The sequence below is a fragment of the Panulirus ornatus genome, chromosome 42, assembly GCF_036320965.1.
Source record: "Panulirus ornatus isolate Po-2019 chromosome 42, ASM3632096v1, whole genome shotgun sequence".
NCBI lineage: Eukaryota > Metazoa > Arthropoda > Malacostraca > Decapoda > Palinuridae > Panulirus > Panulirus ornatus.
In genome coordinates this window covers 6,690,181-6,762,269 of record NC_092265.1, presented here as the reverse complement: position 1 = coordinate 6,762,269, position 72,089 = coordinate 6,690,181, and the positions used below count along the sequence as shown (strand labels likewise).

Here is a 72,089-nt window from a genome sequence, read left to right as displayed (position 1 = left end):
TCAAGAGAGAGAGAGAGAGAGAGAGAGAGAGAGAGAGAGAGAGAGAGAGAGAGAGAGAGAGAGTTTTAAGAATGAGAATATTCCTTTTTACGATTGACACTGTATATAGTTAAGTGTACTCACTAAAGTACATATCACATATAGTATTGTCATCATTATAGTCAAGACATGTCACTCGGCCAACGGAAACAGAACGTTTCAATGGCACTACTCGCCTTCTTTCATTCATTTTAGGGGCGACAGGACTTCATAGTCTATTTTAACGGTTCTTAGATTCGGTGAACAGCGAACCATAAGAGCGTCAGTGACAGTGCGGCAGTGAACAGCGAACCATAAGAACATCAATGACAGCGCGACACTATCATCATTACGAGAACATGACCAAGTGGTACGGCCAGCCAGCCAGCCAGCCAGCCAGCTAAGCAGCCAGTCGGCCAGCCAGCCAGTCAGCCAACCAGCCAGCCACCCAACAAGCCAGCCAACCAGCCAGCTAGCCAGCCAGCCAACAAGCCAGCCAACCAGCCAGCCAACCAGCCAGTTAGCCAGCCAGCCAGCCAGCCAGCTAACAAGCCAGCCAACCAGCCAGCCAGCCAACCAGCTAGCCAGCTAACCAGCCAGCCAGCCAGCCGCTTGTAAAGAAGGCGAGATATTCTGCGAAATAGAGATAATTGGTCTAAGTGTAGGTTCGGCGAGGGGGCGTCCTTGATATCTGGCTCTCTGTACCTAGACCTGTTGCCACCAGTCACGTCACCTGGGGTCAGTATTAGCCATGGTGGTCAGGACCTCTCACTACCACCTGCGTCACTTGGGGAGGTTACCTAGGATGGACAGTGACCCTCACTGCCACCAGCTGTGTCACCTGGGGGTCACATGGGGTGAATAGATCACTTGGGGGGGTCACCTGGGATGTAGAGTGACCCTCACTGCCAACAGCTGTGTCACCTGAGGTCATCTGAGGTGGATGGTAGCCTCTCACTCCTACCCCTCACGTCACCTGGGGTTGGACAGTAACTCACCCCTCTCCCTAATACCACTCATGTCACTCGGGTGTCGACACTGGCCGTGGTCATGAACACCTGGCCGACCCATAGACCACTTTTTCCGTTCCCCTTTGAACAGATTCCAATGAGAGAGTGATGGTGCAGGATGCAGAGGAGCGCGAGCAAAGAAGAAGAAGAAGAAGAAGAAGAAGAAGAAAGAGAAGAAGAAGAAGAAATGTAAGGTAGAACGTCGCCAAAGGAGAATGATCGAGACAGAAAAGGAGCGACGCTGATGGCTGGCGGGGCACGGTGATCTTTCGCTGCCTTGTTGTTCCTGGTCTTGTGTCCTCCGTGCAGTAATCTGGTGCGTGTCTGGGTACATCTCCATGATCGAGGGAGGAATTCAAAGTGTTCCCGTAGGCTAGCGGTGGGGATCTCGACATCCCCAAGGAGAGTTAGAGAACTTAACTTTTCAGCTGCTGGAACTGAGGAGGAGGCGACATCACTACCATGAGACGAGGTGCATGTGAGTGGGAGGGGGTTTCAGCTGGAGCCCAGTTGAAGCTGTGGATAACTGGTCGTCTGTATGTGGGAGGAATAGAAAATTGGCAAAGAGTTGTTGAAGCTGTGCATCTTACTTATTATGGATTTCCTCCTCCTTTCAGCTTTCTCTTATCTGTCTTTGTTGCTTTTCATTTTATGTTTCAGTTGAGCCTAAGCGTTGAGGATGAAGACTTCCTTCTGTCACTCGAACCTGTATCTTTATCTTCTTCAGAAAATACCCTAAGTATAGGTCATACACTTTATGTTAAATAATGCTAAGGTTGAAAATTGTCTCTTGGACCCATTGATTCCTGTAATTTAAGCTTTAGAATAAAGAAAAGGAATAAGAATGAAAACTCACCTTGTAACAGACACGGTGCCTCCAACAGCTCAAACTAATGTGCAGTATTTCAATGTAAAGTCTGGTCCCGCCTGGCCAAGTCTCCTCCAATAGACACGGTCGACGATTCTGCTTCCACTAATTCTGCCTTTTACATTGTACCATGAGATGTCGGAGGGGAGGAACAAGGAAAATCTCTTCAGTTACTTCTTCTCCAAGAGGGATGTTGAGTCTCCATCCAACTGGTATTCAGTTTCATTATTCCAGTCTCTCTCTCTCTCTCTCTCTCTCTCTCTCTCTCTCTCTCTCTCTCTCTCTCTCTCTCTCTCTCTCTCTCTCTCTCTCTCTCTCTCTCTCTCTCTCTCTCTCATGGTGACGACTGACCCCAGATGGTGACGGCTGGGTTCTCCTTCGTCTGTTGATCCATATTCCTTTGGACTGCTCTCGCCTGATTCCACAGCCGTATTCCTCCCATGACAGAACCAGTCCAATCCTTTTCGTGGACGGTTCGGAGGGTCTTTGTCGTCTGTGGCCACGAGGTCTGATGTGGCGCTCTGTGGTCTTCTGCCATTTAGCTCAAGAGATGCGCCAATGTACGATGGCGCCTGTGGTGTATCGCACACTTGTGCGTTGAGAATGGCATTATCTGCACGTGTGTGTGTGTTTGTGTGTGTGTGTGTGTGTGTGTGTGTGTGTGTATGTGTGTGTGTGTGTGTGTGTGTGTGTGTGTGTGTGTGTGTGTGTTGCCTAACAGTAAACGAGCCAACTTGCGACCTCCCCATCTTTCGTTAACCTGACATAGAGATAGAAAACCATCCATAAGGAGAGAGAGAGAGAGAGAGAGAGAGAGAGAGAGAGAGAGAGAGAGAGAGAGAGAGGACAAGACTTACCTGACCTGACACGACCCGACCCTCAGTGGAAAGCAGTGGCCAGAGGTGGAGGTTATGAGGGAATGATCAGTTGTTTAAAGGCAGTGCTGGAAGAAAGGCCGAGCCGACGACCTCTGTCTCTATGGTTGGGGAGGGAGGGAGAGATGTGTCGTGACCTGAGTAGGGGAGAAGTGGTGGAAATGACCTTGCGATGCGGGAGATAAGCAAATTTAGGAAGAGATAATCTGAGTTGATGGTAAGGGGAATACCTCGTTATCTTCGTGCACCGTGCACCAACCCTCTCATTAACGTAAGTTGTAAATTATTCGTGTACCTGCTATCATGTCAACAGCACGCAATGCTATGAGCAAACTGCACCTAAACTGGGAGAAAACATGTGCTATAAACACACACACTGGCGACGAAGCGCAAGGCATGGCTGGAGATGGGGTTTTGTTCGCCCCACTCGTTTACGAAACGGCCGGTCGAGTAAATGGATCATATGATTCAATGTAAAACGATCGATATACACAAACCTCAGCTGTCCTCGGACATCTGCTGGGCCCAGAGGTTAATATCCGTTGAACTGGAAATCATCGCCGACCGAACACCTGCAGAGAGCATTCACACTCACCTACGAAGCCTTTTAATTGCACACTTGTTGAATCTAGAAATGAAGAGTCACTAATTTCCCCCTTCCCCACGAATGGGTCGTTTTATTTACGACCCAGGGTGACCCACCCACCGAAGCAGCATGGGTCCTCAACCGTTGACCTCAGAGTTACCAGGATGAGGATAGCAACACCCGCTGGTCTCACTGTGAAGGAGACACACTCACCACTCACGTTTCTCCCTATGGTGCTGCTGCACTACTCACGCGTGAACTGTTGTGTATCAGTGGTTAGGTGTCCTTGTCGAGACTACTCCTCCTCGTCCTCCTCCTTCTCTTCCTCCTACTCCTCCTCCTCCTCCTCCTCCTCCTCCTCCTCCTCTTCCGATCAGAAGCAGGTTAGGGATGGCCCAAGAAACACAAGACCGCCGAAGACCTACCGTGGGTAAGTTGTATGAACAAGTCGGCGAAGGGGAGCTCCCATGAAACACACACACACACACACACACACACACACACACACACACACACACACACGATCTAATCTTTTGATATCCATATAAATACCGATGGACCCAGATGGTTAAGCGCTAGTGTAAACACCCACCCGTCTCTTTGACTGCTGAATGTAGTAATGAATTTCATAATTTCTAATAATCATATCCATTTTCATTTACCTGAATGAAAAGATGTTGATGGGAGCTTAGGGTGATAGGTAGGGATGAAGGGTGAAGGGACATTAGGGGGACCGTTAAGGCAAGGAGTTTAATAAAGAAACTGAGGCTTGGGGACGAGGTCGATAGGTAAAGAATTAGGGTGGTTGGAGCTGGGTAACTGGGGAGAAAAATCAAAACGAAGTTATAATCTTGAGGCTAAGCCAGAAAGACGCAGTAGACACAGTACACCTAGTAGGTAAAACTAAACGTACACGCAATAATGATATTTCGTGTTGCGAAAGAAGAGAGGAAGATGAAGAAGTAGAGGAAGAGGAGCAGGTACAGAAAATTCAAGGAAAAAATAGAGAGAGAGAGAGAGAGAGAGAGAGAGAGAGAGAGAGAGAGAGAGAGAGAGAGAGAGAGAGTCAGGGAGACAAGTGCAACGAGCCGTGAGTTTATTAACCCCGTCTCCCTCATTACATAATGTTGTGGTGGTAATTACGTATTCAGTCTCAAATGGCGGGGAGTCACTTGACGGCGGTGGGAGGGTAATAGTGCCACAGGTGCGGTGGTCTGGACTAGCACTGCCACGTTTGACTCTCGTTCATGCTGTATCGTACACACCAAAAGCCCTACCGATGTAGGTTGTTTCCACGACGCGAGACATTATTGATCACGAGATCTGTGTTTGCGTCCTGTGTGTTATGTGATCAGTCCTCGGGAGTGGAAGAGTTTTACATTCGTATCGCCTCCGTCTCTTAACCTTGTACGTGTATATACTGTGTTTATATTGTTTCTCCGCATACACGAGTGTCTCCATGCATATCATCACATGTGTGTTTTTGAAGATTTATTTTTGTTAAGCGTCTGCACATGTGCGGGTTTATGTTGTATGTATAACACTTGAGTCAGTTTCCATCGCGAAATGTTATAGACTTTCATGTGTGTACTAACGTATGGATGTGTGTACTAACGTATGGTTGGTGTTGTATTCATTAGATGAACATAAACAATGATTATACAGTGTCATAAGAAAATGTATATACACTTTATTCAATTATTTCTTCATTAGTAGAGCACACGGATGGAAACCCACTGCTGATACGTTTATCTTAAAGTCTCACATGCTCAAAGTATCCCACCATTAGCGTCAATTCATTGTTACTTTCAACAGGACTGCAAGCCACCACATAACCACACCAGTGTGAGTAAATTCCCTCACTGCTCGTGTCCCTGGAGGACGGGTGAGAGAGAGAGAGAGAGATGTGGGGGAGAGGGAAGGTATGGGGAACCAGTCAGGTCTGTCATACCTCAGTGATGGTCATCTTGAGGTGGAGGCGCAGCCATCAGCTGCAAAAGTGCCTTGGTTAGTGCTAATACCCAGTATTCTAGTTCTTCTTCAGCCTGCAGTGAACGAATCCATGTGACCTGGAGACAAAACCATCGAGTCTCAGATGTTCGTGTTTCCTCCTCATTTCCACCGTTATGCATATCACACTTAGGGTGAATCAGAGTCGTGTAATAAAGTCCCCCTTTCCCGCAAGGATGTCCCCCGTTTCGTGGGAGATGATCATTAGATTTCGAGATTCAAGTTTCTGACCACTTAACCGCTGCGTTCACAGTCTTGCAAACTCTTATCATCATTTTCCCTATAGCAGTGTGGCAATCATTTATCATTGATCTGTTTTACTCATCGATAAAACCAGATATACTAAACGGTTGACGAATATTGCCATTTACCAAGGGCTTAGCTTGGTGTACCCCCACCCCTAGACTATAACTCCAACGTAAGAACTCTGTAGCCTGAGAGTTTGGGAGCCAAGGTACCTATAAAGATTTCGAATCTAGGCCGGAATGCCATTGTCCCAACACCGGAAAGATCAGAATCTGAACAAGGCGCCATAGAAAAAAAAAAAAAGCGTTGCTACTTTGCCATACGCATTCTCCCTTCCTCATAGATGCGCCCGTAATGTTGAATCAAAGTTATGCTGGATTATTTTTTTTTACCCCCTTAGTACGTTAGATTTATGATAGTGACTGATGTGTAGAACATGGAAAATGCATTCTTTATGGAGAGGCATGCCCTTATGTTTCTCTCGGGCGCCGGAAGAATGATGTAAGGCGTCTGGATCCAAGGAGAAGACTTAGGGGCACCCGATTTCGACGGTGCTGAAGGGCGAAGTAGCCTCCCTTATTGGGTTACTCAGGCGCATGTAGGGAGGTTAGAGATCAAGACCCTACACGCGCCTTTGTTGGGGCTACAGTAGGTTGACCAGTGCAGGAGGTATGGGTAAGGCTGTTGCCACCCACATTCCTCCCTCCCCTTCAGCATGCCAGAGCTTCGAGCAATCGACCTGTGTTCACATGAATGCCGCAGATCACTTGAATAGTGAATATATCCGTGGTTCAACGCTCTGCATGATTCTTATGCTCACGAATACAAACATGTGTTCTTGTAATTTTAGCTTTGTGTTTGTTCATCAAAAAAATTGGAGGGGGGTAATTGATTCAGTTACAACGGTAGATAAACTATGAGCATAGGCTTTAATTAGGACACATACTAACGCTTCGATTTAATGCCTAGCCTCGAGAGAACTTAGTGGGTTGCTAGTGTCCGAATTCCCTCGTATTCCATTTTCCTTTGTGGAGGAGTGAATGTCAAGATGCTGGACTTTTTTTTTTTTTTGGACACTTCAGCTGCAGTGTCAACTCTACCCCTGTCCCTAGGTTGTCTGTATTCTATTTGGCTCTTTGTACCTACTTAATCTGCATTTTTAAGGCTTTTGCTTTTCTTGTTTACCCTAATTTTCTCCAGGAATCTAGCATTATATACGATAATGGTAGATGCAGTTTTCTTGTGATTTCAATATACGCGTGTGTGCGCGAAGCATCAGTATCGTGTTTTTGTGATGGTGTGACTCGATCTCAAGATCTTAACTAAGCTTGACATGAAGTCAGCTTACAAGCGATGCTGTAATGCACTTGCAAAATGCAGATGAATCATCTTAATGCACTGTAAAAAGTGGAAAATAAGGAACGACCAATATGGCATCATTGTTGACAGCTGTCTTTTGTTTTTTTTCTGTTTTACGTTCTTCTTATAAGTCTTGATACCCTCTGGATGTCGTAGCAGCTTATATAAAGGTTTGAGTACTCTCCGGAGCTGACCCACGGATCTTGAATTTCAAAGATATTTACGTGAATTCCTCGTACGGATGTGTACCGGCCATCGATACCCCAGTGTTGCCTGCAGCTCCTCCCTATATTTCTCAGATGCATATCTTTTTTTATTACCATTTAGCCTGATAGAGTTGTACCATTTCGTATGATGATATTCCGGTATTGAATCAGCCTAACAAAGAATGCTCGGGATCATTTACGCGTCATTTTTTTCGACATTTTTAGAAGAGTTTCAGGAATTCGACAACACCATAGCCACATCTTTGTTCTTGCCCTCCTCAGCAGCATTGTGGAGAGGGTGATGAGAGTAATCCTCTATATGTCAGTTTGATAAGTCTCCATTGACTGATAGAAAAGCGTAAATGGAAAGAGATAATATTAGTCAAAGAAGAAGTAAAATCGTGCTTTTAAAACGAACATCACAACGCACAGTAAAAACAACGACGAATTGAATGGGAAAAACGTTTGTCAAATCTTTTACGCTCCGTCGGAAACAGACTGTGGCGGACCATCCTTATGATCACGTCTCTCTTTAAGTCCTTGCTCTATTGATATCATCCACAAGTCTACCTTTTCCGCGATATATATATATATATATATATATATATATATATATATATATATATATATATATATATATATATATATATATGCCTCCGTTTTTCAAATGAGAGTCCAGGTTTTCTAATTTTTTTTTTCAATGTTTTTTTTACTCTCGTGAAATTTGTGTCTATCATGGATTTGTTCTCGCTGTGCACAGTATACAAAGTGTTTCCTGTGGTGACGTGCTGCGTCCTGGGAACGATAAACGGGTCTTAGTGGAACGTTTTTTGTAGAGATCCAGCTGTTTAAAAAAGAAGTCATGCGCTTATATATATATATATATATATATATATATATATATATATATATATATATATATATATATATATATATATATATAAAAAATATATATTGTGTGTGTGTGTGTGTTGTTATGTAAGTTTGTAACAGAAGTATATGTGTCTTTATTTGTCTGTCTGTCCGTCCGTTCTCTAGCTATTCCTACATCACGTAGCCACTCTCAACCAGATCTTGTGGGATGATAACTGGGAACAAGCGGCATATCAGTGGTGGTTCGCAACTCCCACCACACCCCCATCTTCCATGTGGGGCTAGGATAACTATGGCCGTTTGTACTTTTAGGAGAAAACGCGTGTCGATCGTACAGCAGAGTAGTACCTTGATAATAGTTAAGATGGTAGTATCTTATCTCTTAAAACTGGTGAGTATAAACCTTTAAGTGATGCTCTTAAAACACCTTTTTGAGGTGAAGGTCCAACCTTTTTAAGTGATCCTCTTAAGGTATCGGTTCCTAATCTTTTTGAGGTGATAGTTCAATTCAGCTTAGCTAAGGAACTTGTAGCATCACGTTTTAGGGAAATTCTATCAATAGTTGTATGTTGTGGGAGATATATGCATGTTCATTGGAAACAAATGACATAACTACAATACTCTTAAATCGTTCTAAAATGACCTTGTAAATCTACTGTCATGCAGAGTCATGAATGGTCATGGGCATTCAGACGTGGTCCTGTATTGAACCTATGACAAACCCTCTCATGTCTCGCTCAAGAAGACCACAATGGCCTGTTCAGGTCCCCCATGGCCTACCGGATGGGAAACCACTGCTCGAAGACTCGACATGGACCTGGAATCTGTTGGTACATTTAACTGTATTACCAACTATTTTACGTACTAGATGGTCCAAGATATGTGGATGAGAAGATCCGAAATGAAATGTACAGTGTTAGGATCTATGGCCAGCGGGAACTGGCTTCATTTACGCGTAAATTGATTCGTATTTTGAGCTTGGAGACATTAGGGTCCTCCTTCAAGGCTCGGCCGACGACACACCCTCCACCATGATACAAAGATTGTTGATGAAACTGCTGCCGGATAGAGTCAAGATAGGGAGGGTACAGCCAGAGAAGGAGATCAAGAGCCAACTGATGATGAAATTACAGCCAGAAAATAAGGAATTCGTGGCAGATTGACCAGAAAAGTTCATCAGCCAAAGGATGGGGATCTCATCATTTCTCCCGGAATTTGTTCAACAGTTGATATTGATCGCAACGTTGATGAGAATTCGTGAGTGTTGTGACATTTAGCGGGTCTCTCTCTCTCTCTCTCTCTCTCTCTCTCTCTCTCTCTCTCTCTCTCTCTCTCTCTCTCTCTCTCTCTCTCTCTCTCTCTCTCTCTCTCTCTCTCTTCCTCAGGCGAGTGTCTTGGACGTGAACGTGCACGTCTCTGTTGACAGGATGTGGCAGAAACATGCTTGGCTTTCCTCAGAAATTTTATTTCATGTCGATTCACGACAGTTAGGCTCTTGTCTCTCTCTCTCTCTCTCTCTCTCTCTCTCTCTCTCTCTCTCTCTCTCTCTCTCTCTCTCTCTCTCTCTCTCTCTCTCCCACAAACGCTGTGACAGAACGATCATATCCGAGACCGTGTGAACAATGAGACGTAAATATGCCTCGTATTTTAACAGAACTTGATTAGTAATTCATCACTGGTTTTCGTCTAGTCTTGCTGGTTTTCGTACGGTCTAATGACAGTCACTGAGCGAATTGCTGAAAACACGATCTGCATGCCACAACAAGGTCTTATAGACCTATAGAGTGATTGTAATTTGTGTAAACCTATTTCGGTAGAGCTATTCACCCACCCTTATTTTATCTGTTGTAGAGGGCAGTCAAAGTAACAATAGTAACATCACCATAACCTCAGCTTACAGCACCGCCGTGCTTAAAGTGAAAGCGAGAAAGTCATACGATTTATCATACCCAGGGCACAGTGTTCCCTCTTTACCACCGCCACAAGCCCCGGTCTCGCCCGTCACATCACCCTGGACGCACGAACACTTAGATAACCGCGCTGTGGGATCCTCCCGCCGACGATTAAGCGACACGTCTCAGTCCACAGGTCGAGCGAAGGAGGGGTCCGACACGGTACCAGAAGGTCGGTCCATTCAAGCGTTCGACATGTACTAGAAGGTCCATCCAGGGGTTCGACACATACCAGATGGTTCAGTCAGGGGTTCGAGACATACGAGAAGGTCTCACCATGGGTCCGACAGATACCAGTGAGTCCAGCCAGGGGTTCGACAAGTACGGCAGAGGTGCGACACTCACAGAAGGTCTCTAACCGAGGGTCCGACACGTACAGGAAGATCCATTCAGGGGTCCGACACGTACGGGTAGGTCTAAGCAAGTGTTCCGTTATGAGGAAAGCAAGTGTCTTTGAACCAGGTTGGCAGTGACGGATCATTGCCCGGGTGTGGGCATCACTACGGCGACACAATAGGACTGCACTAAAAATTTCGATGAACTTTCGTACATAATAGAACATACTGGAGTGATTTAGTGTTCCTCTCGATTGAAGACTACGCTCCACTCATGAGCAGGGAAGTGATGGACTCTTTAAGACAAGGCACTGCTGTAGGAGCAAAGGCTGGACGGTAAGAGTTTGGCAGACTATGAACGCTGTGGTTAAGTGATCAGAGGAAGATGGATATCGCGATTCAAGGATCAAGCCCATGGAACAGTAGATATTCTTATGGGAAAGGGACTTTTATCACACGCTTCTGGACATCCTTATGGGAAAGGGACTTTATCACACGCTTCTGATTCACGCCAAGCGTAAGATGTGTAACGGTGGAACTGAGGAGGAAACACTTAGCGCCTGAGACTCGTTGAGTTTAGTCCCCGGGTCACAAAGGTTCGTTCACGGCAGCTTGAAGAAAGAAGCCTTGGATATCAGCACCACCCAGGGCACTGCTGCAGCGTATGGCTGCTCATGTGCAGCAAGAGGACTATTAGGGAAGCATGACAGATCTGATGGATATGTTGCATCTATGGAAAGGACGTTCGGTTAGGTAGATTTTACGATTTAAGTGAAATCCAAGGCATGAAACACGGACAGGAGGAACAGTCCACACACAGTAACTGATGTGTAAAGTCACAAGGAACATTGTTAGAGTATGATGAAGAACCAGTTCTGTAGGAGAGTAACTTATACAGTTGTGTGTGTCCACCACTATTATACTCTAGAAATACTTCCTTATATCTTTTTTTTTTCGACAAGTTTCTTACTTAACTTCATGGTATATTCTCTGCTTATCCCATCGATCTTCCCAAGAACAGTTTACTGACGACCGTGATGAATTGTGGTCATGGGGGATGAATCGTAGTCGTGATGATGAATTACGTTCATCTGAGAATCGTCGTCTGGTGCTCTGCAGCCAGAAATGCGAAGGTAGACAACTTTATCCTAGTGAACGTCGACTATGATATCCCAGGTATCAAATGTTGAGACTATTCATGCACACGTGTCCACGTCTGTTGCTGTTCTCTTGTTCCCCTCCTCCTCCTCCTCCATCTCCTCCTCCTCCTCCTCCTCTTCTTCCTCCTCCTCCTCCTCCTCCTCCTCCTCCTCCTCCTCCTCCTCCTCCTCTAGCGTGGGAACAGTTGGAATTATGCACGGCTGGTCGCACACCTGGCCAACCAACCCAAGAGCTGGTCCAACAGCTGGTCACACACCTGGATAGGCAAGAGTAGGATGCAAGGGAAGCAGCTGGTACGGCAGCTTAGGGATGGATAGATAATATATGTAGTTGCTGGATAGTAGTTTATTCAGGAATGATGGGAAGTATGAGAAAGACTTGGTAAATGAAAGGAAAAATGTCATATACCACCCGCACAGATAGGAGCCACCTCCCTCCCTCCACAGAACAGACGTGCACCACCTCAGACAAACAGACTCCCAGCCGTACTTCCCAAAGTTCAGACAAACAGACATACGCTCTCTACGTCCTCTTTACGCTTTTGTGGTACTCAGTCAGAGAGACAGGCGCAGTTCTATCCGCAGAAGGGAGATAGATAGATAGATCGATGATAGTATACTGACAGAAACACAAAAGGCAGATAGATAGACAGACAGTCGTGGTGACAGACAGACAGGCAAATGTGTCCAAACTGGAGACATTCATACAGACAGACACGGAAGCTGACAAACAGGCAGACATACAGACAAGCAAGTAGCTAGACAGACAGACAGACATAGTATGACAGTAGAGAATGTTCAAGGGATGGGGCCCCACGAGTGTAAAAAATTCCTCCTTTTTCTGTACAAATAAATAGTTACATAAAAAAAAAACAAGAATAAACAGACAAGTGCACAAACAAACAACAAGCTAGAATGCAGGTAAGAATATATATATATATATATATATATATATATATATATATATATATATATATATATATATATATACAGACAGACAGACATCGAAACAGACGTGCAGACTCAGAAAAGAAAAAACACACGGATTTCGGTTAGAGGGGAAAAAATGTGTAGCTGACACTGACTACAATAATACCAGCATCGCTTTCTCATGCACACCCCAAGCGTGTAATAAGATCATAAATTCATGTCTGGCGATTTGTATGTGTGTGTGTGTTGGGGGCGAGAGTACATCTAGTGTACTGGCCGGGAGTACATCATCTTTAAAAGGGACTTTCTGAAAACTGTCGCAAGTTTCCGATTAACTAGAGATCTAAGTATCGAACGAGATTGTTATTTTATTTATGGGAATGATGCGTGATCACGGGGATGTTGTGTGCAATTATGATAATTCATCCAAGTAATTTTCCGCATCTATGTAGGTCAGTTTTGGTACAGCAATAGCCCTGCCCTCTACTGGGAAGAAATTGAAGCCTAGCCAGGCACGTCTGCATATGTGGCAGGCTCGTCACACCAGCACAACCAGAGTTCATCCCAAAATCGTAAGTTGTCGCTGACGTGTTTCGCCCACAATGACAGACAATGGGGACAGATCACGGGGAAGTGCTCGGACGCTCAAAATTCCCTTAGAAAAGGTGTTCAGACGAGTTGTGAAGTGGTGCTTTTGAACAAAAGTGAGCAGAGTTGTGGCCTGCGCCATCTAGGTTCGGCAGGCTCCCCCCACTCAACAGGTTATGGTGTGTTTAAACCCACCTGTAGCCCGCCCGACTTGACCCCAGTGGTGTTCATCGCAAGTGGCTGTGTTACAGTGATTCTCTTTGGGACAGAAACGTTAAAAACAGCCCGTATTGACGTGTGTATAAGTCTGTGCAGGCCGGGAGTAGTCCTTTCCTCTACTGTGAAGATATTGGAACTGAACTAAGTGCGTCTGCATACATGGAGAGTGTTCTCTTATCAACATTTTGAAGTTCCGAGCAGTATTATGAATGAAACCTCATGGATATTACCACCAGCCATAGATAGTGTGCGTTAAAATGAGGGGAAAAGATACCTAAATGCTTGATATTTACTCTGAAGGTGGCATTTCAGTGTTTTAAAGTTTATCATCTGGCCATAAGTGTACGGAGCTACAGCCCGCGCCATCTAGGATTGGTGACCTTCCCTATGCAGGTAACGATCGTCTACCCACTTTCTATGACGTGCAGAAAACGCGCATGAAGCAGGGACTAACCCGTTCAGTATAAATCATTTATAGTTAGTGTTAATGCTTACTGCAAGAAATTGAGGTGTAGTCTGCTTTTTTTTCTACTTATTAATAAGAAAGCTCGAATGAATCGCGTATCATTACGCTGTAATGGAGACGGGAAGTTGCCCGAGGTTCGCTATAAAAGTTTCTAAATCAAATATTGATGCGGCGATCATTTACGACTTTCCTCAACTTCAACCTGGCGATCAATGATTATACAGGCAGCGAGTACCTGATAAATATGTATTCCCTGAAGGCTGGAATTCATTTGTATTTCTATGTTTACTTCGGATGGGTGAAATGAGTGAGATATATGTAGACGACTAAGAAAAATAGATCAGACTCACGTTTTTAAGAATCATTAATAGAGATTAAAATACTCGCCATTGTAACTCCGTTGCTGTAATGATGACTGTCCCTTTTACATGTGCTTATTTAAAGTATAATTTTTTTTTTCCTTGGGGTTTAGAACTCAATATCCACATCGTGAAGATAAGTTTTGGATGGTTTTCGAGAGCTACCTCTACGGCGTGACACGGAATTATTAAAGGCTGCCGTACAGAGAACCAGTCAGGTCGACAGTTGAGGGGGGACTATAGTGGAAGTGAACTAGAGATTCTGTGCCTCGCCTTACTTTCCAAGGAAAAATATTTAGAAATCAAAGAAAACATCGATGATAATGAAGAAAAAGAAGTGTCCATGAAAGCAGAAATACTTGGAAAAGGTAAGAATATAAAGAAAATGCCTGTATGTTTTATGTAAAAGGGTAAGAATAAGAACCGCAAGAACAAAATGTTTATCTCAGTAACAAAAGCAAGGAAAACAGGACTGTGAGAAATAGATGAAGAGGAACGGAAGCAGGAAAACGCTGAAATACGAAAATGAGGCGAAACCAGGAGTGTGTGAAAAGAAAAGGGCAAATGGGATTAAAGTTTTAGTTATGTAGAATAACTTAAAACACAACGAATGGAAAGAAATAAGTAACTAGAGAAATTATCAATTCTTTCAGCAACCTTTGAGCTTCCCCCCCCCCTCCCACCCACCTCAAGCACCAGCCTCTCTCTCTCTCTCTCTCTCTCTCTCTCTCTCTCTCTCTCTCTCTCTCTCTCTCTCTCTCTCTCTCTCTCTCTCTCTCTCTCTCTCTCTCTCTCTCTCTCTCTCTCTCTCTCTCTCTCTCTCTCTCTCTATCCAGTGCTTCCACCTCGCCTGGTCGCTCGCCTCCCACCAAATCCTCCCTCCCACTTACCCCCGCGCAAAATCCCCCCCTCCCTCCCTCTTCCACCCATACCCCACCCTTGCCAGCTTCTCTCCTCCCCCTCCGTGTCACGCCTCTAGAGACCCACCATACAGCACAGACAGGTAGTGTCCAGCCTCAGAAGCTGCTGCGTTACTTATCACGGGTTTTCACTTCAGTGGCATGACAGAGTCTATCCAGCGTGGCAGATGGTAATGCATAGGACATTAAAGAGAGAGAGAGAGAGAGAGAGAGAGAGAGAGAGAGAGAGAGAGAGAGAGAGAGAGAGTACATGTATGATGTTCTTCAGCGGGTCTCACCACCCACTCTGGCTGTGGCTAGCCCCAGAGACAGAGTCACATGACATGACTCTTGTAGCTGCTTGCCCCTCCTGCTATTCCCTCCACGGGAGACTGAGAGCTCTCTGAACACCCGTCGGGTGTAACCAGAAGAGCTCTGCCTTAGTGTGTAAATCGTCTTAGCATTGTTCAAAAACGTGTGGATATTCCACGAGACAAACTATCTCGGAGGAATTTAGCATCTAGGAGTTATTTTTTTTCTTTTTTTTTAAGAATTTCGTGGATGTTGCGCGATAGACCACGTACAGAAGAGTGATAGATATGGCCTTCATGATATCGTTGGCTCATTCAATTGGAAACGTTTGATTAACCATGATGACGTCACCATAACGCGATATCAGATGATGTTTGTTCTTATGGTTCTTAGTGTCATGGTACTGGGTAGTCATGGTATGCGACTGATCATGGTGTTCCACCGTCATGGTAACCGATCATAATAATGATATTCGGTCGTCCTGATACTCGATCATATTACTCGGGAGTATTGCTCATTCTGATCGTTGTACTGAAAGATATTGATCACACGGTATTATAATGCGTGTGCGAGGCTATGCTTGCGCGTGTGTGTGTGTGTGTGTGTGTGTGTGTGTGTGTGTGTATGATTTTGCAGCTCCAAGTCTGCGCTCCAGTCAGGACCAGGGAGGTCATGTGCTCCTTTAGAGCGAGTCCACAGCGAGATTCGACGCCTTTTCGTCCATTGACGAAGATGTAGCCTCGCCGAAGTGTTTGTCTGCGTGTATCTATGTGTACCCATGTGATTACGTCTCTATGATCGCGTTTTTTGTACTTACATGGAGTGAGGTTTACATTCGTAGGGCCTCATCTTGTAATTAGATTTATGTGTACACATGTGATTATGTCTCTATGATCGCGTTTTATGTACATACATGGAGTGAGGTTTACATTCGTAGGGCCTCATCTTGTGATTAAATTTATGTGTACACATGTGATTATGTCTCTATGATCGCGTTTTTTGTACATACATGGAGTGAGGTTTACATTCGTAGGGTCTCATCTCGCGATTTTAAAACCTGAAAACAATTCACTTCTCAATGTGTTTGTATTGGAGCACATACGTGTGTTTTCGTGCAACACGTATGTGCAACACACGCGTGTGTTTTCGTGGCAACACAAGATAAGGATTAGTAATAACAGCTGTAATGTCAGTGGCAGTTGCAATAGCAGCATCCACCAATAGTGGAATTTCCCGTAGTAACAGAACCACCAGTATTAACTAGTGTTAGGAATGGCATCAGTAGTTAGCAGTAGCACTAACAGCATCAGCAGCAGCAGCAGGAGTGGGATAAGCAGCAGTAACAGTAGGAGCAGCAGTAGCAGCAGTAGCAGAAAGGAGCAGTAGTAATAAAGAACCAAAGATGCACAAGACGTTGATTTAAGACACAGATGGGAGAGAGAGGAGAGAGAGTCTCTCTCTCTCTCTCTCTCTCTCTCTCTCTCTCTCTCTCTCTCTCTCTCTCTCTCTCTCTCTCTCTCTCTACACACACACCATCCCTCCCACACCCACCTCCACACACACACACCCTCACTCAGTCACCGACGACAGCAACAACAACAGCAGCAAAAAGAATACAAGAGAGAAAATACCGAAGATCTCACAACCTGATAGACCTGATAGATGTCACGTAAATGCCCCCCTCTCCCGTCCCTTCCTCCAGTCGGTGATTTGATCTCGCCATTCACAGACCAACGAGTATCACACGAGCCTCATGCCTTGGTGTAAACACTACCCACGATTCCACCCAACCCCTCCAGCACAACAAATATCCAGACTTGTCAACAAAACCCCCAGACGACAACACACCAAGTCATAACACTGTAGACTCAGTGTTTACGACCAGATCACCTTCCTTTTGGACGTTCCCCAGCAACTTGCTATGGTATCCCTACACCTGCATAAGCCATGTTGTTGATGTCGGATTCTCAGAGCCCCCTACACACTCCCCTCCTCCCCCACTACCAGCTTTTCTAAGCTGCCTCAGCGAAGTTCTCTGCGTTTGTTCAAGTAGCCATGGGTTGATGACGTCAAGGCGCTGTTTACCGTAATCTTTCAGGTCCCCGCTGAGGTGTTTGGCGTCTGCGGTTGCCATGGTGACGGCCGGCATGGGTAGGGAGGGAGGAGGTGTTGGTGTTGGGGTGGGGGGGCAGAGAGAGAGAGAGAGAGAGAGAGAGAGAGAGAGAGAGAGAGAGAGAGAGAGAGAGAGGGTGTTGGGAGATGGGGTCCAGCCCACACCGACGTCTTGCGTAACTTAACCCGCTGTTTACACTTCAGGTTATTATCCATTTCGTTACGTTCTTTGTGCTCTCTCTCTCTCTCTCTCTCTCTCTCTCTCTCTCTCTCTCTCTCTCTCTCTCTCTCTCTCTCTCTCTCTCTCTCTCTCTCTCTCACCCACGACGGTTGTGTTGTTGAGACTCAGGGTCTCCCACACCAGGTCTCCTCGAGGGTTGTTATTGTGTGTGTGTGTGTGTGTGTGTGTGTGTGTGTGTGTTGTTAGTTCCTCTCTTATCCTCTGCGGTGGTGGGCGGGTATTGGTGGTTGTGCTGGGGGTCCTCCTCATTTGGCTTCTTAACCTCGTCATGTCATCCCTCTCGAGTGTTGTTATTGTAATCATCATTATCATCATCTTCGTACTGGTAATGATCTTCTATCATGGTCATCATCATCATCATCATCATCATCATCATCATTCTTGATCATAATCCTGATATAACATCATCATCATCATCTTGAATGATGAGCCGCCTCTCACTGACCGTCTCCTGCTGCCACTGACCCACACACTAGATTAGTGTCGTCTGTCAGACCTTCCCCTAACCATTTACGTTAGTATCTCTAAATATCCATATACAGCAGGAGCATCGCCCTCCACACGAGAGATGGGTCAGGTAGAATCAACCCTACCCCAGTGAAGTCCACAAAAAAGGGTTGAAAGTCTTGAGACATCTGTCTGTTCAAATCATCGTCTCTCACATTCAGTCTCGTAATCTCGATCATATTCTATCTGTAGTGTTTTCACATTCATACCTCATCGTCTAACATTCGATCTTCTGTTAGATTTCCCTCATTTCATACTTATATCTTATTTATCATTATTCTGTGTACGTTATTGATATCATATTTTCATTCGCCTGGTTTCATACCTTCTTGAACACGCACCATACGACTCTTGAGCACGACGGTTGGATCTGGTGGCCTCGTTTTTGACCTGATTCACCAGGGTCAGGTCAAAGGCCAGCCCTCCTCTCATGCCCAAAGGTCGGTCCGTCGTGTTCAAGAGCTTAAGGTTCAAGAGTATAATGAAGCAGCGGATGATGCACGTCAGGGTCTGTAGCCTGGTCACTATGTTGCCTACGGGTAGATTTGCCCGTTCGGATGTGCGTCGGTGATCCGAACTTGGGTTCGAAAAGACGCTGGGTGAGGCATTGCCATGGAACCATGGAACAGCTTGGGGTGGAGGGGTCTTGGTAGAAGGGATTGCCTTATCCTGCTGCTGCTAGTGAGGATGATGATGTGCGGGTGGGAGTACGTACAGCACACACACACACACACACACACACACACACACAATGAAAGAGGGAGGGGAAAGTGGATCCAGATTCCAAACAGATGGAGACCACAGTATTATGTATACAACCATCATACGATAGGAACCAGATCATGGCCTGTCATGTTACCTTTTGTAGACATCACACACCTCCCGCCTCACACGTAACAATAACTGTACCAGGGAGGAACAAACGTCTCCTGACGTACGTGTGTTCTCCTGTCAGCGGTCACACCTGTCGCTTTACACATACACACACACACACACACACACACACACACACACACACACACTTGCGGCGGCAACTGTAGACGACACTTTCCCACTGTGCAGGTGTTCTCGTCACGGGCAATGTTTTCAGCGGACCATCGCTTGAAAAAGCTGTAATATTTTGGCGACCTTAAGGCAGCTTATGATTCTCTATATACCTCACACTCAAGCACTACTGTCTCCTCTCCTTCCTCTCTCCCTCCTGTCACAGTGTGTCACAGATGTCAAGTTGAATGAAACCAAGTTAGTGTGTGAGTGTGTGTGTGTGTGTGTGTGTGTGTGTAGATTAGGATGATCGCAGATGACCATGATAAACCATCGCAAGGGTTAAATGGCCCCTTAAAAGTATGGTTTTTTTTTTTTTTTTTGGGGGGGGGGGTGTCTTTAACATACCCATCTCAGTCATTGGCCCTTGTCTCTCTTTTATTTTGGACAGGAAAATAACTTTCGATTACCTTGTTTCTAAGGTCGTCTGGTTCTTTCATTCCCTTTGCATTCTTCTCTGCAGATGTAATAAACGACTCGACCAGTTTTAACGATCTTGTGCAGTCGAACTCCCATGAGGTCGAACTTCTTACAAGTGTATCGAAGGGTGTCATCTCTCAGATCTTATAGTTTCAAGAGACACTAGTTTCTTTCGAACACTAGTAATTGCTCAGGACTGTTCATCTCGTTCCTCGAATGATGTGGGTTACTATAATCATGTCTTAACACTTTCTTAACCCTGGTGGACAGTCCAATTGCTCTTTAACTTCCTCCCCTCCTGTATATGCTCCCGAGCTTTTACATTTTTCCGTCCATTGCTTTCCCATGTCTTCCAAGTTTTCCTATGGACAGATATTCTTTCCATTGACTACAACACCAGTAATACACACGGGCCACCGAGGTTTAATGGTTAGCGTTACTGACCATGAATAAGTTCGGGTGGGTTCGAATCCTCGACAGGAGCAGTCGGTCCACATAAATGGGTACCTGCCCAAAGCTCGAGTGTTGTGTGTGTGTGTGTGTGTGTGTGTGTGTGTGTGTGTGTGTGTGTGTGTGTACTTACATAAGAGTAAGGACATAGTACATATATACAAGGTTAAGAGACGGGGCAACACGAGTGTAAAACTCTCTCCCCGTAACACACACACAAAGAGTTATCACAAAGAGCCCATAGCTGCAAATGTAGTATGAAGATTCTAAACCTCTTTCTCCAGGTTTTTATAACGCGCCCGTCCGTCTCCCCACGAATAGCACCCGAACCTTCCTTATGGGATTCAGTCAGGATTCAATCGTCAGTACGAGGTTAAAAGACAGTTTGATGAGGTAGACTGATACTCATACATCGCGGATGATGGAGGTATCGTTAGATATAAGTTTGAAGACACACAAAAAATTTGTATGATGTCTAACGTAGTTGTGAAAGAGTTGCCATTTATAATGCAAAAGAGAAAATATCTTTAAAATCAACTCCGAATATATACCTCACCGTGGTAGGATACATCATCTTTAGAATGTAAGTCAGCATATCGACACATAAACTGTATAAACGACCCTGTATGAAAAAAGAAAAAAAGATATCGTTATTTAAATCATATGATTATGCATAGAAAACGAACATCAAGTTAATAAAGGGTGACAATAGCGATTTTAAATTACATTGTTTTCTCGATGAAAGGGAGGCACTGATGCTGCTATTGTTTGGTTAGTACGGAAATAAGCATGTCAGGTGTTTTATTCTGATCACACAATGTCTCGATGGTGTCATAGGGAAAAACTAGCCTCAGGAAAAACAGGAAAATTAACCTTTTTTATGTTTTCTTATCATTGGGTTCAGGAAGAAAGGAAAATTCTCTCCCTTTTTCTTTTTCTCTTGGTTCACGTAAAGCTGCCGATTCATACATTGGGATATCATTTAGATATAGAAAAAAAAATCTGTTACTTCATGAAGAATTTTTTTAGAAAATGAAGTAATTAATATAGCATAGATTACCCAACGAATACAGAAAAACAAGAGAATTTCTAATCCCCTTATTTCAGAAAAAAGAAAATGGAATCACCTCCTCTATCCATCGTCGTCAGAATATTTCAAACCTTTAAAAGAGTATTCAGGAGATTCAGGATAAGAAACCATGTGAGCTATGTTTTCTCCTTGGAGAAGAGGATAGTCCTTTATTCCCCTCAGATTTTGGAAGTGTAGGAAACTGCATTTCCATTGTATTAAGGACAATAAAACGTTTCGGCGTAGGAATCACTCTACTCAAAAGCACCGTCTTGCAACCCTTCCGATTGGAGCCGTGAAATTGTTAATTACTGTATTTCCTATGTAATTACAAATATCCAGACAGATCGTTGTAACATTGGTACATCCGGTGTCATGATGATGGTGATATTGGCTTAGCATCTGTGAGGGCAAAGATGAGTACGTACACTAGTAGTCCCAGCGATGCTGTATGGATGCTAAGAACGGGAGAGGGTGGATGTGTTAGAAATGAAATACACGAGGACTGTCTATAGTGTGAAGTAGGGTGATCAAGTAATGGAGATTTGGTAGTAAGCGCAGTCTAATTGAAAGAGCTTACAAGGGTGTGCTGAAATTGTTTGGACATATGGAGAGGATGAGCGAAGAAAAACTGACCAAAGGGATCTGTGTATCAAACGCTGAGGGATATACCAAGAAAGGAGAGGCGGTTAGAGTGAAAGAGTCCCTGATGTATCGTGGACTTAACATTCAGGAGGGTTAGAGGCATGCATGGGAAAGAATGAATTGGATCGACTTGGTATATGGAGAGGCGACTTGCTATCAATGGACAACACCAAGGCCTATGAAGCGGCTAAGGTGAATCATGGAATAGTCTCTGGGGGCTTGGCTGTGGATGGTGGGTTCTGGTTTCGATGCATTATAAGTGACAGCAAAAGAGAGGATGTATGTAAATGGGACCATTGTTTCCTCTGTTCCTAATGCTTTGTCGATTAGACGAGTATAATAAAAGCAAATTGTTAACGATGACTTCGTTGCCAATTGACACCCCACCGTTGCCAGTGACACCATACCGTCGCCAGAGACACTCCACCGTTGAAAATGACATCTCCGCCGTTACCAATGAGGACACCCTCCCCGCTTCGTTACCAGTGACACCTCTCACCGTTACCAATGACACCCCCACTGTAAACAGTGAAACTCCACCGTTTACCAACGACATCCCCACCTCCATTGATGACACCCAAACCGTTACCATTGACATCCCCCACTGGTAACAGTGATACCCCCCCCCCCTACTGTTGATAATTACACCCCCATCGTTACCATCAACATCCCCTCCCCACTGTTACAAGTGACACTCCCCCACCCCACCCCCCACCGTTACCAGTGACACACACCCCACCACCACCGTTAGGAAATTACGACATGGCAGTGTGGATAAGACAGCGTGTCGTCGCAATGGCCTTGGCCGGCCTCAGGTCTAGAGGACGATGGTGGCTGTCCCTCCCACACTGGTCTTATGTCCCTGTTTGGAGTGAAATCACTCGTAATGTTTGCGGGGTGGAGGGAAGGAGGGTGTCAGGAATGATGAAATCTCTTCTCCAGTCTTCGTCTGTTTCATCCAACACCAAAGCTTTCCAGTGTCCTGTCTTCGTCTCTATCATCTAACACCAACGCTTTCCAGTGTCCTGTCTTCGTCTCTATCATCCAACACCAACGCTTTCCAGTGTCCTGTCTTCGTCTCTATCATCCAACACCAACGCTTTCCAGTGTCCTGTCTTCGTCTCTATCTTCCAACACCAAAGCTTTCCAGTGTCCTGTCTTCGTCTCTATCTTCCAACACCAAAGCTTTCCAGTGTCCTGTCTTCGTCTCTATCTTCCAACACCAAAGCTTTCCAGTGTTGATAAGCATTGTACCCGTCTAGCAATAAGCCCTGTCGGTTTGGTCTTCCGTACGTTGATTTTATAATTTTCTCGCTGTCTTCCAAGTGATGAATTTATCATCGTATTTCAATCTTTCATTTGTTGAATTTATTATACTGTTCCAGCCGACTGCTCATGCCACACACGTCCCTCACCTGTCAATTATCTATCATGCTACACCCGTCTTTCACCTGTCGACTGTCTGTCACGCTCCTCCCGTCTCTCTCTCTCTCTCTCTCTCTCTCTCTCTCTCTCTCGTTTGTTTGTGTGTGTGTGTGTGTGTGTGTGTGTTTATGCGTTTTTTTCCCTCAGCTGAGCTGCTGGTGATGTGTGTGTGTGTGTGTGTGTGTGTGTGTGTGTGTGTGTGGAGCCGAGCCTGGGTTCGACCCCAGGTTGTCCCGCCCAACAGGAGACCTGATCACCATGAAACTTTCACACCCAGTTAGTGAGCCAAGTCCCCAGACAGCCTCAGTCATCTCCTCCACCATCCCACACCCACCCCCCTATCCCACAACCCTTTCCCAAATCCATCCTGCTCTTCCACCACGCCCATCCTACCCAACACACACACACACACACACACACACACACACACACACACACACACACACACACACATACACACGCACACGCACACACATCATCCAGTATACATTACTCTGTCCCAGTCATCCACCACGCCCGTCTTTCTGGACTCACTCAGCTCACGTCTCTTGTCACCCGCCTCACCTGTCTTTACCCCGTCCTGCCACCTCTCCTCCCACCCCATCACCACGCATCACGGTCTCCTCCTCCAGCACACGAGGAACTTGACCGAACTCCACACACATGCGACATGCGTGTGTGTGTTTGTGTGTGCGTGGAGGTATCCCAACTCTCTCTCTCTCTCTCTCTCTCTCTCTCTCTCTCTCTCTCTCTCTCTCTCTCTCTCTCTCTCTCTCTCTCTCTCTCTCTCTCTCTCTCTCCACTACTACCACCAACACTGTCAGTATTATCACCATCAGCGCTGTCACCATCATTGATCATGACTGTTGTGCCGTCGCCTTCACCATCATCTCTACAAACACTTTCAGTCACCATCAGCTATTTACTGCCACCAACCTTCCATGAAAAAGAAAATGTATGGGACAAATATTCCAGGCATAGAATTCTGTTTATGCCTTCATCTGCTAGAAGGAATATGGCCTTTACTCTTATATTTTCCCCTAAGGTCACTACTGAAGGAGACAATAGAGGAGTAAACTATGATTTTATTAGATTAAACGCTTGATGGCGGTAGGAACACATCATGCCACGGCTCAGTATCTTAACATGAACTTCGGTTTCCGTTTTCTGTTCGGGAGGAACAGCTTTGCTTTGTTTTCCTTTTTTTTTCATTTTTCTTCTTTCGTCAGTATAGTTCTGTAGTATGTTGACCAGCCGCTTGAGTGGTGCTACCCTTATGGCTTTTAGAGTGTTTGAAGTGATGCCCAGGACCGGCTTTTCACACCCCCTTCCATTGTCAGTAGACTTGTAGTACTTCCCTCCTCACTTAAAAAGAGTGCTGAGGTGATCTGTCTGGAGTTCCTGTGGTCAGTGGAAAGAGTTGAGATATATAAAAAAAAAAAGTAGTAATACTTCGGGAAGCCTTTCTTAGCAGATCTTCTTCGCCACCTGACTCTTGTTTTCATCTTCTTCCCCCTCTCGCAACGCAACCTGCTCTACCTATCCCTGACCATTCTCCTCCTCTCTCTCTCTCTCTCTCTCTCTCTCTCTCTCTCTCTCTCTCTCTCTCTCTCTCTCTCTCTCTCTCTCTGATACGTAGACCAGTGATGGGATCATACCACTACATATCTGGAGATCGTCTATGTGGATTTTAGAGATGATTTCCCTTGCATTCTATACGCCATATTAAGATGCCACAGACTCTGAGGACATTTGACGAAGTTCATCAGCCTATCCAAATCGTAATTGTCAACTTAGATTAAATAGCCCAAAATTTAGTTAGATTAAGAATTTTCCTTTAGTTGTACCGTCCAGCAGAATGTTTAAGATTTTAGTTCTTGAAAATTGCGCTGCCGTTCACCTACACAGCAAAGGGCTCTGTTGTTGGCGGCCTGAGTTACATCTGCGAAATGGAAGACCCACAGACTCCTAAGGTAGGCAGGGGCAAGGGGGGAACAGGGCCGGCAGGTAGACAAAGGCCATTGCTCCATGATCCGCTGTGGGATTACGTCGCTGTAGGGCCGTCACAGACCAGTTACCTGCAGAAGCCGTGGGTGGAAGGCCGTCCCAGCCCAGCTTAGCTACCTGCAGAAGGCGTGGGTGGAGGAAAGGATTATAACGTGTGTAGGAAAGCTTGTGTGTGTGTGTGTGTGTGTGTGTGTGTGTGTGTGTGTGTGTGTGTGTGTGTGTGTGTGACTGCTGTTTGTGTGTTATAGGGGGAGAGTTTTACAATCGTGTTACCCCGTCTCTTAACCCTGTATATATGGCCCATGTGTCTTCCACTGTGCACACACACACACACACACACACACACACACATACACGGGACATCCTCTCAATGTACAGAGTGATAGAAGGAAGTAAGGGAGTGACGTCATTATGATGCTCTTGTCTATTACTGCGTCCATCCCTCTTTCCTGTGCTTCCTCTCTTGTGTCTCTGATTCATCTTATCAACTAAGTTCGCTCCTCCTTCCTCTGTCTTTAAAACACCAATTTCCTCTTTAATCTCCCGTCATTTCCTCCCTTCTTTTCTTCCTTTCATTCATATTCTCGTGATTCATTCATATGATTTCTGTTTCTCTCTTTTCTTCTTCTTCTTCTTCTTCTTCTTCTTCTTCTTCTTCTTCTTCTTCTTCTTCTTCTTCTTCTTCCTCTTCTTCTTCTTTATCTTCTTCTTCTTCTTCTTCTTCTTCTTCTTCTTCTTCTTCTTCTTCTTCTTCCTCTTCTTCTTCTTTATCTTCTTCTTCTTCTTCTTCTTCTTCTTCTTCTTCTTCTTCTTCTTCTTCGTCTTCTTCAACTTTTATCACTTATTTCGTATACTCAGTTTTTCTTCTTCTATTTCATGATACTCTTTTTTTTATTTTTTCTGTATTCATTTATTTGTTTGGCTGTTGTTGGTGCTGCTCCTGGTGTTGCTGGTATGGTTGCTTCTGGTGTTGCTGGTATGGTTGCTTCTGGTGTTGCTGGTATGGTTGCTTCTGGTGTTGCTCGTATGGCTGCTACTGGTAATTGATGGTAATGATGATAATGATACCCTCACTGCTCCTTCTGGTGTTTCTTTTGCAGTTGTGGTTGACGGTTGTAATAATACTGGTGATTCGAGTAACTGGTGTGCATATAGAGAGAGAGGTTGTTAGAGCTGAATTTGGTGGTAGTGGTGTGGTAGTGAGTCAGTGTGTGAGGACGGTGTTGGAGGAAGCCGTGGTGGTTTTGGTGTTGGGGAAAATGCTAGTGGTGCTGATAAGGGAGAATAGAGATAGTATAAATTATAGCAAGACACAGTTGTGACAGTGGTAGGAAAGATGGCGACTGCGGTAAAGGAAATGATAATGATGATTATGATAATGATGATGATGATGATGATGACGAAGAAGACTGTTGCTCTGCAATGAGCATTTTGTGAGTCCCTGTATAGCCACCACAGCACCTGCGCCTCCTACCGTACCCAAAAGTACTTCCACAATTGCCGCAGGAGGCGCTGAAGAAGGCGATGACCCACACGATGCCAACACCGACATTGCGACAGACGCGGGGGAGGGGGGAGTAAGGATTGTAGGGGGGGTAGAGGATGTCAGAGAACCCCCAAAGCTGAGGGGGTATTTCCCAGGTTCTGCCGGAGTCCGCGCGCACGCGCATGTGTGTGTGTGTGTGTGTGTGTGTGTGTGTGTGTGTGTGTGTGTCATTACGTCTTTGTACAGCACGAGGAGGGTACTGTGAACACATAGGTCCTCATCAGTTGTACTTATTCTACGCTCATAAAACTTATTCGATTCTCTTTTACACTTTCTTCATTCACAGCTTCTTCTCTGAGCTTATTACAGTCATCCACATCTATCGTACTACGAGAGTGTATGTATGTATGTGTGTGTGTGTGTGTGTGTGTGTGTGTGTGTGTGTGTGTGTGTGTATGTGTGTGTGTGTGTGTGTGTCCGGCAGGTAGTGCGGGGTGGCCAGGCCCGGGACTTTCCCCGACCGGCCAGACTTGTGAATGAAGCCGTACCTGTCGAACATGAATCACTCCGCTCCCTTGATTTACTCCACACGTCATTCCCAAGGTCAGCTTGGGGGGGGAGGAGGAGGGAGAGTAGTTCCGTCGTGGAGTGCACAGTGACGGGACGCTACGATAGAGCAGCTCACTGAATGTTAGTGGCTGGGGATATCGCTCGCCAGAGATGTTTGTTTGGCCGTGGTGAATTAAGTAGAGATTTAACTAACACTCGTGATTAGACGCTGAATGCGGTTCATTCATGGCGAATAGGTATCTTGATATGACTGTATATAATGATGTAGATTGGCGTTATCACTCCTGATAACGTTATCATTAAACTATATGATTTTGCATTTAGAATTCATATGCTCATGTGATACATTCAGGTCACAAAAGAAAGAGCATTTTGAGCCCGTGCTTAGAAAATGACAATTTACTGGTAGGGTAAATGTAGCAAAAAAAATAAACAAAATCACAAGATGTATAGATAGAAGAATGATGAGAAATTTATTGGCAGACGAAAGATATGAAAAAATATATATATACGGTTAATATAAAGCTCAGGTAAAGTAAAAGCCCAGACATATTAATAGCCCAGCGAAGAACAACAGGTGGAAAGGACAGAAGTTTCTATGGAGCGAGGGTTGAGGGTACCATAAGGGGAGCGAGATATAGTTGGGACAAGTGGTAAGGTAAGTTACGGGACACCACTCCATCCGTGTGTGGGAGGAGGCGGGAGGAGGACAGGGGAGGTTAGTGGAGTGGGTATCTCCGTTGGGAGGGAGAGGGGTTAAGGGGCTGGGTATGTTGTTTGGAGGGGGGGGGGATGGAAGGGAGGAGGGAGCGGGTATAGTTTGGGAAGGCGGAGGAGGGAGGGAGGGTGTGTGTGTGTGTGTATGTGTGTGTGTGTTGCCCCGGGAGCATCGGGGAGGGAGGGGTAGTAGGGCAGAGCTGGTCTCGCTCAGCTCACTGCACATGTTTTAATGCCTTAGATGTCCGTTTGTATCTCGTACAGTCAGTCTGTCTGTCTCTCTTGCGACTGTTTCTTTCTCTCTGTTTAATACCTCTCTTCTTCCCGTTAAGTTGGTCCGTTGCTGCTGTTAACTTGAAATTAGTGTGTCTCTTTTATTTAGCATTTGACCTCCCTCTTATCCTGTTTGCTTGTTTGGTTCTGTTCTCTGCACCCGCTGCCCATTCATCTGTCAGGACCCATGTTTCTTTAAGTCTGGTGTCTATTCCTAATTTGTTTGTCTAATTTCTCACGTGACACTGTTTTATTCTGTCTCATTTGCCTTTCTGTTTTCCAACGAGAATCTATTTTCTTCTGCTTGACTCTGTTTTTCTTGTCCTGCTTTTTTCTGTTACTGACTGGGTTTTTTTTTTCTTTTTCTTTTTCTATTTTGTTTATAAAGTGTCAGCGTCTATGTATTTTTTTGTGTTTTATTAGCGTCTGTTGTCTTCATTATCCTCTTTGCATATTACCCCGTGTAACTATGCATCTCTCTCTCTCTCTCTCTCTCTCTCTCTCTCTCTCTCTCTCTCTCTCTCTCTCTCTCTCTCTCTCTCTCTCTCTCTCTCTCTCTCTCTCTCGCCTGTCATCTGACCTCCCACTCTACCCCCACCATTCTCATTATTAACCAATGCTTTCCTTCGACAGGCCGTCTTGTCATATTTACCGAAACGTTTAGTGGAGTTTGGGACGGAGACGTCCCACATCCTGCTCCCTCAAACTTGGTACCCTTCCGAAAATGAAATCCTCCAGTGCAGTTGTCCCTTCATTATATGGTGCACTCGGAGAAGGGAACCACAGCCACCCACACAGGATAAGAGTGCTGTACTGATTTCATTGTCGATTATCCAAAGCGGTCGTCAGGTGTGGGCGATAGTTTGTGGGAAAACGATGTGCTTTTCGCTCATGGTGCAGCCTACCCCAGCAACGCCGGAAGGCCCGGGACACACCCGCCTGCGAGCGCGACCCCGCTAGCCTTACTCCCGGCCCCTGGTCTCTCTCCCTCGCTCCACACCAGTGGCAAGTAGTTTGGCTCATTTCCATTATAAGACTTCAAAACATTAATCATGCGAAACAATAATGTTGTACGCATTACTCCTAGCGCCTGTTGGTCTTCTCGCAGTTCCTGTGCATTATCTTATACTTGCTTCCAGCATTCCTAGGCTCTTTCACGGCGCATGCGTTCCCACCCGCACAATGACGTAGCAGATCGATATGACGTTGTCGATGTCGTCACACGCAGCAGCCAATCCTGGAGTTCGCGCTAGCCATCTGAGTTGGTGGGTGGGTCTGCCATTGGCTGATAATGCCATGACGTCAACACTGTGACTCGGCGGTGAGGTAGTGTGACGTCATGGCTTTATAACTTGGCCGCAGACGCTTTACAGCAGTTATCGTGTTGTGAAGACGGTCGGCCTCGGTTGTGGGTGTGTGTCGGTCGTGCCTAGAGCGTGTGTTAGAGAATATACAAGAATACATCACCTAGATCGTGACCTCTCTAGTCCTAGATGAGGGACCTGTGGTACGAGACCTACCTTGACCTGGATCAGCTCACCGACACGGGGGTGTCCACCGCCGGACTGGGTGATCTGGCCCTTCCCCACCTGACCTCTAGTCACGTGACTTCCCTGACCCTGCCAGTGACATCGACGACACCTTCGCCTCCTGCCTCATCACAGGCACCACTTAAGTACTCGCCAGCCTCTCCGGACGCACCAGTCAACTTCTGGTATAACTCAGGTGAGTAGGTCTATATCGCACCTCGAAAAAAGGGATAGTGCCAACTATCTCATTCACGAATCCCTGTCGAAAATGGGGGAGAGAGAAAAAAAAATAAAAGTGCTGCCTCGTGAATCACTTAAAGAAATTCAGCATTAACTCGAAATCTAGGGAACCACGGCTGCTGCAGAACACGTCTCTGTTATCACGTGGAGAGCGGCGAGCCAGCAAAAAGCTCTTGTGTTGGCGTGACAGGGCTGGGTCCGATCAGATGCGAGGGGCTGTGGTCTAGTGTTTACGGGGGTTCCCAAGATGGTGCTTGTGACCTTGTTATGTTTTTTTTTTTTTCATGAGCCCTCCAGCTGCTCATGTCGTGATAACTTTGTTGCTGGGACGTGCCTTTCTATCCCCTCCCTCCCTCCTCATCCCCCCTGCTCCTTGCTGTGATGTAAACACAATCTCATTTGCTTGACGTGATCGGCATGCAGGGAGCGTGTCGCATAGAAATATATCGTATAGTTGTAGTACATGCTCCCAACACCCATTAGGCAACGCGGGAGTAACCGTGCCCCTCCACGGATCCGTGTCAGTGTCCGATTAGGTTGTCGATCGCATTAGTATGCTTGAAGTGTCACCTTTCGCACGATGCCGTACCACCAGTACCCAGCAAAGTGCCCCGCCAGTGTGAACATATATGGGGGAGGTAGGTCAGCGCTGGGAGATATTGCTGGCAGACATGTGAATTACTCTTGGGGTGAAATTGAGCTAGCTGCTGAGGGGGGGGGGGGGGGGGTCTTGCGTCCGCAAGGAAAGAATTGCAAATGAATGTAGGGCTCGACTGTGTGTGGGACCGTAGTAATATCAAACCAAATCTTGCGTGTTCTCCTTTTTCACGAAGTTAAGCCGTAAATTCATAACAAAATATTGTGCCTAGAGGGAATGAAAAAAGAAATAGTGAAATCAAAAAAATCTTAAAGTAAGTTTCTCACTCTAAATTACTTCAGAATCGTTTACGAATGTGGGGCAGTGTAGTGAAGGAATGAGTTTCAACAGCAAACATGATCTGTCTTCCTTTATATCTGTTGTAAAGTGACGTGGAGGGAACCTCTACCGGTGTCTTCTACACTTCACTTAAGACTGGAGCTCCGGGTATGGCAGGTGGAGCTATGGAACCCTGGGAGGTGGTGGCAACGGCGTGTTAAAGCTGAAGGCTCCTTACGGGGTAGCGAGCTTGGCGGTGCTACTGGCAGGACCAGACACCACCACACTGGCAGATATTAATGCTTGGAACGGGTGCTGGGTAGCGAAGGAGGAGCTTTCTTTTCGAGAAGTTACTCTAATGAAGTCTGTTCTGATGGGATAGACACAAACTAGCTCACTGGAGTGCTAAATACATCTGTTGTAGCCGTGATTACTGAAGAAGAGCTTCAAGTCAATTTGTTTTTTTTCATGTCTTATGTTTAATACAGTACAAGTATGCTAAATCTCGTAAAAAAAAAAAAAAGTAATGGCAGAGGTGGATATAGAACTTGTGCTCTGGTGTCGGCTGAAGCACCATGAACAATGGTACTGGCTAAAGTGTTGGTGAGGGGAACGTCACCCGTGATGAACCTCCCTCACAAGTCTCGTAAACAATGAGTTGCCATCATCCGCTACTCTCGCGGCTGCTGAGATGTCTCAAAAGACGCAGCTGTCGTGCCTGTGCACCCTTGTGACCCAGACAGACAGAGGCAGACAAGTACACAAACGGAGCCATTTATGCATTGAGGGAGGAGTCCTCAGCGTTTATAATTCGGTGTAGGAGTTGTGTGCCCAAGGGACCACTTCTCATCCCTTCTTCCATTTATCGTAAACACGTATGTCATCATTATCTTTTCCTCCCCTCTCCATTTGCCTGTACCCTCTCTATTCTTTACACCTCCTTAACCTTTCCTGACACTCACCCATTCCATTGCATGACGAGAATCATCCTTGGCATTATTATGGTAGAGAAATATTCAGCTCGCATTCTTAGTAACAACAGCTGCTCTCGAATGATCATGGTTAGCATCCATGACAAGAGTTCTTTGAGAGCAGGGGTGAGCTCACATGCCTCAGCCCTATAACATAAGGGCAGTGTCACTGACCCCTGTGTTAATGATGACAATTAAAGTGAAACAAATCAACTCTTAGAAGATGTCACTGTAAAAGGTTGCATCCTCTCCCCTCCTGCCCTGAGGTCCATGGGCGCGAAAGGGAGAGGCAGTACCTGTCGGGTAGCCTCTCCCACAAGGGGCAAGAGACCCGCACACCTGATGGAGGTGCAGGTGCGGGGGAGGAGGAGCGCAGAGTACACGTGGGAGCAGCAGCCGCGCCAGCAACAAGTTCCCCGCTTGTCTCCCTCGTTCGCCCATGGGGAGCACAACACCCCAAGTTTCGTGACAATAAGGGGAGCAGTGAATAATTCGTGAGTGCGGTCGTGTTTTCCAGTCTTGGATCTCATCAAAGCTGCAATGTTTTCGTAAGGGGAGACTCGGGGGTGGGGCTAACTTTAACTTGGTCTGCTGCCCCACAACTGGAGCATGCCGACCCCTTCCTTCAGACACATCGCACTTTAAATTCTCTCCTTAGTCGATACAAGGTCCCATGCCGCTGATAACGTCATGGATGACGTCAATAAAACGTCAATACTGCCTCCCTCGCCCATGACGTCACAACCCAGGCTGACCGCCATGATGAACTCTAGTTTAAAAGTGAATCATTATGTTCATTATAATTTGCCAGTATTTGGTAGAGCCTTGACAACATCAACTATACAACAGTAGACTGAGGAGCTCTAACACAGAATTTACTGAGCCATAGCAGTGACAAGAAGAATGAAGGGAGACGACGCGGGGCTGTTGGTAGCCCTGCAGTGTATCGATGCAACCGGCGCACGGTGACGTCATAGAATGCTCTGCTCGAGGTAACGCACTTACGAACACTGTAACATCCCTACCGTCACGAACTCACACTTATTATGGCTTCGCACGAGGTATTGTATGCTAGATACTTTATCAGTTGTTCTTAATGTCAACAAGATATACCTGTATGCATTTTTCTTCAGTTGGTATGCTCAACACTTATTTTGCGATACTAAAGATGACTAATCATGTTAAATTGTTCTTTGTCAATTACAGCAATTGTCCAGTAATATGTTCACTCTTATATATTACTGTGTTGTTTAGTTATCAAATGAAAAGTTCGGGAAAATGTATACTTCAAGTTCAAGCGAGGGGCAAAGCACGGAATACGGCTGGGAGGGCCGGCTTTCAGCGACACTTTCAAAGGGTCTTGGCGCCAACTTGCTGTCAGTTGGGGTTGTCACGCCTGATAACACCCCAGATATAAACAAAGATTAGATGAAGACCTTTGCGATTGTCGTGGTAGCTGTAACTTAGTAGCTGAAGCATTCTAGGATTATTTTTATAGTTGGTTGTATACGTCAAATTATCAGCAGTGAGTGTAAGATTTAACATGTGCTTATCCGAGTCTACACGAGTTACCAAGCATGGATTCTTTTTCTCGACTTTGATTTCTCTCCTGCCCCTCCCTTGTCTCATATGTTTTCGATTATATTTCTCATACGATTTGCTTTCACTCCCGCCTTCGCGACCACCTCGTCCCCAGATACCTCCACCTTTAAACCTCCGACAGCTGCAGCGTACTGGCTCCACCCACATCCTCCACCCACGAGCAACATATTACCACATTTATGACCACTCTGGTACTACGCCCGGTACCCCACAAACACTACCATCTCCTGATGCTTCCCTTTCTTCATCTCTCATCTGACTGCCATCATACACACATCCCTACCACTAACCACAATCTGCTCAACATTGCCAGTTTACCCACCACCACCCTCACCGCCTAACACGAGTACCACCGCCACCTCCCTTCCTCCCTCCTCCACACGTACCACCACCACCACCACCCTCTCCTCCTTCTCCTCCTCCTCCTCCTCCTCCTCCTCCTCCCCACATATTACCACCACCATCCTTTCCAGCTCCACCACACCCACCTTCACCTCTACCACTACCACCCTCCTCCACCCCCCCCCCCTCTTCTTCCTCCACACCCACCAACATTCTCCCTTCTTTCATACCTTCCTGAGGGAGTCTTCTTGCAACATAGGTGGGGGATGTAGATGTGGCTGGACACTGTAGCCGTCGCAATTATCTTTAAATTGTTTCATGGGAGATGGAATAAATTGTTCGATGTTATTATCATCATTATTGCTATTAAAGTACTGCCATTCGTAATAATAGCAGCAGCAGTAGTGGTAGTATTAGTAGCTGTAGTGATAACGGTAGAATTAAGTATTTGCATTTTGGTTATTGAAATTTGCTGTTGTTATTGCCAATAAGTTGAGAGGCCAAGAATTCCATATTTCTTGAGCAATCGGTTATTTCAATGTCTGATGGCTATTGGCAGTTTTTTGTTGTTACGTTTCCATCTGATCAGTGAGGACCTGATTTATTCACTTCGCCTACCATAAATAGTTAGGTTCTATATTGGCAGGGGAGGTATGGATCAATTCTTTTACTGTGGAGAGTGTGTGTATATATGTGCCACTCATCTTGTGTGTACGTGTGAGAGTGTGTGTGTATTCAAATGGATTATGTATGAACACAGAAAAGTGTGCCTACACAAGCAAGATTGTACACATGTTGTATGTGCGCAAACATACAATCATTTTGTCATATACAGACGTACATATCCACATCGAAATATTCATCCAAATATGAAACCACTAAGACAACTAAACACGTATACATATAGATTCACTCACATATATCAGCTCATACATCCGTGGAAATGAGAGGTAAATATGGGGTGACGTACATGCACTTCTTTGAACACACACACACACACACACACAGGAAAATTATCCGATATTTGTTTCCTTGGGTCAGTTCCTCAGGTCGCCTTCAAGAGAATCAATAACTGCGTCACGCAACAGCTTCAGTGGGAGGTCCATGTGATTCATCATTATCATGTTTTTGGTCATTTGTTAACGTTATTTTCAGAAAGCATCTCTAGGTTGTCATCTTGGAAGGCCTTAGTTCGTCTGCGTAAATGTTTGTCAGTCTGAAAGTTTCTCTTGAAAATTGTATCTATATAAACATTTTCAAGAGGATCGATCGCCTGTACCCTTCCATTTGCCAAGTGCGCGCTTGGTATCGATTCACTGGTCATGTAGCCTAGCAGGTTGATACATTAGTTGGCAGCACGGATCAGCTGTAGCGTAGCATGGAAGGATGACTGGCCATTTGAGCATCACCTCAACAATCTCAGCTGATACTTTCCCTCTTTGCTTCTTGGGGATCTTCATCTATGGTGTTCTAGCTTTCTCATCTTTGGCTTGCCATTCACTGTTCTCTGGTCTTCTATAACTTGTCCTACCCTTGCATGTTCTTACGTAGATAGCCATACAGTATTTTGTCCTGCTGTATGCAGCCTGCCCTTTTAGTAGTAGCCTACATTACCCTTCGTAATCTACACTGCCTCACCCTGGCCTGGACGTCCAGCTATGCCGTTCCTAACCATACCCCCGCCTTGTCCTGACCTGGCCCATCGTGCCTGGCCTCGTTTCACATTGCCTTGCCCTGACCTGGCGTACCGTGTTTACCATCACCTTATCCTGCCTTTCCCTGGCGTGGCCTGTCATGCCTTACCTCGCCTCACCCTGCCTGCAGTGCCTTACCTCACCCCACCCTGGCCTGGCCTGCCCTGGTGATGGAGGCAGGCGGGAGTGTGGAGGAGGATGCCCCACGCCCCACGTGACCTACTTAAGGGGGCCCGTCAGGAGCCGCCACCGTGGGACGAGTTGTGACAGGAATCTCGTTATTGCCCACGCTCATTAATCCGCGCCCCCGATACTCCGAGCACTCAAGTGAATGGCTAGCACTTCATTCTGCTCTTTTTCTACCGATGACTCCAGTTACTTTATGGGGACTGACAGTAATGACTGGCGATAAGTGATCTTTAAATAACGGGAAATATTAGCGATGACTGGCTTTATGACTGTTTCTGAGTGTCTAACTCTGACAATCTAACTCTCTGTGCTTTTGACAGCTTCCGGGCGGGTCTAGAAGCAGTTTATCCGCATATTCTACGCTGGGAACCAGAAGTCGCCGATAACGAGCAGGAGAACAGTTTCACGGAGGACTGTCCAAACACGCCAAAAACTGGTTAGCTGCGAGTTTTTCGACCCACGCCCACTTTCGCTCTCACTTCTCTCAGGCGGCATATACGGCCACGTCCACACTGGCGCCGCCTCTCACAACTGCCACGCCTTGGGGTTAGTTTCAAGAGCGTCGCACAAAATTACAACCATAGTTTACTGGGAGATTCTGTGACCGTAAGTTTTTTATTAACTTGCAACAGTGATAAATTGTGTTACAGGTAAAAAGATAGGAATATATATATATATATATATATATATATATATATATATATATATATATATATATATATATATATATATATATATATATATCATACGCTGGATCATTGATGCAACTGGGATGATTTAAACATCTCCAGTACACATGATTTGGTGAAATTCGCATCTTTCTCCTAAAAATGCCAAGGAACTTTAGTAGGTATTGTGTATCCCTATCGGTCTACGATTTGTTTAAAAACCTGGTGTGCGCTGAACTGAAACCATCGCATGCGTTCCTGTCACAAATCCGCGTTAATTTAGTTGCGAGAACTCCTGATAGCGATTTTGCAGAAAGTTTAGTCCGCATGCTGAATTGCAGGGCAGCCATGGAGACCATTTTCCTAACTATCGTTTTCCATTGATGCAGAACATTATAGGTTACCCAGCATGATCGACCAGCCTTGTGGGTATTAGGTCCTGGGTCAGGTGTGCGGAGAGCCCTTGCTCTCGTGTGTACTTCGGTGTTATGCTCGCCAGTGTGATAGTGTCGGTGAAGAGTGACTATATAAACTTAGCTGGGGGACTGAGTTGGGAGACTGGAGGAGTAGCAGGAGATTCGAGGAGTCTTGAGAGTCCCTCCGTGTGTCCCGCAGCTTGAGAACTCGGTGAGTGTAGTGTATTAAAATGTGGCCCAGCCGGTAGGCGGAGCGGTCCCGGGATGGCCGTGGGCGCCTGGATCACCTTGCCCGTAGACAGACCCCGTCAGGACCGTACTGTAATCTGCATCACTAAACCAGCTTCCTCTAGCCAGACCAGAAGATATATATATATATATATATATATATATATATATATATATATATATATATAACACGCTAATGAAGATGACCGAAAGATACTAGACACATAAGGATAGCTAAGAAAGAAAGACAAATGGATGCTGTGTAGTAAGGCTAGCGAGGAACAGGTGAGAGACAGAGATGCTAGTGAGAGACAAGAGGGGCGTGGGTGAGATGCGTGTCAGCGGGGAAAGTGATCAGACAGCACTTGCGCCAGAGTTGCGTCATAGCAGGGACTGGAACCGGTATTACGTATTGTAGACGGGGCGGATGTTATCGCCTCTCTAGCCCTCCCAAGACCACAGGCTTATATTGCCCTACGGGTGCCACACCTCTGTTAATCTCCTGACCTCTCTACCTCCCCACTCACTGAGCCAGCCAATGCCACCCAGCCACAACTTTTACAACCCCGCGCCACCCAGCCACAACTCTTAACAATATTCGCAGTGCCCTGCAGTGATCCAAACTCCGCACCTTCATTCTCATCCTCTTTTCACAGCTTCATCGCCGCCTTCTTCGTGCTCCCATTCATCAGCCTCCTCCCTTCCTCTCTCTCTCTCTCTCTCTCCTCCTGCGGCGCCTCAGGTTGTCTCCTCCCTCCTGAGCTTCCTGTCTTCGCTTCCTCACCTTCGCACTATCTTTTCTCTGCTTCCTCACTCCTCGCCTGCTTCCTGTTCCTCCTGCAGACATAGATCTGGTTCATGTCTCTTCGTAGTGTATTTATTCTCGACAGTTCAGAATTGTATTTCTGTTCCACGCAAAATGAAGAAAAAATAAAACAATATATTATCTAAGGCAATAAAACAGCATCACTCATTATTACAAGCATTTAATCATGGCTTCCTCATTTGGAAATGAAACACAGACAATCATAACAATAGAATTTGTTGCGGTGACTTTAAAAAAGAATTTTTTTTTCGTTATTTTTTTCCCCCCATTGCCCACCAAATTCTCAAAATCCTCCAAAGTAACCTTGGCTACTAGCACTGCCGGTGTCAGTAAAGTAGTATCAAACACGATGGAGAGGTGCTACTCTTAGCGTTTATTGTGCCCTTCTTTTCTTACCTTTTTTGAGAGAGAAAAATGAAATCTTACCAGCTGAGACCCACTAAACGCTCTTGCAAGCAAGGTAACTTACTACTAAAACAGTCCTTCTCAAAGGTAACGAGAGATCAGACGAATTCCAGGCAAACCAACAGCTCCTCGCGAAATTAGCGGCACTTCGCCCAATTGTAAGCTCCTCCACAACGTTGGTAAACTTGGATCCCTCCTGTGGATGCCTTCTCCTCTCTCTCTAGTATGTTGATTTGCATTGTTTCTCTTGTGGACAGCGAGGTCCCGTCTGGCATGGATCAGGGTTGGATGTGAGATCACGGAAGAGCGGCTGGCCAATACCATAGCTATACTAATACACAGAAGGATATAGAATGAACATATGCCTCAAGAGGATCCGAAATATTCCCTTTGTTGTACACTTCAAAATTTGATGACCAGGTAAGGAAGAGAGTTGATATTTCAGCCATAAAGTCATCCACGACCGAATCGCGTTTATATGGGTTTATATCTTCAACCTGGCTAGTCTAAGAGTCGCGAGAACAAGTTCACAAGGGTTAATGAGTCCAGGTCGCCCAGGTTATACCATAAGGAGGCCCAACCTGTCTCCTCACGACCGTCGACAGGAGGAGGGGCACCGAGAGAGGGAGGAGGAGAACTTGGGGTCACCGGAGATGGTGATAGGGGTAGTCTGAGCTAAGATGACACACCGTCGTGTGGCGTACTGCTGGCTTATGCGTGACCCCTGAGAATGGTATTTTGAGTGAAGGACAGAGGCATAGAATATGCCAGTCCGTGGCCATTCTTGCAGCAGTGATGTACGATTGTTCTTATGGAACAAGATTTCATAGTCTTCTTTTTTTTTTTTTGAGAAAGAGAAGGATAGATATGAAGGACGTGACAGGGTTCGGATCTCAGACATTCGGTCTATCATTACTGGCAGCAGTGAATATAATATAGAGCAAGACGTGGGAGTCGAACGGTTTGTTGGAGGCGACAGAATTGTCCAGCCGGACGCTTTGAAGCCAAATACAAAAACCCAAGGTTGTATCCTTCAGTGAATGAGGTGAATTCACACTGTCCAGCCACCGAAACCATGATCTTCCTTGATCATCAAAAGTTACGGTCTCTTTCTTCGTATTTTTCCTCAATTTACCTTCTCAGTATTTTCTGATTTTCTGTCTTTTCCACTTCAGTTTTCATTGGTCGCTGCAGATGATTCAGCTCGTACTCCGACTCACCCTAAGATAATTATTATCTAAAAAAAAAGATAAGAGTGATTATGTTTGCCTTATTACAATGAGGGGGGAATGGAGGGAGTGAGAAGGAATATATTGCCTCCGCGTTTTTAATTGGTTGCTGTTAGTTAGGAAGGCTGGTCACTAACTTAGAATACCTGACTTTCTTGTGGAGCTTGATGTGTTGAGTTAGTTACTTTCGATTTTGCCTTCTTCATTGTTTCCTTTTCATTATCGTAATGATTTTTACATTCATTTTCCTCTAGTTTTTTCTTCTCTTGCTGATCTAGATTGATGAATTTCTTCCCTTTGCATCCTAATCTCTTTCTTATTCTCTTCTTGTCCTTCTTCCACTCAGAGCCCCCTTTTTTCTCCCTGGTCCAGTCCGCTAACGGTAAAGCAACGCGAGCCTTACTGATGACAAGATCGAATCCCAATTTAGAAAATTAATGGGTTAACTCGACTCCTATAGGCAGAGAGACACGAAAGGAAGTAAGGAATCCAGCACCCTTATGGCTGGCCAGTAGATGGCGTGCATGAAAGTAATCGAATCCCAAGTCTCACAAACAAAGTAATACTTGATATTGATGATCCGCGTTATAACCTCTTTGTAACATGAATAAAAAGGGACGGTGGAGAGTGTTACCAGTACCTTTTGGTATGTGCGTACTTGAACTGCTCAAGGTTGACAAATCCTATTAGGGATAATTTGGATATTACACGATCGTATCCTTGTGAAATTTCACGAAGCTGTTAGCTTTATCGTGAATAAAACGTGCCTTTTTTTTTTTTAATGTTCAGTGAAGGCCACAGTTTACATTATGATTACAAGTGATAAGATGGCCTCTATCTTAAATTATTGGAAGTACATAAAAATGTCGATTTGAAGTAAAGATGGGAATGTGACGTTAGTTGAACTGGAGTAAAAGGTTTTACATTAATAAAATTTATCATTTACGCAGCCTCTGCATAGTCAAGGAAAACATGCTAACTCATAATGAATCTAGCAGCTTGAAGTAATTTTATGATCTTAAGAAAATGAAAAAAAATTTATGTTCTAGAAGCTATTTGTAAGTTAAGAAGACTCCTATAAGTCACATATATTTTTGAGGGATTCTGGAAAGTATTTATGATATATGTTCATTTGTTTATTTATTTGGAATTGCCGTACAAGTGAAATATTTACAAAATGGCCAATATTATTTGTCGCAGTTATGACGATTCTTGACAAGAACAGTCCGGTAATCGTAGCCTGGTACATGAGTCCGATCCACATACACCACTTTGACTCCGGCATCTACTCCAGCAGAGAAATATGGTATGATTTTCTTTCTTAAGATTACATACGTGATGAGCGCTGGTGCCGTGTATCATATACTAAACCGAGGTTGACAGTGGCCATACCATATCACCTACATTCTGAGCTTTCCTCTCACTCTTTTACCATTTTGCAGCTATCCGTCTTTTCCCATTTTCTCCTCTTGAACTTTTTCTTTTCTTTTTGTTCTCTATGTTTCTCCTTCCTTATATTGCCTACCGTTTACCAGCTTCCATCTTCTCCATACTGTCTGAGTAAGAAGAGGCAAGAAGTTTAAAGGCGATGTAAACTTACCTTTTTCCCCATTGCCTTACCCAGAAAATGGTTGGTTAACAGAAAACGTTACAAAAAAAAGCATCAACCATGGTAGAAAACAATATTCACTAACTTCGAGAAGCTTAGGAATTATATATATATATATATATATATATATATATATATATATATATATATATATATATATATATATATATATATATATATATATATATATATCTTCAATCTTATCTTTTTTCCCCTTGTTACCTTATTCCCATCATAAGAAATAGGAATCTAATTTCCATTATTTTTATCTTGCTAAATTGATGAATTCATTTGGACTCTTCTATCATTTATTCTTCTCACGTTCATTGCTAGAATCTTTTTCGCTGGGGATCAACTATCACAGCTAGGATTTAAGAGCAAATTGATCTTGTTTCTAATCATGCGTTGATACCCTGACTTATTAACGGTCAACTGATATTTTATTCTGGTACTTGAATTACTTTTTGCCCATGTTGATAGCACAAAGAAGTTTCCAAATTATAGGATAACACTACGATAAGTACATACAAGGTAATCTACAAAGATACATTACTCAAAAATTCATAGTTTATATATATATATATATATATATATATATATATATATATATATATATATATATATATATATATATATATATATATATACACACACACTTGATTTATTTTACAATACCTAATTGGGAATCGGTTTACGATACTGCAGACGATGCAATCGAAATTGTACGATACATCGACCAGACGAGATCATTGATGATATCCTATTACATCCAAAATTACTGCTAGTCCTTTTTTCCCCCCCATGCCTGGTCGGTTATCTGGTGAATCGTGTTCGCTCTCGTAAATCTGAACGAGATAAGGGACTTATCCAGTCGATCTACAAGTTTACCTTTGTTCACTCCGGAGGATTCATATAGTTCACAGAGGTTGATAATTATGTGGAACCGTAGATGGCGCCATGGTCACCATTGCCAACGTCAACACTACCACTGCAGGCAGGCTTCTGCGTCTCCCGTCGCCACCATGAACGCCATCCCCCACCACCGTTATGAAATGTCATTTCGTCTTTAACTTCCCTCCTCGGAATTTAGTCGTAGTTCCACGGTAGTCTATTTCTGTGTTATGGACGGCCTGTCGAGTTACAGCTCACGTTGTAAGTACGTATAAACAAATTGAGGTACTTCATGATCGATCCAAGAACGTCTGGTTGTTCCTGTTTTTACCACACAAGGAAGTGAGTAGTCTGAGTGTGTTGGGGGTGAGGGAATGTGTGGTTGGGGGCGCTTCAGTCAGGCGATAGGCATGAGAGAAGAGAACGGTGTGGTGTGTGTGTGTGTTTGTGTGAGGGAGACGTATGGGATTCTTGCTTAGAAATGGGGACGGTCTGGCTCATGAAAACTTGGGACTAGTGGGCGAAGGGTTGGAATTGTACTGAATACCGATGTGAATCAACGAGGTTCGTGGAACGTTTTGTTCATAGAACGTAGGTAATGTAGATTAAGGATAATTGTTGTATTCGACCGTTGTACATAGGTCCTTTCATCGGTTGCGGCAATAGGTCCACAGTCAACCGAGCTGTTCATCCAACCTTAGGGATCGATGGAATGGGTACCTGGCTCAGGCTAGGGTACATATATATATATATATATATATATATATATATATATATATATATATATATATATATATATATATATATATAGCGTTAATGGGATGGCCTTGATTAGGGCCTCAGCTGACCGTGTCGTCTCAGCTAACAGAAAAAAAAAATCACGACTCCTTTCCGCTTTCCAGGATTATAAATATCTTTTGAAGCGATGTGACTAGAAGAAAAATTGTTCAGCCAACTCCGATATTCATGTGATCCTCTAATTCAACCACTGTTTAATAACATATCATAATGGCCTCCGCAGTGATCTTACCTGTCGGAAAATGAAAGTAGACCTCCGTAGGCAGGCCTTGCGCGACAAAAACTACCGCGCCAGGAGACACCTGCCGGTGTGTTGTTGAGAACAGAGGCGTGTCTTTGAAAACGTCCCCGTCAGTGCAACCACTTGGGAACATCTGGAATGTAGTCTCCCAGCCTCCCTCAGGAGAACAATACCTGGGTCAGAGCCATGTAATTTTTATAAAACAATTAGAGTCAGGTCTGTCCGCCTGACGAACCATCCCCAAATAGGTGTTCCCTTCTCCAGACAGGCTCCACACCCGAGGGCCATGTCATCTGAATAGTTCCTACATGACAGCCCCTCTATTTAGCCACTAGCCTCCATTCAGCACACCTTACCTCCGCCCTCGCTACCATCTTTTTATAACTATTTTGCTTGAAGGTTAACGTAAAGATCATGTTTAGTTTACTATCGATCCTGGTGCGTGTGTTTGATAGGCTTGTATCTTAGTCAAGACACTTGTTTCTTGGCCGTTAGCAGGTAGCGTTTTTGACAAGGCTTCTCCCCACCCAACACTTCGTCACCAGTCCTTAGGAGAGAGAGAGAGTGGGGGAAAAAAGGTTTGGGGGGACTGCGGAAACCCAATTCGGGTCGCCAGTTAGCCGCGTTGTTGCAATCCCATCATCGTGTTGACCGTCAAGCTAATCGAGAGCTTGGGAGACTTACAGTGTCCGTCACACGAATTATCCGCCCAATACCATTTGATTTTACGGAAAGGTAGCTTTTTTTTTCTTGACAGATATCAGGTGATAGTTTTTACACATTATTTGCACTGAAGTCCTGCGAATTAAGTGATCATTAATGTGTTGTCTGCATTTCTGCCAATGATCGTGTTGAAGAAGGTTGCATTCCCAGACTCCCTTCCCCATCTGACTTTTTTTTTTTTTTTCTTTGCCACGTACTTGCTCGTGGCTGTGCTTCTGGATAGACAGCTCACTAGCAAGAGTTTCACATATTTCCACTGCCAGGGGGGAAAAAAAGTCCCGCTACTTACGTCAGTTACTCATAACATTGACCTAATTATCAGTAGAGTGGTCTTCGTCATCGTTTTCTACAGGACAGACCAGCGAGTTGGTACCGAACGCGTCGTCAGAGGAGTAAAAACATAGTGCTTGGCGGTGTGCGTCTTGGCAGAATAGTCGTGCGGCGCGTTGATACTCGGTTGACAATGCCACCAGCATGTCCACGGTGACGCTGTTATCCTTGGGTGGCATGAACCCACTACCGAGGCTCCATGAGAGTTTATGGCGCAGGAATTAACCTGGAGTGTTTCTGAAGGGCTCCGGGCAAGTATGGTTGTAGTGGTGCCAGGCCGACTGGTCGTGGTACGAACTAGGCTAGCTGGGGGTCTTGATGGCGAAAGAGGGGTTCTACACCACATTCTTTTCTTCTTCTTCTTCTTCCTGCAGTTACCACATACTGACACATAACTTTGTAAGGAGTTTGCCATTCACCAAAGACCAGGATGAACAGAGCTCTTATCTGCTCTTTAAAAAAAAAAAAAAAGGAAAGTAAAAGTTTTAATCCAGTAACATGGCTTAAGAAATATCGGCCATCCGTCAATATATCATTGCCCAAGACACCTTTATACTTCATGAGAATTCATCGAAGGCTGAGTGATCGGTCCGGCCCTCAGAAGTAAGAGGTATGACACGTTGCGTCCATGAGCTTGTGGTCGAGTCTCCGGCTTAGTTAGGAAAGGGCATTGTGGAACAAGGATTTGTCTTGTTTTACACACAAGGACGCTGAGGCTTTGAGTCCAGTAATGCCTGGCGCCCGGCGAGGTTAACCGGCCGACAACAAAGATTACCATTTATTTTTTTTTTTCTTTCTTCTTCGTCTCATGCTTTTTCTCATCTGGCCTTCAAAGTTATCTAGAGACTCTTTGTCATCGGGAAAATTACATACGTGCTGATAATACTTTTATGAACAGTCCCCATTGTAAACTTGCTCACCATGCAAATTTCTGCATGTGACATCAACCGTGGGATGAACGCTGCAGAGTTGGCTACCATCGGCCTTTGGTAACACTGACCCCAGCACAAAAGTCAGCGCAGCGACAGTCAGTATTGCCCGGAAGACTGTGTTGTTGCTGTGCAGAGATGCTGCGTCTTGTAATTGCCGTTCTACTTGTTGTCTGTCATGTCATTTCTCGCTGTTCTGTTCAGATGGTAAATGTACACCTAGTGTCCCTTCAAGTCTTTGTCTCTAAAATCGCTATTTTGGTAATGTCATATGAGGCTCCGGACCTTTAATTCGTTTCCATCAAATCCCATGTTCAAGCTCTATCACAGTGTTGAATGGCTTACATTCTGTCGTTTTTCACTATACATCCATGGATGACTTCATCTGAGTGTTCTGGTTGCACTGGCATTATGGCATATGACTGCTTTTACTCCATCTTAAATGGCACTGTAACGGCTGGGCTCAGCATTAGGTTGCTCATATGAAGTTAAAAGTTGGTGAACTCCACCCATCTTCTTCAACGGTCAATAATCTAAGCGTCGAGTTAAGCTGAGTTCTCGGTGGCGAGTGAAGTCCGATCCAACTTCCAATCAACCTAAGACCTAATCGAGAGACTTCAAGGAGATCACCTGAAACAGCAGAAAAAAATAAATCTGATGAAATAAGTAATGACACTTGCGACTGCTTTAATTCTGGAACATCATCAGTCCTTTTGACAACATAAAGAGAATAGAATCAAGGCTCTGAAGTCTAGGGAGGGGAGACCGCATCTTTCAGACTGTGGCAGAGTTAGGGAACAAGGGTTTACAAGCTGTGTAGAGACCACTTAGTACCAACCGTTCTGCCACCAGTGGGTGGGAGCTATTAAACGGGAAAGCTCTACGAGTAACAGTAACTTTATCAACACAGAAAAGAATACAGGAGACATGCGTCATTCAACCTCAGGGGCCCACAGTGGTCTACCCCAAATCTTGCAGTGCACAGCTCACTTCCTACTAGCACCTACAGTGACCCAGCCCAGTTCTGGTCACATAACATAAAGGCAGCATTTGCGTGCAGATCAGCTAAGGTATTATTAACGTATGGAATATTTCGTAATATGCCCGTATTTCCTTGTACGTATGTATGTTTCCATACTTAAACACATTGTAGTTTTCTGTTTGAGTAAGGAGTTACATATTATATAACAAACATTGAATATTACATCATTTCAGTGTTAGACATGACTGATAGGTTCAAATAATCAGCAGTGAAGTTTTAAGTGAAATGAACATTTTTAAGTGACGATCATTTCTTTGTCGATTGCACTCCCTTGTAGGAATATGTTATCTGATGATTGCTATCGCCTTCTTTTTGCGACAGATGGTTGTTAAACTTCATGGGTCATATCTAAATGCTGATTGGTATTTGAATGTTTGGTATAATGATTTGATTTCAATATAAGTGGCTTTAACGATTCACTCGTTTGAATAACTTTGATAAATTTACTTGATTATACGCCAGTTGCTTTTCCGGAGGACATCTCTAGCTAGTATCTGATGTAAACACATGAAAAGTGTGGGGCCCTTTGGTGCCAATGTGATTAAGATCATACAAGTGTATTCACGGGGAGGCCTTCTCTCCTTTTACTTATTATACCTTCTGCTTTACATTTTCCACTCTTGTCATTTCTTCCTTTCATGTACACATTTATCAGTGCTTACAATAATGAATTTCATTCATACACGTGTTATCACTCACATGCCATTCATCTGCCACTGCATTCATGACACCGAATGCTATTATCACTGTACTTTGAAAGTCTGTTCCATCTTTCATGGCACGCTGTTGCCTTAAATGATTATCCAGGAAAAAAAGCCTTCTCGGTGATAATCACTTTAATCATGGTTGAACCTATATTTGTGTAGGTGTTACTGAAAGCAGTCTGGTTGTACAAACCTGGTGCAAAACTTTTCTCATGTATTCTTTGGTGAACGACTCTCTTGGAGTTCTGCACTAACACTAATTCCGCACATCACCACCCTTTTAACACTGGTCCATTTCAGTATACTAGTAACACTTGGTCCATCAAAGTGTTGGTCATCACTTTTGTCCCTCAGTCAACTTTGAAACCACAACACCGGCTCCTCACATAGCCTCAACAACACAATACTGGTCCTTTGAATAGCCTCGCTACAACATTTGATCCGTAAACATCCTCGCTACAAAAGTACAAGCCCATTAAGACAGCCTTTCCTCCAAGCAGTCCCAGTGAAATAGCCTTCCCCAACGCATGCCCCTGACAATAACCGTATCACTACACCACAGTATTCCAACGAAGCCCATCACTTTAACAGAGGCCCCTTACAGTGGTTATGTCCCCACCACAACTTCGCCAGCACAAGAGAGATCCATCCTGATATCCTCATCACAGAACAAGTTTCTCGCAACAGCCTTGCCAGAACACAACCCCTTACAACAACCTCGCCTCCACAACACAAGCTTCTCATAACAACCTCCCCACAACACACGACTTTTACGATAGCCTCACATCACAATGCGGACACCTCACAAGGGTCCTTGTAAAGTAGCCTCGCCACAACAATACAGGCCCCTTACAATAGCCTCGAAGCAACACACGCCCCTCAGTAGCCTCGCTACAACACACGAACTCTCACGACAGACTCAGGCTTACTGGCACAGTTCAGGCCCTTCGCACCTGTGGTCTCTTGCCACCACAATACAGGCCCCATGATAACAGCCCCGTCACCACAACACGAGCCAACAGCCTCACCAACATAGTACGGGCCCATGATAAAAGTCTCGACACTATAACTCAAATCCCTAACAATAGCCTTGTATCCACATGCGCCTCTCACAACAGCTTCACTACGACATACGCATCTCACAACAGGCTCGCCACCACCTCACTCACACCCTTCACGACAGGCTCGCCACCACACCCTGTTACACCGCATCAGGTCTATCCTTTCACTCGCACTCACCAGCCAATCACATAACAAGAGTGATTCACCATATCAGCATTAGCTTCAAGCACGTGACAGGCATTGATACAGAAAGGCATACGGCGCGCTGTAGACCCCACCCTGGGTTGCTGCTCTGTCTTGTGTAGCGAGAGCCACTGGAAGGACCCCGCGTTGCCAACCTCTGCCTCGTACCTCCCAACACTCTTTATCTCCACGTATCTGATTTAAGGATGTAAACGTCAGGTGTGTTCAATTTCCGTAATAAACTTGAAAAACCATATGAGACAAAAGGCGGTGGTCGCAATTCCAACGGCTTTTTAATCTAAACATTTGCGGTTGCCGGAAATGAGGTCATGAAAGGACGTTTGTCTAAAGTCGGACGCTAAAAGCAGCAGAGGAAACGGTTATCCCTCTTCCAAATTATTGGGAATAAAAATCACTTCCTCGGCTTTGATCGTCAACAATGTATGTGGTTTGTGGGAGCGCACGTGGCTTGGCTAACCTTTGGCTGCAGGTGTGCGGCTTTGAGGTACGTTGGCGGCTGCAGGAAGTACCAGCCAGGAACTGAGAGGCCGCCCGACCCTCTCCACAAGGTTCCGGGATCCTTACTTGTCCTGCAGCCTCTGTCACCGTCCCCGTTGCCGTCCTGGCTGGGCCTGAGGGACCCCAGGGGGAGGGAGGAGCCACTGTGCTCGCTACTGGCACAATTTATGATGACTTTTGTTGTGAAATGCACTATTTTTGTCGGTGTGTCGTTGGTAAACGAAAAATGACGCTATTGGCGGAACGTGTGGCTAGAGCGCTTTGGGATTGGTTGCTCGTGTGAGGCGGCCACGCCTTCGAAAGTGGGTGGAGTCAGGCTGGCCCCACCCCATGACCTGCTGACCCGTCCTCCTCTGCGCATGCGTGGCCACTTGCACACTTGTGAATGATAGCAAAAGTGAGCGGGTGGGGGACGGCGTGGCAGGCGCGCCATTCCGCGTGAAATGAGCCGTTAGTCAGAACGGTACCATCGTGGTGAACACACGTGTAGCCCGGAGCAGCTCGCTCAGGCTGTCCGCCGCCACCACCGCCCTGCACACACCCGCGAAAGTGATATTTCCACATTGTTGGCCGGCCAGTTTTTGCCGGTGCGCCCGTGGTGGCAGTGCTCGCGGACCAACGCCTCACTCCGTCCCCGCCCGGGCCCGCAGCACCACCTCCGCCTCCGACTCCGTCTAGTCAGCCTGGTGGTGCCCGGCCAAGGGTACTGCCTTCGGCACCCCCCACTGCCGCCCCCGCCTACACCACTGAGGTCTACCTGTGACGTCACATATAGCACCGTACCCTATGCTACGGTACGTGTGCATGGCGCCCTGATTACTCAGTATTGGACTTGAAGTAGAGGGAAGTGGATGGTGTCCCCTCTCTCTAGTGTTAAGACAGTGCAATAAGAGTGACAGTTGCAGGATAGTTAGCCTCCACCAGTGCCTCGCTTGTGTTTACCTCCGGGCAGTGTGCATGCCTAGGACACCCTGCGTCCATATATAGAAACCTACAATATCGCTTCCGTCCAACCTTGTTTAGTAAAGTGACTCATCGTCTCGTGTCATGTGTAGAAACTTAGCCACGATTCTCAGAACGACATGAAGGATTTAGATTGACCTCTCCACGACATCTCTGTAAATGAACCTCAACACCAGAGCCACTCTGACTGCCAATGTGCTGCTTGCTGCGCTCCTCCATGCTCCTTGTTGAAGGTAAGGCGAACTTATCTTCGAAGTGACGTCTTCCCTCGCCATGGCCTCTTGCCCATCGCTCGCTCGTGAGCAGACAAGAGTAATGGATTTTTAAACTGCTCTTTACATCATTTTTCGCATCTGAGTCCGTAAACTTCATATATTACATCCACAGGACCGTAAACATAGTGCTTTCACGTGTATCATCCTCCGTCACGGTGAGCAGCGTGCGAAACTTGTCATTTTTAGAGGATAATCGACTGCGGCGGAAGTCGACCATTCGTAGACTGTTCTTAAATGTGCATCAGCCGCCAAACAAGCCATTACAACTGGATTATTGCTGCTCGAGAGAAAGATAAAATGATTCTTGAGTTTCTTGGTGCGTTGTTGCACGGTGAGGATGGTGATTTATATCGGCAAGATGTGCCTGAGTGCATCTTTAACTCGCCTAGCCAGTAATCTTGCCGATGCGTAAAGCACATTTAAGAAATGATCATAGGTGTTAGCTGATTCAAGGGTACTCTGGGAATTTGACAGGTTAGGAGTGTTTGCTCAGATAACCTGATTTGCTTACGTCAACCGTATCATATTTCTGGGTAGTTAATAATCGTCCCCATCCCGTTGCCTCGTCTCACGCTCCAGTAGACGTGATACCAAGATTTTCCTCATCCAATGTCAAACGTTGACAGACACTGAGTGAGACATGTATCAGATGTTACTAGGGGCCCCATGATTAACGTAACGGGTGTTTATCAGTGCCCCCAAGATCCCTCAGTCAGCCAGGAATCATAAGTGCCATTATTACTATTCATAACTGGTTTTTCAGGCGCCAGATGATAATGCAACGACTTCCGTGGCTTCCTGACATCATAACCTGTGTCAGAATGCCAGTAGTATCATGTTGCCATCGTGACCAGCATCCTGTCCAGGGAAAAACACTTATCAATGAATTCAATCACTAATGTACTTTTCTCGCTCCCAACATGCCAGTCAGAGCCAGAATCAGTATCCCCTTATCACTTACGTTTGAACCCTGTGGGATACACCACAATGACAAGGTGAGGTGACCAGAAGTAGGACGTACAGCTGTTAAACAGGAAATAAAGTTAGCAAAAATTGGGGTATGTAGCGACAGATGAGTCAGCAAAGACTGTAAATCAGAGGAAGATGGATGGAGTAGGGGTTAGAGTGCTAGCAGGCTTACAGATGCACGCAAAGTTAATATCTTCAAACTCGGTACTCTTTCGGCGAATCGTGACTTCCTGCTCACAGTGTATATTTAAAGGAAATGCAGGGGTCGAGGAAGGTAATAATTCATGAGTCGCTCGTTGCATGGAGCCCCTTTAAGTTTGTCCTGTGGAATAACCTGGCGAGTTATTTATACGCTCAGCACTATATACACTTTACAAATAAAGTTCCGTTAAACGTCGTATACAGAAGACTACTGCAGAATTGCTTGTGTTCATTGCTCGAGGTAGATTTAGTCTAAGATTGCAAATCTGATTTGGATAGACGATTGTGGACTGGCACCTAATTGCAGAGCTGTCTATGATTGCCGAGTGAGTCCAGCATTTCATATTTGTTTTACGTAATACTGGATGATTCGCGTAGTTTATATGATACTGCGTGATTGGCGTAGTAGTGCAGACTGACTGCTTCTTAATCTTATGTTGGACACTTAGTGTAGGACAGTATTACAGGCACTGATGTCACTGCTGCAGTGCTGATATAGTGCTGGAAGAAATTAGTCTACTCAAGACTTACTATGATCTGTAATTGCTGGCCTGATTGAGAGCAGTACTGCAGAATTAGTTAATCCTTGTTGGCTTTGTTTTGTCTGTTGCTGCTGGATAAGTTAACACCGACACTTCATCATCACCGTGCACTACACCTACAGGAGGATGGGGACAGGGGCTGTGGGTTTGAGAGCTATTGCATTCGTAGATGTAAGATGTTAATGGTGAACATCATCGGGGGTGTAGTGTCCTTAAGGCAGCCTGGGCAAAGTAAAGGAAGGTGTAGCTGGCGGCCGTACTTAAAGCACTTTTTGCATGCGAGTTCTTAGCCCCAATGAAAGCAGTCATGTATGAAGCCCACTCTGGCCAGACCCATGCTTACTGCGTCTTTAGAGCCATGAATAACTATCTCTGGATCATTTTAATACCATCAGATTTACCAGGATGGATAAAAACAAGTCTAGAGGGTTGAATATCTTGGTGCATTCCTTCGGAGACCTATTGTCACAGTGATATGTGTGACGGATCCGACTTGGCATGAATGAACTATTAGTGTTTATCTTACCGCAACTTTGCTTTTTCTTACGCGCGGCAACTGTTGGTGATGCGTGTGTTCATTGTATTTATAAATAACTTTTCTCTCGTCAGTGTTCGTAAGGGGTATGAACCTAGATATATGACTAAACTTTCCATCGACCAAAGTCTCAACTTTGCGTGCCCTCAAGGAGTTTAGACTATCTAGTCAGCGAAACAACTGCATATTTTTTCTCTGTGCCACACGCCGAGCCGTGAAGCACTAAATAAACGTGTCTAAAACAAATAAATCACACTCTTCATAAATGCTTTTCGAAGCAGTTGAGTAAAGCATATATTATGAGAACATGAAGTAACACAAAGGAGATTGATGAACCATTACGTAGCGTATGATGGAACACATTTCTTACACAAACAAGTAGTCCAGTGTGACGGAGCAGGATAATGTAACATTACCTCCGTCACCAGCGAGCCCAGAGCTACGTGTGTAACGCATCAGGGCTTTTGATACTAACGTAGCCTATTATTCCTCATCCCTTAAGCCATCATTACGGGGTTCAGCTACCTCCCTGAACTTGTTCACGGTAGTGTGTGTAGTGGATGACTTTAGGGCTGTGTGTGTGTCTGTCGCATTTTCACTAAATATACTTCACACTGTGTAAGCTATCGTGGTATGATCTTAGAACCCTTACCATATCCGTTAGTATCCTTTGATCAGGAAGAGGTACATGTGTCATTCATATCTTTTCCCCAAAAATGACAAGCTGCAAATTACACCGGCTTCGCTTTAGGGGGAAGGAACCACAGGTAAGAGAACCTGGGTGAGGCAGGATCGTTACTGAGGGAGGCGTTCAAATCCTGTCTTCTCCAAGAGTCTTGGGATCAAGTAACCATGATATTCTGCCGGTATTTTTTAGTTACTCTTACACTCATGTTTACGTTGTGTGATCATTTACGACTGCTGGTAAAGTTGGCTCGAATTTAGTGAAACCTTTCAGCTCTCCATGATGAGTAGAGTCTGGTTGAAAAGCTTTTAGTTACCAACTTTTGTTGCATTGTTCATAGTGACTGTGATGTGCAAAGGGGTTTATCATTTGTAAGATCATCACTGAGCTTTCTCAGACGGTATTGAACATTCATGCTGTTTGGATGTGATCAGAATGTCTAGCTAAGAGTGAGAAGAGTTGGGTTTCCTAGTAGAACTACAATATTAAAGTTAGAATCCTTTATAAAGAAAATAACTATATCAAACTGCGTGGCGTTGAAAATGTATTTTCCGTGTGACAAGGCCAATATTAATATATAAGAACAACGAGAAATATTATTGGAACCTCCAAAACATAAATCCCGAGTGCGTGTTGTTCAACAGCGAGCGATGCCCGCGGCGATTCAGTCTCCCGCGCTTTTTCCATATATCTTAGTCATGCTCCAGTGCTTTTACAGGCGGATTGTCTCCTATCCAAGCTGGTATCTCGGGGGGGTAGTATTCATCTTCGCTCTAGGGTGGGTCGAATCAATTAAAATGCACCAGCACCTGTATTGAATATTGCCTGATAGCCATCGAGGTATACGGGCAACCTAAATTGCTAAATCATCGTCTGGTGACAAAAAAAAAAAAAAATGTTTAAAGATCGAACGTATTCTGTTCGTCCGGAAAGTTTCAAATCCTTAGTTTACTGCATCCGTCCCGTGAGAGATCTGATCGATAGTATCTGCAAATGACCGATCGAAACCGTAACTGGAGCAAAACTTTCTTGTAGTCATGTAGCTGTTAATAAGATTGTTCGTTGGCCATCTTGGCACATCCGTTTTCCCATCATGGAGCATTTTATAGAAATAACGTCAAGTTAACACAGGAGGTCTTCCCTTGTCTTGATCTGGGTGAGCAACAGCTATTGGCAAATGACACATTCGAAGGCCACCTATTCCTTTCCACTTGCATTAGTCATATTCCATTTATGACGATAATTCAGATCTTGACCTAATTTTGGAACAGAGTTGTTAACGAGATCAGGAGGTACATATGTTTAGAAGCCACGTAATCCTGTTATGGTAAAGTCCTGCCTTACGTTGCCTAGCCTCATTTCCCTCAGTTAAAGTGATACTCATCACACACACACACACACACACACACACACACACACACGCACACACACGCACTGATCTGTCTGAGAGATTGAAGTGTATGTGATGGTTTATATTGTGTAAAGTTATTTCAGTGGCATTTGTCTCGACTGTGTTGGTAGTGTAAAGGAAATCGTACATTATAATTGATCCTTGAAGTCACTGGAGAGGAGCAGTTGGAACCAGGGTCACATGAATGTTATCATGGTTCAAGTATATCAGTTTTAACCCACACATTTTATGCTTGGATGAATAACCATACAAGTATTCGTGCTTGGAACTGTGATGTCTTTAGCCAGTTTTAGTCTAGCCCTTCATTAGATAGTCTCATTGTAGGTCTCTCTCTCTCTCTCTCTCTCTCTCTCTCTCTCTCTCTCTCTCTCTCTCTCTCTCTCTCTCTCTCTCTCTCATATATATATATATATATATATATATATATATATATATATATATATATATATATATATATATATATACTTAGACTTACTTATACAGTCTACTTACATAAGAATGTACAACGCTCGATATAAAGGGAAACGCACAGTTGGACGGTGAAGGGTCGTAATACACGTGTGCCCGATCTTAACCCTCCCTGCGGCACCTGGAGTAACCAACTGGTCTATCACATCCCCTACTAGCGTATCATTAGAGAAGCAGCCACATGTTTCGCTTCGAGGGAGAGAGAGAGAGAGAGAGAGAGAGAGAGAGAGAGAGAGAGAGAGAGAGAGAGAGAGAGAGAGAGAGAGAGAGACGTTCAGAAAAACCGGATAGAAATATATATATATATATATATATATATATATATATATATATATATATATATATATATATATATATATATATACTTTCTCATGTTTGTAAGTTGTGTGCGTTCATCATTACTCTTGACTTATTTTGTCCTTTTCACAAGTCGTGTAGGTTTTGCCCTGGTATTACAGCGATCACATTGTTAAAACATGAACAATGTCGCGCCATCATTGTCATCATTTCAATTGGTAGGGGATAGAATAAAGATAAAGAACCCCCAAGGGAAAACTACCACTCTGCATTTTCACCTAATAAAATGTGGGTTACCTTTCCCCGCCACTTTAATGGTGCTGGCATTATTGTGTGGAGTCAACAGGGATGCGACACCAACAACAATAGACACAATAAACCCCTCAATAGACGATATGATCGCGCCGTAACCCCGCTAACCTGAACTCTCTTCCTAGCTCTCCGGCCTTACCATAAGTCTTCTTTACTCCGTACTTGCGTCTCACAGAGCTGGATTTACCTCATAATTCCTCTGCCGTTGCAAGCGTTTAGAGGCAAGGCATGAGTGCATGGAAGGTTTTCGTGTGATAAACTAATGTAAGGACTGGGGTACCGGGCGACGGCGCGTAACGAGCTGATTCGGTGGGTATTCCCTACGGTCTCTGACACACCCCAACCGGTTAGGCAGTCCCGCCTGCTTTCGCTCACACCGGTTAAGTTAATGCGGACACGTAGACGTAGTGCCTTATTATCTGTCCATGGGAGTCTAGTGCGTTATTTCATTTTGCCCCAGTAATATATATATATATATATATATATATATATATATATATATATATATATATATATATATATACGTGTGTGTGTGTGTGTGTGTGTGCACTGATGCTGTTTATTAATCAATTCGCTGCTCTTATTACAAGCTCATTTGTAATGAATTTAGTAGGTCATGGTGTCATCCCACACGAAGGCACACATGTTACGAATATTAAGCAAAATGTCATTATCCGATTTCCACTGCATCCGTCCGAAGCTTGGAGGAACCTGCCTTAGGCCAGCGGTACGGGACGGTCGCGCAGCCCTGGGCGGGAACAAAGCGCTCGCCCGTACACCACAACAAAACTGCCACACTAATATCTCGTCAACAAATTAAAACAAGCAGCCGCGAAATGCCAGCAAATTTATGCTCAAGTCCCATGGGTTCTGGCGTCACGTTTTATAGGAGGGAGCACCGCCTGAGGCCGTCAAACGCTCGCTTGTATCGGTGGCGACAGGTCTGTTGCCCAGGGTTCCATCAGGTCTACCTGTGCGTAGGATACCACGTTTGTGATACACTATCTGAAAAAGAGGGAAGATTTGGCGCCTCAATTCTTAAAAACCTGTCAGCCTAACGTTTGTTCATCACCTCAGATTATTTTTCGTATCATCAGTCCAAAAGTTAAAGTAAATGAACGAGGCTTTGAACGTGAGCAGTCAGCTGTTTCAGGAACGTAAAGGTGTACCTTGCCCATGTCCTCAGCAGGTGCGGATTAGATGTGCAAGTGGTCCCAACACCAGTGAGTTAGGCTTATCATTTGATCCATATCAGCCTTAAATGATGCTGCCTCGTTTCGTGAGTGGTTACGAGAGAGATCAGTGTAATTAATGTGATTGTGGGAGTGATTAGCGTAATTACTTCGGAGTGGATGAACTCTTGGTATTATTTATCCAGGTAATCCTGAGTTTCATCGAAAGCTTTGGGATATACTATCAGCAAGATTCAATAGAATTTGAAAGCTAACCTTTCACGAAGGCTAGTGATTGAAGCTTCAGCTGTCCTGGTGTTAATTCCATTTCTTATGATTTATCGATTGTAAACGAATTAGGTTTCGACTAATCCAGGCTTTAAAGTACTGAAAAGATTTGCAGCAAAACGCGATCATTGGAACTGAAGCAAAAAAGGCTTAGCACACAGTGAAAGCCAAGTTAACTTGGCCAGGAAGATTAAAAACCACTCACGAAAAAAAAAAGTATTGCATGGTCTTGTCCACTACGATATTACTGCAGCCACGAAGGTATAACCTCAAGATTTTTAGTTACCACTAAAAGCTTAGGCATCTTAAGTAACATACAATAAGAACCCTTACTTAGCCTAGCTTGACGCGACTACGATACGAAGTCTTAAAGCCTGTCGCCCCGATTCACTCGCATGCGATAATTTGCTCTTAGCACGAACTTCCCCAAAAGCCTAAATGATCCCATGTGTCACCTTCCACTTGGGCCAGTACAACCAGCTGTTGGCCATGAACGCCGAGGGTAAGTTGAATTAGCTGTCTGCCGAGAACTAGCTATTTACTTTACTTAACCAAGCGTTGTTGAAGTATAACTACAGGAAACGTATTTTCCTATACTGATTACGTTTGCCTTTTTCTTTTGTTTCTCTCGACACCAATCTCCTCTTATCAGCGTTGCACTGTGTGCGAACAAACCCTACGGATTATCCTCACCACATTTGACTTACTGGAAAAAAAAAAAAAGAAGCATATGGACTGTGACTTGTACAGACTCGAGATACATGAACATTTCATGCTTTTTAGATCATTGATAATATGCACGAAAAATCAGTCGCCCTATCCTTACAGAACGATAGCTTACTGTTACCCATACATCGCCAAGTATTAGGTTCAGCATCCGTTTGGTTGGTGTGCTACTGTTGAACAGGTTAGCGTCGGGCACAAGTAGCGATAGACTCTTGTGCCTTATCTGTTGCCTCCTGAGCCTCCCCAAATTCAGCTAATCATTCTTATTTCTAGATTTAACAACAGGTAAGGGTTCTGGGATTCTATTAAGTAGGTTAAGAGTCTGTAAATTGCATCTGACCAATGATCTCCGTGAATCTGTTGATATAAACTTTGGAACATTGATATATTCATCTAAATCGTCGTAATCTCATAAAGTTTCTATGTTAGAGTTCCGTAGCGACATCTGAAGCGTCATGAAATTGACAACGATGTTAGAGATGTTGGCAGGTCAAGCTGTGATCGCACAGATTGAGAGCGTCATGAAGCCGATCTGGTTGGACTTTCTCTCTCTCGGCTGATAACGTCACTGATATTTCTGGGCAGGTGTGCCGGTGTTCATTCATTCCGTCCTTAACATCGTTACGTTTTTCAAGAGCATAGGGATGTAAAGAGCTCCGGAGAAAGACATAAGACTTGTTGTATAGTCATCGTTAGTGAAACGGTGGTTGACCGTCTTGGCATCTAAATCTCAACTTTCACTCTTATCAGATAACAAAGTTAAGACGACTGGTTTATCATTCACATGACCTGCGATAATGATGTCGTTGGATTACTTGAGATATCCACGTCATGGTTGTGAGATGTTCCGGATTTAGTCCCAGTGATAACCCCCCCTGTGTTTGCCCGCCGCGCAGATGGTTCACTCACCGCGCTCCTCCGATCTAACCACTCCAACGCCGACCCGGATATCGATAGACAGTTTGATTCGTGACCCTTCGGGGTAAGTTTCAGTAGCCAAAATCTTGTACCTCGTGACCTGCCGGGTGAAATTCAGCAGCCGAGATCCAGTTATTTTCGTAATGGTAGCATCCTACACGAGTTTCTGACTCTAAAATCGTGTTCGATTCTAATTTCGTGACCCGGCGAATCGTTTCCAGCTCCTGAGATGATGCTAATCCGTGAATACCAGTTTCGATCCGTGGAGTCTTCGTGTACTTCCGTTAGTGACCTGTTAGGCAAAGTTCAGCAGCCGATTGTGTGGTCAGCACCATGATCGTGATTTCCTCTGAAGTTCAGATGTTCACAAGGCTCGCTATCTGTTTACGAGAACGTTGAGAATACAAACTTTTTTCCTTTACTTTTCTGACGTCTCGTTAATCGTTATACAAAGTTTGTGAAATTGACTTTCCGTTTCCCTTAGTAAAATGACTTATGATTACGCATGAATGATCTTTTTTATGCTATAGATTACACTAATTACATATCACTTACCGCAACGGAAAGGAATAAGTTTAAAAGAATTATTAAGGAAACCTTCATCAGATTACCACCTCTGTGTGTATGTGTGTGTGTGTGTGTTGAGATGTTCCTCATAACATATTTATTCTCCATTTCAAGCCAATCACGTTTTCTCATGTAAAAACCTTTTTATGTCTCGTCTACAATGTAACTATCCACTAGGTACAACAATCTTTTGGCCAAATATGCAAGATGGTTCCCCCAAAACAAATGGTTTTTCTGTGGATGTTTCTCCACATGTATGATAATTATCATCTACGTGAATGGGATCCCATTTATACTCCAATGTTAAAATCATATTTTATTTTGCAGGCGTGGACGTGACACAAGAAAGCCCCCTGGCGCCAGACGATACTTCCGCCGTGCCCCATCCTTCTTTCACGCCACCCCATAGCCACGCCCAAAACATGCTCGTCCTCCAACCACAGGTAAACATCGCTCTGACGTCATCACCTACTCGGTGTCGTCACTGACGTCACAGTTGGCCACTGGCACATCCCACCCGTAGAGTCCCATCTTTAAGTCAGGTTGTAACGTCATGGGTTCTTTGTGGCAAAAAAAAAAAAAAAATGAGTAAACAAGAAGTTAAACTTTACGTTCAACCATGATGAAAAACATCTTGTGTTCCCTGTGCGAACTACTACTGACTTAGAGATGAGAAGCTATGGTAAATGGATTTAGTTCTCACTTGATAGAAAGAATGGATTGTCGAATAGGCGTAGTTTTGAACTTGTATTGATGGTAGACTTGATATGATTAGCACCACTGGTATAAGGGCAAGTAGAGGGCACCATTGCCAGCAGTGTTTGTAGTGATTAGAGTTCTTCCTGTATAGTCTATCACAACCTAGTTCTCATAACCTGCAGGTAGATCTCGGAGATACATTAAAAGAAAAAAAAAAAAGAAACTGGAGCCGGATCATGAAGTGTGGATGTACTCGGTCTGCGGGATTCATAAGGCTTTGAGGGGAATCATGGAAAAGTTTGAGAATATTGTTTTGATATAGTGAAGGTGTGTGAGCGACTCCATTTGTCTCCCCCCCCGAGCTTTAAGCCTTGCACGGATCCGTAGAATCTGTAAACGATTTTTCTCTTTAATTCTCGGGGTTTTTTTCTTTCTTTTTTTTTGTACGCACCTGCATTTTTGTTCGGATGTAGGACGGAGGGGAAGCCAAGAGCGTCTAGTAGCTCTCTCGTGAGACCTTGAACAGCAGGCGGGCAAGTGAAGGGTGTGTGTGTGTGTGTGTGTGTGTTGTTGGGGGGGCTGGAGGAGGGAGGAGGGGAGGGGGGGGTATGTCTTGGTGGAAGCACTGCTTGCTGGGCACTGGGTGTGGTTCTCCATGGCCTAGTGCCAATGAAAGTGACAACTCACAGCAAAGTCGAAAATATCCCTGGCGCGCCTAGTGTCACTTTCTCGACGTGTGCGGGAGATTGTGGGCGGGAGCCACGGCCCGCCCCCCATCAGCACAGCCTCACCGAGCATCTTGCTTTTCTTCCCTACCGCACATCCCTACATCCGTGGAGTATCTATTTCAGTCCTAACCATCTGGCGCGAGACGCTTATGATTATCGAAAACGGCTGCGAATAAGCTTGGAGGAACTGCAGTGCGAAAGAGGTCAGTTTTTGCCTGGCCGACCCTATCTTGTAGGATCGGTAATGAGTAGCCTGAGCGTATCGGGCGAGGGCATCAAGGGTCACACTCTTATTGTGGCTGCGGACGACCGACCACAGCGACCCCCATCGACTGTTTTTCAGAATGTTTAGTGCGCCAACAGCGTACGGCGTTGTGTGCTCGATTCCCTGGCGTGCTTGTACAAGCCATCGGCTTCGGAGGATACAGAGTATTTCAACATCTCCATAATAAGATAAGACGTACTTTGTATACGAATGCTTTGAAGCTGGAATTTGTTAGTACCTGATGACTGGTGGCGAGAATGAATTATGGGGCGTGTGAGTGGTGGTAAGCGGAGCTGTCACAATGTATGAGAGTACGCCTTCCCCGGCCTCTTTGGCAACGCAATAATTATCAGTTTCTTGCAAATCATTGATCAAAATTAATATCGACACGGTTAGAAGAAGGAACAGAATACGTAGTCTTTTTTGACAATACATTCATTGTCCGTTAGGCAAAGGCGTTGGGGGGATGGGGGGAAGGTACCCGCCTGGATCGTTCAGCAGGTCTTGCGTCCCCCGTGTGCGGTAAAAATAGACCGAATTCATGTTTTGAATTCTTATCCTGCTGTTATGAACAAACAGCTGTGCTCACCGTTGTTATCTTATGATGAGACCAGGCCCGCTTCTTCTTAAGGCGCGGGAGATTTGGTAGGGTAATGCCGACTATAGGATCTGACGCTGATAGAGGGAATGGATCTGCCATGATGAAGGTAGTCATTGAACCCGGAGGCCGTAAAGAGGAGCGGACAGAGAAGATCAGACAGGTAGCTGTGTTGGAGCTTGCAGCCAACGTCTGCCAATTACTGGGGGCGGGTGAGCAGGCATGGCAAGGCTGACCCGGGAGAAAAAGTGGACGTTGTCGTGAGCCGGAGAGAGAGAGAGAGAGAGAGAGAGAGAGAGAGAGAGAGAGAGAGAGAGAGAGAGAGAGAGAGAGAGAGAGATCCACCCAGTCGCCTCCCCACCACGCCTCTGAAATCGCCTCATTGCCCACGCCTGCGATCCCTCTTATACCCTCATGATACCCACGTCCCCTAAACATATTCCTCTGCATAAATCAGCGACTTCATGTGTACCATTATCGACTCCGACGTATTTTTCCCCGATGCCACATCCCTCAATACTGCGAATCGTTTCGACCATACACTCCCTTTTTTTTTTTTCCTCCCGTTCATCTACTCAGCCTCCTACATCCAACCGCACAGTACCCACGCACCTCTTCCTATTGCGTCGAGTATTTTACATACATCTTACGTGTTGATATCGAACCGACACGCCTTTCGTCAGCACGAAAGGTAAGATAATCCTCGTCCTCCGTCCGGTCGCAAATAGTCTACCAGGACTGGCCAGAAGAGCCGTCCAGAGCGATACGTCTTGACGTCATAGCATCGTCTCGCTGGCTGACGAAGTCACAGCCTATTATCCCCATTTATCTTAGAGTCCCGGATGACCGTATATCATAGTCTCAGTGTTTGGATCGAAGGAAAGGGAGCTCCCACATCTGTTTCTCCATTTATCAATATATCATATATTCATGATATATATAATGATAATTACAAAATAGGTACTTTGTAGTACCAATGGGGTAGAGTTACATATAGTCATCACTTGATATTCGGTGCTAGAAGTACTCATATATCAGTAGAGATGATCTGTGATCTTGAACTGAAGTGATATACTGTTAGAGGAGAGGACAACAGGGGAAATAAGGAGCAGATACGCCATTCCTGGCAGCTTAGTAAAGTAGATTAGATTGCGGCGTTATTTGTAGAAGATAGTGAGGCTATTGATTATGAGGAATAGATAGTGTAGATGGTAGAAAGGCCAGATTGCTCTCCTGGGTAGATAATCTACGAGAATAGTTAGGAATTATAAGAGATATTTCTTCATTGATTTGCCTGATCATATATCCGTTATTAATTTCCTGCCACGAGTTACAGACATGCACGCTAAGCCTTGAAGGCCTCTTCCCCCGGCTGCTGCCCGGGAGGGGGGAAGGGGGACAGAGCCAAGGACCTCACCCCCCCTTCCTCCTCCCCGTATCCCAAGCCCGCATCCTCTCCCACCCACCCACCCACCGCCCTCCACACCCAGTTAGAAACTTCGAATCCTCTGTTGTCATTCATTTGATGCTTTGTCCAAAGGATTCGAAGTACTGAGTCAAGTCTTGGAGTATCAAACTTCACAGTTATGAGTCACTTTATATGAGAGGTCTTGTGTATAGCGTAACCTTGACATCCATCGAGCCCGCCCCTCCCTCCTTCTCACCAGTGTGCTTGTATCCTTTACCTTCCCCTGTAGTGCTTGCGCCTGTGCTCCCGCTTAACTGGTGTTTAGGTGGGTGTGCGTGTGCGTGAGGGGCGTGCCCGCGCGTGTGTGTTTGTGTGCACATCATCATCTTGTACCTGCATTTGGTTGGCACATTCACATTATTCACGTTAGTTTTGCTTTACCCTTCACCAGCCACCACCACCACCATCATGTGTACGGTTTACCATAAGCTATGATTATCATGATTATTATCCTTTTTGTTGCTGTACCATGATTCTTGTGCTGTACCTCCCACTCTTCTATATATTTTTCATTTCTTTTATTTCCTTTTATTTTCTGTTCATGTTCCCTAGTCCGGTGCATGGCTAGCTGATCCTGTAGTGTTTTGAGTTGTGACGACGGAGCTGACAACGTGAGGATGGTTTAGCTGGCTCCCCAACAGGGAGGAGTGAGTGAGATGAGAGTTTCTGTGTGGCAGAGCCAGCGAGTAGTAGTGCTCTCCACGAGAGAGAGAGAGAGAGAGAGAGAGAGAGAGAGAGAGAGAGAGAGAGAGAGAGAGGGAAAGAGTGGGAGAAACAGAAGTAAATAGAGAAAATGAGATAGAGATATAAGGAAAAAAAGAGTTGGAAGTGAAATTAAAAGAGGAAAAGACACGGAGAGACTGAAGGTAAGAAAAAAAAAAATGAGGAGAGAAAAATATAAGAGATGATGAAAAGTATTGTGAAATAGAGAGAGAAGGAAATCGTTTGAATGGAAGACGGAAAGAGTCAGACAAGTTTTAGGGCATGAAAGGAAGGAGAGAGAGAGAGAGAGAGAGAGAGGAGTATTTGAGGTCAGTATGACGGAGGAGAGAGAGAGAGAGAGAGAGAGAGAGAGAGAGAGAGAGAGAGACTGACTGACCTAGGGTTGGACTTTCCACGCGGCCGTGAGCGGCTGGCTGGCCCACTGGGTATCTGCTGGCCGGCAGAGCAGAGGTCGTACTCAGCAGCAGTAGTACCGGCACCTACATCATCAGTTCTTCACCTCGCACCACAGAAAGCTTCTCTGCCCTCAGTTGACTTTCGTGTTTTTACTTTTCAGTGAAAGATATTGTGAGAGAAGTATGATTCACCATTTTTTTTTTTCCACTTAAAAAAAAAAAAGTTTCAAGAATATATTTTTTGAATCACTTTCACACACAAAAAAGAATGTAGTGAGCAGTTTGTGATTTTGAAGTAAGCACTTAAGATTAAAGTAGAGATATTTTGATATTCATACTCAGAAATATATAGATATATTTCATATTCTTTGTAAGGGAGAACACGAGAAAACCCAGCTTGATACATTAGAGATAACTATTGGCTCACTGCTTAACCCATGTCCACAACAACATATATCAATAATCCTTTTGAAGTGGGGCGTCGCAGCGGAGTGTTGATCCAGCAGTTTACCGCGTGGCCGAGACTGTGGGCGTGGCGAGGGCGTCTCGCTCACCGCCCACCGCCGCCACGCCCCCGCCCCACGCCCACCTGTATCAGTGCCGTGGGTGTGCCGCAGCAAGTGCAGGCCGGCACTGATGGGGCGAGAACTGGAGTACCGCGGCAACAGCTCGCCACACCACGACATGGAGGACAAGCCACCCAGTAGGTCGCCCTCGCCGCCGCATTCGCTGGCCACGCTCCTCCCCGTCAACCTCAGCATCTCCACCTCCCAGGCTCTCGTGGTGGTCCCAGCCCTTCCGCCCTCAGTCTGCTCCACGCCCATCTCCGTCACGCCCGTCCTTCTGACCACTGAAGCGCCCACCCCGCCCGTGACGGCCAGCCTGGTCAGCTCGGAGGACCGTCCAGAGGGCAGCAGCAGCGTTGCCGCGTCGCCAGAGCCGGTACGCACCACCCACGCCCGCACCCACTGTCCTGCGGCACAGTGTAGGTGGCGACCAGCCGCAGCGCCGCGTGTTACGCCCGTGGCTGCTGAGGTTTCCTCATGCCGCAACCGCACACTGCATGACAGCTGCTGCTGCTACTGCTGCTGCTGCCGCATATTAGTATGCTGATGTCTGCTCTTGCTCGCACCCTCTTTATTCTCTTCTCTTTTTCTCTTGATGTCATTGCATGTTTTCGCATGATCTGTGTAGGCGTGTGTTTAGGGGTGTACCAGCCCAGTGCTAATATACTTCTTCTCTGTCCACAGCAGTCGCTCCTCCACCCGAGTGTGGCTGAGGCTCTGTCGGCATCGTACGGCCTCACCACCTCCTTCGGCGACGACTCCCTCAGTGGGACGACCAGCGATGAATTTAAGTTAGGATCAGCGTTTACAGCGACGCCTGCGCCCAGCTATGGCGAAGGTAGTAGTGAAACCCCATTCAATGAAGTCTTCCAGGCTGACTACCTACTGGCTGCGCCGCCACTAGAGGACCTAAAGCCTGTCATTACTCACCCACCTTCGGGAACACCGCCGCCAGGCTCCCCGGGCCAAGCGGCCTCCACGCCCGTATCAACGACAGCAGGTGGAGCCGCAGCTCTACCCAGCTTCCAGGAAACATACTCACCGAGATACAGACCGCTGGGCTCCAGTGAAGTTTTCACCTTTAAGACAGACGAAGGGAGACCTGCAGAATACCCGCAGCCCCCACCAGCTCACCAAGCCTTCGCTCATGCTTCCCCGCAGCACCAGCAACAACAGCCACAGCTACAACAGCAGCCGCAACTTCCTCAACAACAGCAACAACAACCAACACCGTCTTTTGAGGCATATACCCACGCGTCACAAGTGTATGCTCGACCTGCGCCATACCCCAGCCCCTCAGTGCCCGTCAGCCATGGGTACAGCGGTCCCTCCAAGGCCTTCGGCGGTGAGTTCTATCCCGCTGCGGCCACCTACGACCCTCTGCAGCCCCTGCACCCCGAACAGTATCTTCGTCCTTCAACATCCCACCACTACACCGAGATGGCGGCAGCCTCCACCTCCAGCACACCACCTGTGTCTTTCCTTGGCCGCAAAGGAGCCGGCGAACATATTGACCCTGCTCTAATGCGACTTCACGCTCCCCCTATGTCCACCGCCCGCCCGGTGTCGGAGCAGAAGCCACAGTCACCAGCGCAACTGTGTGCAGTGTGTGGAGACACTGCTGCATGCCAGCACTACGGTGTCCGCACTTGTGAGGGCTGCAAAGGATTCTTTAAACGTACCGTCCAGAAAAATGCTAAGTATGTGTGTCTTGCCGACAAGAACTGTCCTGTTGACAAACGACGACGTAATCGGTGTCAGTTCTGCCGTTTCCAGAAGTGTCTGGTTGTAGGTATGGTGAAGGAAGTAGTCAGGACTGACAGCTTGAAAGGTCGGCGAGGTCGCTTGCCAAGTAAGCCCAAGAGCCCACAGGAGTCTCCCCCGTCACCACCAGTGTCACTCATCACAGCCTTGGTGAGGGCTCACGTCGACACCACTCCAGACGTGTCAAACCTCGACTATTCACAGTACAGAGAACCTTCCAACGGCGCGGAATCGCCTTCCACGGAGGCAGAGAGAATCCAGCAGTTCTACTCCCTCCTCACCTCCAGCATCGACGTCATCCGACACTTCGCGGAGAAGATTCCGGGTTACCACGACCTGGCCCGCGAAGATCAAGACCTTCTGTTCCAGTCAGCATCCCTTGAACTCTTTGTCTTAAGAGTCGCATACAGACTTGTGTAAGTAGCTACCTCAAACTTATGCATGCGTATTTCTCATGTCATGAAATTTATATACACATAGAATCACATATCAGTAATAAAGAGGAATTTCTTGGGGACTAATGTGGTCTTATCCCTCTTCCAGGAGCAACCCAGACGAGACAAAGTTCGTATTCGACAACGGCCGAGTGTTGCATCGTACTCAGTGCGAACGGTCCTTCGGGGAATGGTTACAGGGCATCCTCGACTTCTCGGCCTCACTAAAAGCAATGGAATTGGATATTTCTGCATTTGCTTGTCTCTCAGCCCTGACAATCATTACAGGTGGGTGTACTCAGTAGAGTGTCTTGTGTTTGTTGAGATACATGCTTGTAAATAGATATTTGTGAACATGCATTTACATGTGTACTAAAAGATGTTAAGGCCTAAATGTTTACACATATTTATGCTGACATTCCTATTCAGTTACGTGTATGTTGTATCCATGTCTCCACACCAAATTCCCTGTCCTCTTCGATCACTGACGTTCGACTTGCATCCGCAGAGCGACACGGACTTAAGGACACCAAGAAGGTGGAACAGCTACAAATGAAGATCATAAGTTCCCTTAGAGACCATGTCACCTTACAACGCGGAAGCGCAGAAAAAGCCCCACTACTTCTCTCGCATCCTGGGCAAGCTGCCTGAGCTGCGGTCCCTCTCCGTACAAGGACTTCAGCGGATCTTCTACCTCAAGTTGGAGGATCTGGTCCCTGCCCCTCAACTCATAGAGAACATGTTCGTCTCGAGCCTTCCCTTCTGAATTCATAAGAAACTACCGAGTCTTCACTTTACTGCCATGGGCTCACGAAGCTTCCTCTCTGTCGCTGCACCTCCATGGTCGACCTCCAGATGAAGATGTAGGGCCTCGGCTGCCCTCGAGCCGTGGCCCTCTAACACGGGTGCAGTTGGTGGCCCCATCAGTCGTCTCTGACCCCCGATTCCAAGACCTCGTCCTCCCGCCAGGAGCCACCTCTGCCCACACGCCCAGATACCAAATCTAGCCCCATGTATATTGGGTGTTTCTCAGCAAGAAACCCCAACCAGGAACACAGGACCTACTCCCCAAGTTGTCTCTCCCTCGATGAGTGACACACGTTGAAACTGCCTAGAAGTGCTTTGTTTTTAAAGCTGGCACGTTATAATGAAGGGGCAGCGCATGCACACACACATAGTTTATTTACAGACTTTACTAAAGTATAAAAAAGCAGTGTTATTTTTTAATAATCGGTATAAGCTGGTTGGATGAAGGACACGAGGCACCAGGCGAGTACGAGAGAACGCTCGGTGGTGTGCGCTTGTCAGACTTGTCACATAGGCGGAACGCCTTGACAAACTAGTCATTCTGTGATTTACTGGAAAAAAAAAAAAAGATTTTGAAGGATGAGTAATGAGAATATTGTTTATACTTTGAGCTCAGTAAAGCTTGATTACGTATTTTTGTAATTACTTTTAAGTCAAACCTAGGATAGTCTGAAATACAATATTTTCGGCCTTACCTTGTGCATAGGTAATTGTACAAAACCTTGTAGATAAATACTGATATACACTCCGAGTCGCAGCAAGGCGTATTATACAGTTAGTGTAGGATACGCATCATGACAAGGACCAGTCCTAGCAACCGTGAGCAGAAGTAACAACATGATAAAGAATTGATAAACGAGTTCTTTGGTTACTGGCAACATTATGGCACGTAAGTCCAGCTTACGTACCCATAAACCTTGTGCTGCTGTGGTCGTCTCTCTTGCCTCCGTAATGCTACTTAGTCAAGTGGTTTCTGTTGCAAGTTTGTAAGGAATATAATGTATATGATTAGGGTGTCATGGATTGATATTTTTTATACTGGAAATCCCGCGTACAACTCGTTAGCCCTAACCTTCAATGGTGCTGCCATCGTAGCATTCCATCAGGAAAAGTAGACGATAGTTTTAGTTCGCATTACTATTACTAACCAATCTGCACGGTTACTTGGACTGCCCTTTTTACCTGCATCCTCTATGGTCAAAACCATTCTTCAGCAAGAAGACTGTAAGAAGTAACCCTAGGATGGATGCAAACTCCTCTAGGGGGCAATGGTTGCCGAGTTTTGTTTACAATACGCTGCTGCTGCATGTCGTCTCCGTTGACTGTCTTGCCCCGGTGATAATACTCTAGAGTAACTTACTAACGCTTTTTTTGGTCTAGCTGGGAGTTACATGCAAGGGTTTCAAGTTCCCCCCAATGTGCTGCTAGAACTAATTTTTTCCTGTGGAAGTTTTTGAGTACCTGTAGACAGAACGCGGCGCCCGTCTGTAACCCTGCTAAAGAGAGTTTATTGTCGTTACGGCTGCAAGCCTATATGGTGTCCCAGTTTTAACGTTGTCTGGTCACTGTTTTGCCTATTATGTTTTAGTCAGTATTATGTGTCATTTCGTGTCATATATTCAGTGTTTACAATTTCTTCAACGTAACGTCCACTGAATCCAATCCACCCGAGGGGAGGGCGCCCCGGGCTCACGAGATGTGAGCTGCTACTGGTCGTCTGCACACCACAGGTCACTGTCGAACAAATCCACTAAGGGCGACCAAAAGGTGTGGTGGGCCAGGGTCCCTCTCCCCACGTCTTCTGTCTTACGTTCACTCCCATCACTAGTTTCCATAGATGAACAGTACGAGATTAAGTCATATATACATATATGATTCCACAACGCCTCTAGCCAAACAACACGACAAACTAGTGAAAACGATACCTATCTACATGTCCAAAGAAAGTATAATGAATCCCCAAGTAAAAACGGAATTCCAAAGATATTGGTGTCCAATAAGATCTCTTGTTGTATAATTGTTTTTGAATGACAATCCAAGATTTATTCTTCAGTTTATGCCTAATTTACGTCTGTGGTAGCATTTTGATGTTTCATCACAAACTGTTTTCACAACACATACCTGCACACACGGGCAGATGGCCTGTAACGAGTTAACGAAGTTCGGCCGTGGTCGTTCTTCCAGTACAAGTGTTTGTTCACGATATGGTGAAGTCTCGCCTTGAGGGAGTGATAGGTTTGCAATCCATGACAATTTTACCAGTAGTAAGGTATTGGAAAGGTACTGAGGTCATCTGAACTCGTGTGTATAGTATATATTTTTTGCCTTCAGCTTCTTTGTAGCAATAACCTGGAAGAGAGAAGGTTTGTAGTCCCGCGCCTCCTAACTGCTTTGGCCAGATTCGGATCAAAAGTTTGTCGAGTGTCTGAAGTTAAGTTGTATTTATTTGTGATGATTAGCACTGTGAATGTGAAGATGAAAAAAAAAATATATATATTGGTGCTTTTTTCAGTAATCTTAGGAAAGAGCATGTATACTACAGACAGACTACTGGCCTAGCAAACATACAAAGGCGGGTGTCCGTAACCCATTTCTCTCTTCCCTGTGAATTGCGGTTGCCATATCATTGAAACGATCCTGTGCAAGTATCCATATTTTCTACTGCCGTCTCTACTTGGCCACACCTTTTTGTGACGTCCGCTTATAGAGTTATCTTTGTTCTATAAATATATATATAAATAAATATATAGTAAATATATATATATATTACAGGCACCGATCGTTACAATGAATGTGGCATTCGCACAGCCCAGCCACTCAAAAGCCGACTTTTGTAATTACTTTTGATCATAAATGCACCTTCTTATTTCCTTTTTGGTATATTATCAGACGTGATTCATGATGAAGTTCTAGTAAATTGATTTGGTAATTTGGATGTTAGTTCTCGGCAGCGTGTGGCTGGTCTGTGCCCGTACCGACAATGTTACCAGTCAAGCAGAACCTATTCTAGCCTTACATGTGGGTTACCATCTGTTTTTAAGAATAATAGTATAATATATAGAATAATTCTAGTTGGAGATGCTTCAGACATACATGGTCCTGTCGCGTTGAGCATAATCATTGTCTTCAGATCATATGTATGTGAGTAAAGTAATTTATTTTTCTGTCCAACCTCGATATTGATTGTATATAGTTCGTGACACGAAAGTGGTCAAGCTAAGAATTTTTTAAAAGAAGTTATTTTCACCGCCATTTTTGTGCTACGTTCGCTGTGTGGGTGGCAGCGTCTGTTTGTCTGTCTACATTTGTTTCTAGTTGGGTGTCAGAGGATAATAACCTCTATAAAGTTTTTGATAAGGCTGAGTATCCTCAGAGTTTTAAACAAAATGAATAATGGATTTTCAGCCTAAGTGCCCGACTATGTATACTACTTTTTTCCGCATCTGAACGGTCCAAGTGTCTTAATGACGTCATATCATCTGAGATTTCAAAAGGGGAGAACCTGGTTTCTTTTTTGGTGTATTGAGTCATACCGAGTCATCATAATGTGTGTATAAGTGTTCATGTAATTGTTAACGCCTACATGTTGAATAAAATTTCTCTTGTTGTCATGGAAACGCGTTATGTTATTCATCTTACAATGAAGGAAATGTTTTTTGAAATAATGCCTAGCCTGTATGGGCTCCTTTCTAAATAAGGGTTCACTCACGTAGTATATTAAAAGGTAACTTATTTTTTCATGGATTTGGATAAATTGAAAATGTCACTGATCTCACAACCATTGGACCTGCAAAAGAACTTTAGTGCACTTTTAGGATAAACAAAAAAAAGTTTGCAGAGAGAATACATGTAGAAAGGTCAGTCATTCATATATATATATATATATATATATATATATATATATATATATATATATATATATATATATATATATATATATATATTAAATTTTGTGCATATACAAAAACTATTACCCCAACAATTCCTTTCAACGTATGTTTCCCAATTTCCCATAACCACTTTCCCCTGTACACCCTGCTTCCTACCCCCACATCCCTCCCATACACTTCCTTACACCTTTGTCCCTTCGGGTTGTCCACACTTGTGATATCAGAGTCATTTTGTAGATGTAACTGGCCCGTCAGGAGGGTCTTAGAAAGGCCCTTTCAGGAGGCCCTCTGAAGACCTCTTCAGGAGGTCCTCTAAAGATCTCTCTAGGAAGGTCGTGTGAAGATCCCTCCAGGAGGTCTTATGAAGACCCCTCCAGTAGGTCCTGTAAAGACCCCTTAAGGAGGTCCTATACAGACCTCTCCCGGAGGCCCCATGAAGACCCATGCAGGTCTTAAAACGGCCCCGACAGGAGGTCTTATAATCGCCTGTCTCATCTGCTGTTCCCACTTTTCCTATTTTTGAGATAATATAATTGAAAGAACTAATTTGTGGTGTTTGATTCTTTCCTTTGATGATACCAGAAGATCCAACGGATAATTTTTTTTCACCAATCTTCACTATGAAGCGCGGGAGCAAACAGTGAAAGCCACAAACAGAAGCTGTGATGGTGAAAAAGAAATCATTGATAACAAGATTATGTCTTATAATCTTTGAAATAACTTCAGTGTCGAGAAGCGAGTCATAAGAAAAATGAAAAGTAATCTTTGAAATAACTTCAGTGTCGAGGAGCGAGTCATAAGAAAAATGAAAAGATTATTGTGAATTTTTAGAGAAAACTCTAACAAAATAGATGATATAATCTATTATTATATGGTAATTGGAAATCAACAACTTTCCAA

The 72,089-nt window shown here is 45.0% G+C and overlaps 1 protein-coding gene across 1 annotated transcript; it reads left to right on the top strand.

Moving 5' to 3' along the window:
• Window positions 1–29,611: 29,611 nt before the first annotated feature.
• Window positions 29,612–71,735, top strand: LOC139761884 (nuclear receptor subfamily 4 group A member 2-like). The gene is given in 6 exon segments (XM_071686469.1): window positions 29,612–29,962; window positions 59,180–59,295; window positions 64,979–66,474; window positions 66,602–66,780; window positions 67,001–67,080; window positions 67,082–71,735. Coding segments are annotated over 6 exon segments (2,280 nt in total). The 5' UTR covers window positions 29,612–29,730; the 3' UTR covers window positions 67,259–71,735.
• The last annotated feature ends 354 nt before the right edge of the window (window positions 71,736–72,089 follow it).